At 38.5% G+C, this 58,362-nt stretch overlaps 2 protein-coding genes and 1 non-coding gene across 11 annotated transcripts; 1 reads left to right on the top strand and 2 right to left on the bottom strand.

The window, feature by feature from the left end:
- Positions 1–1,211: 1,211 nt before the first annotated feature.
- On the bottom strand, positions 1,212–1,285 carry TRNAN-GUU. The gene has a single exon. It is a non-coding gene; the product is annotated as a tRNA-Asn (tRNA).
- A 139-nt stretch (positions 1,286–1,424) lies between these two features.
- LOC115750299 (nematocyst expressed protein 4-like) lies at positions 1,425–1,838 on the bottom strand. Its single transcript, XM_030687565.1, has one exon. It carries the CDS (start codon positions 1,836–1,838, stop codon positions 1,425–1,427), a length of 414 nt encoding a protein of 137 aa, XP_030543425.1.
- A 10,429-nt stretch (positions 1,839–12,267) lies between these two features.
- LOC125315605 lies at positions 12,268–56,162 on the top strand. 9 transcript variants are annotated; one of them, XM_048280993.1, is made up of 3 exons: positions 12,268–12,280; positions 31,586–31,686; positions 55,691–56,162. In XM_048280993.1, the coding sequence occupies exons 2-3, from the start codon at positions 31,612–31,614 to the stop codon at positions 55,967–55,969; spliced, it is 354 nt and encodes a 117-aa protein (XP_048136950.1). In that variant the 5' UTR covers positions 12,268–12,280; positions 31,586–31,611; the 3' UTR covers positions 55,970–56,162. The 9 variants fall into 9 exon arrangements, 7 of the variants coding, with proteins under 7 accessions (XP_048136950.1, XP_048136964.1, XP_048136954.1 ...); XM_048281007.1 differs by lacking the exons at positions 12,268–12,280; positions 31,586–31,686 and adding exons at positions 12,389–12,534; positions 15,468–15,554 and having other exon boundaries at positions 55,776–56,162; XM_048280997.1 differs by lacking the exons at positions 12,268–12,280; positions 31,586–31,686 and adding exons at positions 12,389–12,541; positions 15,460–15,554 and having other exon boundaries at positions 55,776–56,162.
- Positions 56,163–58,362: the final 2,200 nt, after the last annotated feature.

Raw genomic sequence — 58,362 nt, 5'->3', positions numbered from 1 at the left:
AAATATATATATATATATATATATATATATATATATACATGAAAATAAGGTCATATATTTAATTTACTTAGGCGATTACTGCATGATAATAACATATATTCCGATCTATCTGAATCTATTGTCCTTCAAAACGTGTGAATGGCAATTAATAGCGATGACAATTCTGATCTCACAGAAACTTTAAGATGCGTAATGAGAATTACAGGTTAAGAAATTCGATTTCTGGACTAGTGTTTAAAGGATAGAGGGTATGGACAAGTGTTTTCTAGGATGTGTATGATGGAATGTATTGTTTTGTAATATTAAAATGAGAACTTTGCTGGAATTGTGAAATTGAAGCTAATGGAGCGTGTTAGGAATAAATATGCAGTCGGGACAGATGTAGTTCACTACCAAGACCTAAAGGAACAATCCACCGGCCAAAGATAAAGAGCCTAAGGTTCGCCGCCATGCACATGGATTCGAAACCGAAATTTGAAGGAAATTATTCACTTCAAGAGGAAATCTCATGTATACAATTTGAGCACGTCGTACATTTAAAAATTACAAATCTATTTATAGCAAAACTAAGACATTGTACTAAGACTCTGATAATAAATGTCAGCGCACTTTACATTTCGACGCTTCAGTCTAGTAATGAAGATTAGCTTGCATTTTTTCAAACTTGCAATGGAGACCCTTTTAACATTCTAACAAACATAATAAGAAATTTGAGCACACTAAAATAATGGGAACGCATTAATCCACTCTTCAATCTTGCACATCCGTCGTCAATTGCCACTTGAGATTCTTCAAGTCGTAGAAACATTATTCTGAGTGTCTTGAATACATTTAGATAAGGTTGTTGATGAAAGTACCCAAAAAAAAAAAAAACTAGAAAATATCTAACTTAGTGCCCTAAACCCATGCATATTAACAAATTGACTTGATTGGGGATGCTTGGATTGGAATTGCTATGTAATCAAAAATTTAAATTTCGATATCTAACTTAGTCGGTGGCGAGTTACACTTTAAATTTGAATTCAATTTGAAGACAGATAGAGCGTCCAAATATGATTTTTGGGATAGAACTTGCTATATCTAGGTAACGATATTAAAAAGCGATCGCTAGTTTGCAATGTGATGAGAAAAAAAAAGGGTTATTTTATGATTATTGTACTAAAAACACGTGCTTATATATGGCTCGTCTGGGTCGAGAGGGAAAAGAAAATCGCTAGAGGAAGGGCTTGAACCTTCGACCTTGTGGTTAACAGCCACACGCTCTAACCAACTGAGCTACTCCAGCTTTGGCTGTTGCAATTTACATCTTTTGGATACTATTTTATTTAGAGAATATGCGACCGTTCATAAGCTTGCCAATTGCGAGTGTCCGACTGGCACTAACATTTACGTACATCTAGCGAGCCCCACTCGCACCTCAATATTCAAAGCACAAGTCCCCCAAATGGACCACCTGGTGGCGTAATCTTCGGCGGGAACCAAGGTGGTGGCACGATATCCGGCGGAGTAATCGGGGGCGGATCTATCGACGGTGGCCTCGGAGGTACGACGTCCGGATGCTGCGGCGGCGGCACGTCCGGCTTCGGGATGGGAATATCGGGCATCGGAGGCGACGGCAGCGGTGGGCGTGGGATATCTGGCCACGGGTTCGGCCTGGGGCTCCCGGGGGGAGGATCGCTAGGAACCTCCTGCGGAATCGGGTTGAAAGTCGGCGGCGGAGGGGCCTTCGGTATCTCTGGGTGCGCAGTGCCCGGTCGATAGCTCGGGGATGGTGGCGGCGTGAACTCCGGCGGGGCCCTCCCGGGCGGCGGGTCTTGGGCTAGCTTAACCTCGTGCATCCGAATGGAAGGGAGACATGGGTGGTGCCGGTGGGAGCATGGCGAGGGTTTTGGGAGGCGATGGATTGAAGGGAAGGGAGGGAGAGGAATGGATTTTCTAAGCATGGCGGACGGAATTGACGAGAGAGTTGACATTTTTCTTTTTCACGAAGCTATAGATTTGAGACCTTGAAGGTGAAGATGGAGATGGGTGAACAAAATTAGACAGATCATGTTGGCTGAGAAGGTGGTCGTGGAAGGACACGTGCGTCTCATGCGTGAGCTCTATTGAGATTGGGATGCCGATGTTCGGACACGTGGTATTCCGAGAGGAGGGAACATTGCATGATAAGTTTCATTTTCGTAGACCTTATCTAAATAATAAATTGGGTTACTGCTCTTGGGTTTATGGAGATTAATTCCGCAGCTAATGACTAGCCCTTATCATTTAGTACAAGATTAAACACCTGTAGCAAAGGAATTAACGTAATGCTCGCTTTATTTTGTTAGTCGATGTATCTATCTACTAAGAGTGGGCCGTGTAGATTGCTTGATGATACGATGCCAATCTACGAGCCGCATCGCTTCGCATGTCAGCTACATTGGCCGCATGGTGTTTCTCCTCCGATTCTCAACTTTTTGCGCGTCGTTTCAAGAAGCCAACATCATAACCGGAATATTTGTGCCTGCTACATTCCGTCGAAACATATTTTCTTTCTTTCTTTGTATCCCTTTTTCGATTCTGTTTAAAAAGGATGGCCGTAGGTGACACGTCCTTGTTCCCCAAACGGTGGTCCTTGTTGCGTGTAAACTGCTCCACGATTCTTTTAATTTTTTCCTCCAAAAAAATCGTGCCTTTGATCTTGATTGTCCCATTGATTTTGAATTTCGAAGTGTCGTTGGTACTCAATATTCTTTTAAATATTTTGATTGCTATTATCCACGCTAGTGGGTACCGACCATTCATCGCGGTGTTCCAACAACTGAATATGTGGCGTTAATGAACATCAATATTTTGTTCACCTCAGACATTCCTCATATAAGAATCACTTGGTGCCGAATAACATTGTCTGCATTGTGGCTTATGTGTATATCACTTAATACTACTCAACCAATACACATATTAGTAGCCTTTAGATTATTTTGTCATTGTTAAAACAACATAAGGGATATTCCAACAATAACCACATAGGTGATTTCGCCAACACCTCTTGGCTTGCCTATGTTGTCATTACTCTGAAATTTTCTTGACTGATTTCTTGCCTTATTTTCTATGACAAGAGCCTTTGATTTAGAAACATAATTCGGGAATTTTCTCCTTGTCTCTTCATTGAATAGGCTTTTTTTTTTTAACCAAACCATATTCATATAAAGCACACTGTAAGAAGTATAATTATTTAATGCGACGACCTAGGTGTCCCAACTATTGAAGAGAGTACCAAGCAATAGATATGATTGCAACTCATCACGATGGTCAATCTCAAGATTTGCCGGTGGATTTACCATATCTTGAAAATCGTTCAAGTGTCCTAGCATGATACTTCCCTCCTTGTGTCTTAAATTCACAAATCTTTTAACTGGAAAAGCTTTCTTTTGTGGGTTTCTAATATTGTAGAGATCTTGTAATTTCTTCCACAAAATATCAGCTTTTGTTTCTTGATCAACATGATAAAAAACACTATCATTGATCCATTGTCAAACAAACCCAGCTGTTTTTCAATTCATTCAACCTCATTCTTTGTCTTCCTTGTCTCCTTTAGCCGTCACCATTGGCGAAACCATACAAATCTTTACGGTATAATATGTCTTCCATCTAAGACTTCCAAATAGAGTAATTCGAGGCATTTAACTTAAGCATTGTGCCACTATTTTCCTCCATTCAATTTAGCTACTTGCCCTGGCTCTGATACCACTTTGTTAGGGGGGAATCGAGCAACAATTCACCAAGAACTAACCCAATCCAGGATCAATTTCGTCCCCAAAACTAAACCGACCAAAATCGACTTAACCCTTGCAATAACCAGCTATATATTCTAGCAATACATCCTCAAGATAAATAAAAATAATACTTAAATGCTAAAGAGACAAGGCAACAACAAGATTTTTACGTAGAAAACTCAATGCAAGAAAAATCACGGATTGCTAAACAACTTTTACTAATCACTAAGAATAATAGGATTCACATAGTTCTTTTTTAGCTACAAATTAGACGCTCAATAAAAAAAAATATGACAATATTTCATCAGCACGAAGGTGGATTAACGCAAATGAAGCAAGAAATCCTAATCGCGATTGAAGAGAGCGAGAGATAATTTAGAGAAGGTTTTCAACGAACGAAACCGATTAACTCGTGGCTTTGGATCTCACTAGTGACATAGTGAAATTTAAGCAAATTCCAACAACATTTGATCGTTCCTTCTTCTCGGCGCGTTCTTTTAGGTGAATACTCTCTCTCTCTCTTCTTTTTCTTTTCTCCACAAGGAGCCCCTCTTTCTTTTCCTCTTTCCTTTTTGACTTTTGATTACTTTTTATATTTATGTTCGTTGGGCCTCACAAAGTGGCGGACCCAGCCAACATTGCAGCACGGGAAAAGAAGGGGCGAAACAGGAAGGAGCAACGATAACTTAATGAGTAATCAACTCAAAAGGCACGCTAAAGCAGTGGCGGGTCTTCTTTTTCTTTGCTTTTTCTACATCAAAGTTGTTCTCGGTAATTTAAGCAGCGCACAAGCTTCATACGACGTCTTCCATGGAGAGAGAGAGAGAGAGAGTGTTAAGCAACGAATTACTCCAAGTCACGGTCAAGGTCCACGTCAACGTCTCCCAAGACAGATCATTAAGCAGTGAAATTACTCCCAAGTCCAACCTCCAAAGCCACCAAAGCCGCTATAAATTAGCCCAAAGCAACGAGGCATAGAGCACTACACTTCGTCACTAGAGAGACCTCAAAGCTTACCATATCAGAGGGCATATTCATATGGGTGGGAGCGAGAGCAAAGGTAGAGAGGAAGATGAGACCAGGGAGTCAAGTGACACTGCCCTGGCCAAGGAGTCAAGTGCCACCGCCCTGGCCAAGGGAGCGATTGCCGGAGCGGCGATCTTGGCCTTGGGTGCGGGTGTGGTGAGTCTGATGGGCAATTCGTCCAAGATGGAAGATCCTGTGGAGGAAGAAAAGACCATGAAGGCTCCCGGGAGGGACGAGCGCATTCCCCGGCCTCCCTTCGAGGAGAACCCTGCGGCCTACTTCCGTAAACTGCGGAGCGATAAGCGGGGGGAGAAGTAACTAGATACCAAGTGAAAGGAGAAATTTGTGGTGTTGCTTGTGTCTTCTAATGTCTCTCTTTTCGTTTTATGTGGTGTGCTTAGGTATTGCCCTTTATGGTACATGTACTTATGCGTTGTATTAGGTACTTATGTGGTGTATTTGGCGGTAAATGTGGTTGCAGATCAATTAAAAGTTTGTGCCTGAAGTAATTTTGTCATCCGAAGCAATTGCCGATCAATTTCGTCATATGATAAGTGTTTTTTTCTCTCCCTCTCTCTTCATAGTCTTCTTCAACTTCAGTCGTGGGGGGAGGGTTTGAGCTAATCTCACCCTTCCCTTCCTCTCTTGTTAATTTTGTGCGAGTTTTCTTATTCTTTTTTTTTTTTGTCTTCTCGCCCGAACTAAATCTTGAAGCGCTTTTCTTCCGGTCTAGTTCTAGATCTGAGAGTTTGAACTTTCCAGATCTAGTTCTAAATCTAAAAGCTATCATCTCCTGATTTAGATTTGAGAGTCAATAAATATGTTTTTGGGAATTAAATGCCTCTGCACTCTGTCCGTGTTCAGGTTCTCTGTCTCGAGCTTCATTGGTGATCACATGAACTCTAGAGTCTCGCTAACCACGAAGATTTACTTTTCCAAAGGCTACATATGTGTTTGTTCAATCTGTTTTGATTATCTCTGTACGGCGATGGCGTAGAGGAAGTTGAATCTAGGCGCACACCATTAATTGGCAATATCGAAGTTATTAGAGAAGGAATTTTAGGCTTGTGCTCCTTAGTGATGATGATATGAGTTGTAGTGATTGGCCGCCAATTATTTTGTTTGACATATCTATTCTTATGATACAAGTGTGTCTTTACCCTGTTGGTGCTGTGTTGATCCTCGTATTTTGGATTTGGCTTTGTTTTGTAGTTTGCTCTACTTCGATTTTTTTTTTCTTTGGAAATCTATGAACTTCTCATGTATATTGTGGAGTAATGAATATAATTTTCTTTCAACAAAGATTAAAATTATGTAAGAAAATATGTGAACTTTTTACTCGGAAAGCACGTGCTCTCCATCATTTGAAGTTTAACAAATCAGTCCAAGTTATTTACGAGTAATGGTAAAAAGATACCAAAATTGGTATATTAAGTTATTTGATCAAATTTATAATTTAACATTTAGCAAGGGTATAAATATATTTATGAAAATGGACATTATGCAAGCGTGAAAGGTCTCATTTTTTTTTTTAAAGAAGTGGATTTTCCATTCCCCTTTCGCCTAATATTCTTGAGAATCTTGAACTTTCCACTTGCAATTAAATTCTTGAACTTTCAGCTTTATCATGGAAAGCATAAACTTTCAATCATGTCCTAAAATGTCATGAAATCTCAATTTTCTCCAAAAATGTATCGACCTCTAAAATTTATCAAGTCAATCTATATATCGTAATATCTTGCCAAAATTTCTCTCGTGACAAAACATCTTTCACTGAAAATTATTTTTCAATTTTTATTAAAGGAAACCAGGTGCTACGCCAACCTCGGATAGGAGATATCTAGGCTAAAAAGGAATAAACAACTTGTGACATCCCGAATTCCGACTCACTTTCGAAGCTTTGAATAAATGAAAGGTCTCATTGATGTATTTCAGTCGAATCTCACTCGGAGTTGATCCCTCTCGAGCAGACTAACCAAATGGGAGTGGCTAGCTAGGAAAATCAAGTACGTGGACCTAAGAACTTGATCCTGGATTGATTCTTTGGCCATGAAAATTGTCGAGGGAATATTCCGGACCAATATAGGCCGATCCTAGAATAATTAAGGAACGATTTGGGTAATGCCCTATACTTGGATCACGGGTGATTCCGTTTGACCTCGTATGGGTTCCGAACGTCCCTAAATTATTTTCTAACGATCGTGTCCATCCGGACTAGTAATTGCCCCTCGCAATTGAATGACAACCAAAGTCGCCATGGCTCGAGAAGTTCTTAAACGTGGTTTTAATCACGGGTCGATACGCGTAACTCCTAAAAGCCGCCCGTTAGTTTGAGATACGCTGAAAATTCTATTGATCGAGATTGATCGCGAATCGAACTTCAAAATTTGATGTCGGACTTTCAGGAGTCTCAATAAATAAAATTTTTGACGCTTTCTCATCCTATGTGCTATTCCTTCGCGGTTAGCCCCAAAGAGGTTCAGGAAAACTATATTTGGACTGGAAATGGGAAAGGACCCATTTACCCTCGAAAAATACCCCATTTTTTCACTTGGAGCGAAGGGTATTTTGGTCATTTTTCCCTTTGGCCGAGATTGACTAGTCTTGGTGGGGAGGAAATTATTTTTTTTTTATCCCTCTTGACTTTGTGGATCCAATAATTATCTTAACTTATATTAATTATTATTTTGGCCCCTTCTTCTTCATTTTTCAAGAGCACACTCTCTCTCTAGCTCACTTTCTCTCTCTACCTCACACTCCCTCACTTGGCCAAATTCTCTCTCTCTCACCCTCCATTGCCGAAAATTCTTCAAGCCGCCGCCGGTGTCGCCTTGGACCGCTAGAGCTTAACTTTCACCGTGAGTCGCCCGGGACCGCCGGATCTTTGGGGGTTTTAGCCGAACAAGAGAGCCGCCGGATTGGAATCAAATTTTCTCTCGTTTTCTTGCCGGAAAATTCGCTAGAATTGTGGTAAGTTGGTCCCTAACCTTATATTAGGTACCTAGGGTGCTAATGGACTTGAGATTTGGTAGATTTGGGTGGAAAATTGGTTGTTTTTGGCCATTTTTATGCCTTGGCCGAGAATGAAGATTGGAGGAGAGAGAGAAACCATGTTCTTGAATGAATAGTGAAGTCAAGAGGACTTGTGTGGTCAAAGTTGGACCATGGTTACTTTATGCTTAACTATAGTTACTTTATGCTATTATTTAATCATGGTTAGGTTAGATATTGACTCTAATTAATTTTTGAACCATGGTTAGTTTATATATTAACTAAGGTTACTTTTATGTGACATAAAATTGTTATGCCATGGTACTAATTAAATGTGGCATTAGTACTATAGTTTGGTACTATAGTAGAATTATTTGCACGTTAGAAAATTATTATTGTTTGGCCCCGATAAATTCCCACGTTAGTATAATTTTAATTGCACGTTATTCATATATTGCTACGTTAGCATAATATGGTCGCATGGCGTGGATTGGATACTATGGTAGTATTAATTGATTGGGTAGTTTGGATCAATCTTTGGATTAGTGTGAATTAATCGGGTGATCCCGAATTATTAATTCTCTAACGTGAGCGAATCACGTGGTCCCGATCTATTCTCAGAAAATATGTGGGTCGTATTCAATCAAGTCGTCCGAGGCCAAAGTGAGCCGTATTCGTCCGATTGTCCGAGACCGAGAAAGTATGAAAGTCGTGTTCAATTAAATCGTCCGAGACCAAAGTGAGTCATGTTCGACTAATTGTCCGAGACTTAATCCGGTCGTGTTCCTATGTGTCCGAGACCGAGATTTATGGGTCGTATTCAATCAAGTCGTCTGAGGCCAAAGTGAGCCGTATTCGTCCGATTGTCTGAGACCGAGAAAGTATGAAAGTCGTGTTCAATTAAGTCGTCCGAGACCAAAGTGAGTCGTGTTCGACTAATTGTCCGAGACTTAATCCGGTCGTGTTCCTATGTGTCCGAGACCGAGATTTATGGGTCGTATTCAATCAAGTCAGTTCGAGGCCAAAGTGAGCCGTATTCGTCTCGATTGTCCGAGACCGAGAAAGTATGAAAGTCGTGTTCAATTAAGTCGTCCGAGACCAAAGTGAGTCGTGTTCGACTAATTGTCCGAGACTTGATCCGGTCGTGTTCCTATGTGTCCGAGACCGAGATTTGTGGGTCGTATTCCTTTGTGTCCGAGACCCTGGAATATATATATATAAGTAGAGCCGTGTTCTATAAAGGTCCGAGGCTCATTGTTATGAACTTGTATGATGGCGATGGAGTAACGTGGAATATTCTGGAGTAACGTGGAATATTCTGGAGTAGTGTGGAATATTTTCGGAGTAACGTGGAATATTCTGGAGTAACGTGGAATATTTTGGAGTAACGTGGAATATTCTGGAGTAGTGTGGAATATTTTCGGAGTAACGTGGAATTTTCTATGATGGCCTGATGCGTTAAATGCGGGCCCCGGAGCACGTGGAATATTTTATTGTCAGACCGAGGTGTGGAACGCCGAAACGGGAGTAACGTAGAATATTTGAGAAGGTGTGGGAATTTTCGGAGAAAAAACGGAATTTTCTGGAATTAAATTATGGAATTTTTAGTAAGAAAGAAGAGTTGTTGGAAATTGTTCATTGTAAATGTGTTTGGAGGCACTAGGGCCCTAATATAGGATTAGGGGCTAGCTTACTGAGATTTTATCTCACCCCGTCGTGGGTTCGTTGTTTTTCAGACCCTCCGTCGCAAGTATGAATGACCCGTCTCAAAGGTTCGGTATTCCCCGAGGTAATGGTACCGGGAGAAGATGGGGAGGCTGTGGAGCCATCGGATGCGGAACAGCCACCCGAGCTTGACGAGGATGAGTTGGAGGCGAGAGATGATATAGTACCGGATAGCGAGGACGAGGCCTAGGGTAGTTGGCCTCTTGACTTTTGCTGGCTGTTTTATTTTGGATGTATAGTAGGCTTCGATCACGTAATCTTTTTTTTGTTCTAGTGGTCATAGGCTTGTACAGTGGCCTCCGAAGCCGTAGGTTTGGAAAATTGTATAGAACGTGTGGATATGTATATAAGTTTATTTTTACAATCCCAAGTCATCGTGATGTTAATTGTTTCTGTACGGGGATTCGTTTTTGCTTCCGCATGAATTAGTTGGCCTTTGGATCCTGGAGAACTGTACATAAGCGTGGCCAGGTGGGATGTCGACGAGCTCGCGGGGTTCGGGTCGTGACACAACTTCAATAAGAACAGGACTATATAGAGGCAAATCGTGCCAGAATTTAATTGGCGACAAAGCTCGGAAATATAGACTCGATAAAGTAACCAGATGTAAACAAATTATGCCGGAATTTAATCGACAACATAGCACCCGAAATAGAGAAACACGTCGGAATTTGATCAGCAACATGAATTCGAAAGCTACAACTAAAGAAAGTAAAAATAAAGATAATAAATTTGTTTGATTCATGAGAAGATCTTTGAAGACTATAATGTAGCTATTTAAAATCTACAACGATGGTTTAAAAAGGGAGGTTACAAAAGGATGTCACAAGTAGAGGTTACAAACAGTTATAGGCGGTTTCTTTTTTTTTTGGTAAGGATTATAGGCGGTTTCTTATAGGCGGTTTCTTCGACTCCACTATCTTGGCGATTTCCTCGACTCCACTAAGTTAGAGGTTGCTTTATTTCACTATGTTAATGGCTGCATCCGAGATTGTTGACTCTACTTTATGTCGATCCCTTCAAGCTATCAATTCATCAAGTTGTGGATTTTTCAAGCTATCACATGTAAATAACCAATAATTGAACAATTTTTGTGCCCCCTTTAAAAGAATTAAATGAATCATCGATCATTCGAAACTTTTAATTTAGATAATCAAGAGTCGTCATATTCCCCTTGTCGTCAACAAGTTTGAATTTTTTCTTGCCAAAGTTTATCTTGGTCAGATTCATCGTATGACTCATATTTTTCCACGAAAGGCACGTTTTGTGTTAAAAAAAATTTTCTTGCCAAATTTTATCTTGGTCAGATTCATCGTATGACTCATATTTTTCCACGAAAGGCACGTTTTGTGTAAAATCTTCACATGGTCCTCTATCTCTGTCATTAAGTAATCGCTCATACTTAGACACTCTCGTTGCCAATTTTGGAATATATCAACAAAATTTTGGCCTTCAAATTTTTCTTTGAGATTGAATTTCCATCCACTGGATGCCAAGCTTCTGAATTATCTCTAAGAGCGAAGTAAGGCATATATTCCTAGCCCTCTTGAATCGAGCAATGAACTGATTGATTTATTCATTATCTTATTGATAGAATCTAACCTAATTAACAATCGATACCTCATGTATCTTTCTATAAAATTGACATGGTACTTCCCTCCTTGTATCTTAAATTCACAAGTCTTTTAACTAGAAAAGCTTTATTTTGTGGGTTTCTAATATTGTAGAGATCTTGTAATTTCTTCCACAAAGTATCAGCTTTCGTTTCTTGATCAACATGATGAAAAACACTATCATTGATCCATTGTCAAACAAACCCAACTATTTTTCAATTCATTCAACCTCATTCTTTATCTTCCTTGTCTCGTTTAGCCTTCACCATTGACAAAATCATACAAATCTTTACAGTATAATGTATCTTCCATCTAAGGCTTCCAGATAGAGTAATTCGAGGCATTTAACTTAAGCATTGTGCCACTATTTTCCTCCATTCAATTTAGCTACTTGCCCTGGCTTTGATACCACTTTGTTCGGGGCAATCGAGCAACAATTCACCAAGAACTAACCCAATGCGGGAAAAATCATGGATCCCTAAAAAACTTTCACTAATAACTAAGAATAATAGGATTCACAGAGTTCTTTTCTAGCTACAAATTAGATGCTCAATAAAAAATATGACAATATTTCATCAGCACGAAGGTGGATTAACGCAAATGAAGCAAGAAATCCTAATCGCGATTTAAGAGAGTGAGAGATAATTTAGAGAAGGTTTTCAACGAACGAAATCGATTAACTCATAGCTTTCGATGTCACTAGTGACATAGTGAAATTTAAGCAAATTCCAACAACATTTGATCGTTCCTTCTTCTCCGCGCGTTCTTTTAGGTGAATACTCTCTCTCTCTCTTCTTTTTCTTTTCTCCACAAGGAGCCCCTCTTTCTTTTCCTCTTTCCTTTTTGACTTTTGATTACTTTTTATATTTATGTTCGTTGGGCCTCACAAAGTGGCGGACCCAGCCAACATTGCAGCACGGGAAAAGAAGGGGCGAAACAGGAAGGAGCAACGATAACTTAATGAGTAATCAACTCAAAAGGCACGCTAAAGCAGTGGCGGGTCTTCTTTTTCTTTGCCTTTTCTACTTCAAAGTTGTTCTCGGTAATTTAAGCAGCGCTTTGTTCTCGGTAATTTAAGCAGCGCACAAGCTTCATACGATGTCTTCCACGGAGAGAGAGAGAGAGAGAGAGAGAGAGAGAGAGAGAGAGAGAGAGAGAGAGAGAGAGAGAGTTAAGCAACGAATTGCTCCAAGTCAAGGTCAAGGTCAAGGTCAAGGTCCACGTCAACGTCTCCCAAGAAAGAGCATTAAGCAGTGAAATTACTCCCAAGTACAAGCTCCAAAGCCACCAAAGCCGCAATAAATTAGCCCTAAGCAACAAGGCATGGAGCACTACACTTCGTCACTAGAGAGACCTCAAAGCTTACCATATCCGAGGGCATATTCATATGGGCGGGAGCGAGAGCAAAGGTAGAGAGGAAGATGAGACCAGGTGTCACGACCCGAACCCTTCAAACCGTCGACATCCCACCTGGCCTCGCTTGCGTACGCTTCTCCAGGATCCTCAGGCCAACAAAATAAAATCTCGCGGAAGCAACAAAAATCTCCATTCAATAAAAACCAATAGCACTACGATAACTTGGGATGGTAAAAACACACATATGTACATATATACATAGTTGTTTCAAACTGTCATACCTAGGGCTTCAGGGGCCACCGTACAAGCCCGTGACCACCTATAACAAAAAGACATGTGGTCGAAGCCCGCTACACAACCAAAATAAAGTGCTCTACAAAAGTCGAGAGGCCAACTATCCTAAGCCTCGACCTCGCTATCTCAAGCGGCTACTCAGCATCCGAAGGCTCCACAACTTCTCTTGACGTCTCGATCTCCGGGTCGGATCATTGCGGCGGAGGGTCCGAAAAACAACGAACCCACGACGGGATGAGATAAAATCTCAGTAGGAAAATCTCTAACCCTAAATCAGGTCGCTAGTGCCTCCGGACACATTTTCATTTTAAAAACTCCGACAATCCCTCTTTCTTACCCAAAAATTCCACAATTAAATTCTAGAAAATTTCATTCTTTCTTCGAGAATTCTCACACCTTCTCAAATATTCTACGTTACTCCCATCTCGGCGTTCCACGCCTCGGTCCGACAATAAAATATTCTACGTACTCCGGGGCCCATTTTTAACACATCCGGCCATAATATAAATATCCACATTACCCCGAAAATTTCTACGTTACTCCGAAAATATTCCACGCTACTCCAGAATATTCCACGTTACTCCGAAGATATTCCATGTCACTCCAGAATATTCCACGTTACTCCAAAATTAATCCACGTCACTCCAGAATATTCCACGTTACTCCACCGCCATAATAAGTTCATGAAATTGAGCCTCGGACCTTTATGGAACACGGCTCTATATATATATACCGGGTCTCGGACACATAGGAATACGACCCACGGATCTCGGTCTCGGACACATAGGAACACGACCGGATCAAGTCTCGGACAATTAGTCGAACACGACTCACTTTGGTCTCGGACGACTTAATTGAACACGAATTTCTTGCTTTCTCGGTCTCGGACAATCAGACGAATACGGCTCACTTTGGCCTCGAACGACTTGATTGAATACGACCCTTCTCATTTTCTCAGAATAGATTGGGACCACGTGATTCACTCACGTTAGAGAATTAATAATTCGGGATCACCCGATCAATTCACACTACTCCAAGAATTAATCCAGACTACCCGATCAATTTATGCTACCAAAGTATCCAATCCACGCCATGCGACCATATTACGCTAACGTAGCAATTTATAAATCACGTGCCATTATAATTATACTAACGTGGAAATATATCACGGCCGAACAATAATAATTTTCTAACATATAATTAATTCACAACCATAGTACTATACTATAATAATGTCACATTTAATTAGCACCGTGGCATAACAACTTTATGTCACATAAAAGTAACCCTAGTTAATATTTTAACTAACCATGGTTCAAAAACTAACTAGAGTCAAATACTAACCTAACCATGATTAAACAATAGCATAAAGTAACTCTAGTTAGGGCATAAAGTAACCATAGTTAAACTTTGACCACTATTATCTTCTTGACTTTACTATTTATGCAAGAACAAGCTTTCTCTCCCCCTCAAATCTGCAATTTTCGTCCAGCCCCTCCACAAGCTCAAATCCAACACTTTTCTTCATCAAAAATTCACAATTTCATGGTCTTTTAGCAACCTAACCACCTAATTTAGGTTTAGAAACAATCCTACCTCAAAAACTCGCAAAAATCCCCATTGAACGGTTGAGGAAAAGCCCGAACCAAGCGGCGGTTCCGGCGATCCTTGCACGGCCGGCGACTCGGCGACGATCTAGCGATTCCAAGCGCTCCAAAGCGACACCAAAGAAGGCTTGAAGAATTTTCGGCAATGGAGGGTGAGAGAGAGGGTGTTCGGCCAAGTGAGGGAGAGGGAGAGGGAGAGTGAGCTAGAGAGAAAGTGAGCTAGAGAGAGAGAGAGAGAGTCTTTGGATAATGAAGAAGAAGATGCCAATATAATAATTAATATAGGTTAATAATAATTAATTATGCCCATAAAGTTAAGAGTAAAAAAAATAATAATTATCTCCCCTCATTGACTAGTCAATCTCGGCCAAAAGGGGAAATGACCAAAATACCCTTCGTTCCAAGTGAAAAATATGGTATTTTTCGAGGGCAAATGGGTCCTTTCCCATATCCAGTCCAAATATACTTTTCCTGAACCTCTTTGGGGGGAACCGCGAAGGAATTTCACACAGGATGAGGAAACGTCCAAAATTTTATTTATTGAACCCCCTGAAGGTCCGACGTCAAATTACGAAGCTCGATTCGCGATCAATCTCGATCAATAGAATTTTTAGCGTATCTCAAACTAACGGACGGCTTTTAGGAGTTACGCGTATCGACTCGTGATTAAAATCACGTTTAAGAATTACTCGAGCCATGGCGACCTTGGTTGTCAATCAATTGCGAGGGTCAATCACTAGTCCGGATGGACACGATCGTTAGAAAATAATTCAGGGGCGTTTGGAACCCACACGAGGTCGAACGGAATCACCCGTGATCCAAACGTTGGGTATTATCCAAATCGTTCCTTAATTATTCTAGGATCGGCCTAGATTGGTTCAAAATATTCCCTCGACAATTTTCATGGCCAAAGAGTCAGTCCATGACCAAGTTCTTAGGTCCACGTACTTGATTTTCCTAGCTAGCCATTCCCATTTGGTTAGTCTACTCGAGAAGGATCGGTTCCGAGTGAGATTCAACTGAAGTACATCGATGAGACTTTTCATTTATTCAAGGCTTCAAAACGAGCCGGATTACAGGATGTCACACCAGGGAGTCAAGTGACACCGCCCTGGCCAAGGAGTCAAGTGCCACCGCCCTGGCCAAGGGAGCGATTGCCGGAGCGGCGATCTTGGCCTTGGGCGCGGGTGTGGTGAGTCTGATGGGCAATTCATCCAAGATGGAAGATCCTGTGATGGAAGAAAAGACCATGAAGGCTCCCGGGAGGGACGAGCGCATTCCCCGGCCTCCCTTTGAGGAGAACCCTGCGGCCTACTTCCGTAAACTGCGGAGCGATAAGCGGGGGGAGAAGTCACTAGATGCCAAGTGAAAGGAGAAATTTGTGGTGTTGCTTGTGTCTTCTAATGTCTCTCTTTTCGTTTTACGTGGTGTGCTTAGGTATTGCCCTTTACGGTACATGTACTTATGCGTTGTATTAGGTACTTATGTGGTGTATTTGGCAGTACATGTGGCTGCAGATCAATTAAAAGTTTGTGCCTGAAGTAATTTTGTCATCCGAAGCAATTGCCGATCAATTTCGTCATATGATAAGTGTTTTTTTCTCTCCCTCTCTCTTCATAGTCTTCAACTTCAGTCGTGGGGGAGGGTTTGAGCTAATCTCACCCTTCCCTTCCTCTCTTGTTAATTTTGTGCGAGTTTTCTTATTCTTTTTTTTTTTTATCTTCTCGCCCGATCTAAATCTTGAAGCGCTTTTCTTCCGGTCTAGTTCTAGTTCCGAGAGTTTGAACTTTCCAGATCTAGTTCTAAATCTAAAAGCTATCATCTCCTGATTTAGATTTGAGAGTCAATAAATATGTTTTTGGGAATTAAATACCTCTGCACTCTGTCCGTGTTCAGGTTCTCTGTCTCGAGCTTCATTGGTGATCACATGAACTCTAGAGTCTCGCTAACCACGAAGATTTACTTTTCCAAAGGCTACATATGTGTTTGTTCAATCTGTTTTGATTATCTCTATACGGCGATGGCGTAGAAGAAGTCGAATCTAGGCGCACACCATTAATTGGCAATATCGAAGTTATTAGAGAAGGAATTTTAGGCTTGTGCTCCTTAGTGATGATGATATGAGCTGTAGTGATTGGCCGCCAATTATTTTGTTTGACATATCTATTCTTATGATACAAGTGTGTCTTTACCCTGTTGGTGCTGTGTTGATCCTCGTATTTTGGATTTGGCTTTGTTTTGTAGTTTGCTCTACTTCGATTTTTTTTTTCTTTGGAAATCTATGAACTTCTCATGTATCTTGTGGAGTAATGAATATAATTTTCTTTCAACAAAGATTAAAATTATGTAAGAAAATATGTGGACGTTTTACTCGGAAAGCACGTGCTCTCCATCATTTGAAGTTTAACAAATCAGTCCAAGTTATTTACGAGTAATGGTAATAAGATACCAAAATTGGTATATTAAGTTATTTGATCAAATTTATAATTTAACATTTAGCAAGGGTATAAATATATTTATGAAAATGGACATTATACAAGCGTGAAAGGTCTCATTTTTTTATTTATTAAAGAAGTGGATTTTCAATTCCCCTTTCGCCTAATATTCTTGAGAATCTTGAACTTTCCACTTGCAATTAAATTCTTGAACTTTCAACTTTATCATGGAAAGCATAAACTTTCAATCATGTCCTAAAATGTCATGAAATCTCAATTTTCTCCGAAAATGTCTCGCCCTCTAAAATTTATCATGTAAATCTATATATCGTAATATCTTGCCAAAATTTCTCCCGTGACAAAACATCTTTCACCGAAAATTGTTTTTCAATTTTTATTAAAGGAAACCAGGTGCTACACCAACCTCGGACAAGAGATATCCAGGCTAAAAAGGAATAAACAACTTCAATAAGAACAGGACTATATAGAGGCAAATCGTGTCAGAATTTAATTGGCGACAAAGCTCGGAAATATAGACTCGATAAAGTAACCAGATGTAAACAAATTATGCCGGAATTTAATCGTCAACATAGCACCCAAAATAGAGAAACACATCGGAATTTGATCAGCAACACGAATTCGAATGCTACAACTAAAGAAAGTAAAAATAAAGATAATAAATTTGTTTGATTCGTGAGAAGATCTCTGAAGACTATAATGTAGCTATTTAAAATCTACAACGATGGTTTAAAAATGGAGGTTACAAAAGGATGTCATAAGTAGAGGTTACAAACAGTTGTAGGCGGTTTCTTCGACTCCACTATCTTGGTGGTTTCCTCGACTCCACTAAGTTAGAGGTTGCTTTATTTCACTACGTTAATGGCTACATCCGAGATTATTGACTCCACTTTATGTTGATTCCTTCAAGTTATCAATTCATCAAGTTGTGGATTCTTCAAGCTATCACATGTAAAAAACCAATAATTGAACAAATTTTGTGCCCCCTTTAAAAGAATTGAATGAATCATCGATCATTCGAAACTTTTAATTTAGATAATCAAGAGTCGTCATATTCCCCCTTGTCATCAGTAAGTTTGAATTTTTTCTTGCCAAAGTTTATCTTGGTCATATTCATCGTATGACTCATATTTTTCCACGAAAGGCACGTTTTGTGTTAAAAAAAATTTTCTTGCCAAATTTTATCTTGGTTAGATTCATTGTATGACTCATATTTTTCCATGAAAGGCACGTTTTGTGTAAAATATTCACGTGGCCCTCTATCTCTATCATTAAGTAATCGCTCATACTTAGACACTCTCGTTGCCAATTTTGGAATATATCAGCAAAATTTTGGCCTTCAAATTTTTCTTTGAGATTGAATTTCCATCCACTGGATGCCAAGCTTCTGAATTATCTCTAAGAGCGAAGTAAGGCATATATTCCTAGCACTCTTGAATCGAGCAATGAACTGATTGATTTATTCATTATCTTATTTATAGAATCTAACCTAATTAACAATTGATATCTCATGTATCTTTCTATAAAATTGAGAATGGAATTGTCTTTCCATCTCAATCCAAGTATGGATTGAATTAGGAGATAAATTCATATACCAAGTAAAGGTAGATTTTGATAAAGACAAAGGGAACAACCTAAGCCTTGTGAATTCATTTGTTCTTGCCTCTCCACATTGGCCAATAAATCTTCCAATGTGTTTGATGGTCGACTGATCATTTTCACAAGTGAAACAATAAAGTCAGGAATTTCAAATTTTCTTGGACAATGCGTATTGTCAACCCAATTAGGATGTGCTTTCCTATGTACTGGCCGGACCATTCTTCTATCAACACCTAATTATTGTGATATGAGTTCAACCTCTTGATCAGGATTCACAACTTGACACCTTTCATTCCCCCTAGGTTAAGGGCAGATGTGGTGGGATCTCTTGGCCTAAATTATTTTTTCTAATTTAATTGATTAAGAGTTAGAGGATTATACTCGAAAGCCATAGTATTAAGCAAATTACTTCCACTGATAGGTATCGTCCCACTAGTCTAGTTCATATTAAAAGTTTCATTCATTTTTAAAGTCTCAAAAGGTGCAGGATTGGTAGAATTAGCCTATATCTGAATTGAATTGCTCAACATTCCTGGCCCCGTGCATGACCTCAGGGAAGGTGTTGACTATTAAGGGCTTGATCACGTCGATGAGGTATTTCATCATGCATTAGTTATCTCCCTTTGCTGTTCATCAAGAATCCTCTTCATGGTAGCCAACATCATTGGACTTATCTCCAAGTACCCTTTTGCTCATCGATGAGTTGCCTTGGAATCTTGAGATCTCCACCTTGTGGCCAGTTCGTTGATGGCAGTGCTACTGACAACTCAAAACCTCCTAACCTTTGATTAATAGGCAATGGTGGTTGATTGTTTCCACTCGAAATTTAATCGACAATACAGCCTAAGAACATAGAAATGCTAAGCCGAAATTTAATCGATGGCATAGCACCTAAGATAGAGAAACACTTTGGAATTTAATTGATGATGCGAATCTAAGGCTATAGCTGCAGAAAATAAAGTACAATGCAGGAATTTGATAGATTTGTGGAAGGGTCTCCAAAGACTACGATGTGGCTATTTAAAGCCTACAATGGACGCTATCAACATAGGTTGCAAAGGGAGATTTAGGTTACAAAGGGAGATTACAAAGGAAAGTTATAAACAAAGTTTACAAACGATTATCCACAGTTTCTTTGACTCAATATGTTGACGGTTTCCTTGACTCCATTGCATTGGCGGTTGCTTTATTCCACTACGCCGATGATTACTTCTTTGACGGTTGCATCCGAGATTGTCAACTGTACTTTTTGTCAATTCCTTCAAGCTGTCAATTCTTCAAGTTATCACATGTAGATAAAAACCAATAATTGGGCATTTTTTTGGTGCAAATAGGTGGGAGGATGTCCATATCATAGATTTGAGGAATAAGTTCAACAAATCAATTTAGAATTTCAGTCCAAAGACTTTCTTATGCAGATTTTTATATCTAGCTTGACAAGTTCACCAAATTAGATGTTGCGGAGGTTTTGGAAAAATAATTAGGAAGAATGGAATTAGATTTTGAGGCGTGAATACACTATCGTTAAGGAATTATTTATCCCATAAGGTTGCTAATAGTTACAAGCAAAAGTTCTCCAGGATATAGCAAAGTTTTAAATGAGAATACCATATGGCAATTCCGGTACTTCTCCAAGAACTCTCAAAATGAAACAATTGGAGAATAAATATTGTACCTTAGAAAAGAAAGTTGAAGAGTAAAAATTATTGAATCAAAAACATTGAATTTATAATAGTGAAACCCTTTTGTGAACAAACATACTGTTTCAAAAAGGGCTCAATTTTCCATTTTGCAAAAAATTGTAAATTCATTTTTTTATGAGAAAAAATAACTGTTGATAAAAAAAGGGTTGTGGAGCAAAGCATCACTTTATTTATTTTACAAACAAACTACCAACAGAAGGATGCTCACAACCGCCCATTAACTACAAAAGCACTCCCTAACTTTTGCCACTATGTGCACCGATATCATTGACGTTGGACAGAGAAAATAAAATAAAAAAAGATTCAGATTTTGCTACTAACCACCCATTAACTACAAAAGAAAAAATTATACAGATTCCTTAGCAAGATGCATATGGCCCGTGTAGGCTACGTTGTTTCTAGAAATGCTAAAAGTTATGTAGAACGCTTACTTTAGTGTCAAAAGTTTTCGCCGACTCACTGAAGTGTCAAATCGGAGAAAACACGATCACTTAAATGCATCTTGCAAGAAATTACGGCAAAAAATATTACATGGCCTTTTTAATTAAATGTTAATGCCCAGGTGGCTTTTTCATTTTAAAAAAAGTCCACATGGACAATGAGGTGGCCTTTAATCACTAAATGGCATTGTTCTAAAGCAATTTCATCTCTCTTTCTCTCTCGTTCACTAAATGGCCTTTATATTTAGACACACGAAGAATACGAAACATTATAAATGAAAAGTCTCAGTCGTTGATATCACCAAAAACAGAAGTTTAGATTAATGGTTTCAGATTACACAATCATCATCGGATCTCGGGGAATACCGCAGAATTGCATGAAGACATAGAATAAGAAAAATACAAAGACTTATCCCAGGTATCGGGTTCCCTATATCCTGGAACCTGCCCATCGAAACTAGTTCCCAATTTTGGGAACCAGGAACCTACCATACCTACCCAGAATTTCGATTCCCGATTCTACCCTAGAACTATGCTTATCCCTACCAAATACTAGCTGGCCACCCCAAGCGATCAACCAATCTTTGTGACATATTAATTTGGGGGAGATTGTCCATGAGTAAAAAATCTACATGTCAATTTAGTCGTATATTTTTCAATTTTGCTAATTTACTCGTAAACTTTTGCGAAATTCCAATGTAGTCCATCCGGGCAATTTTCGTCTAAAATTGCTGATGTGGCGATGTACCACGTTAGACGGCAATAGTGATGATCCTCCATGTTAGCAATTTCTAAATTAGCAGCATTGCAAAGTTTGGAACTAAATTGACATCTGTAATATGTTTAAAACTGATTGGATAATTTTCCCTATTAATTTGCAACCCATGAATTTAACATGTGCTTTTGCTTCTCGGTCAACATTAGCACCTCCCTCGGAGAGGAAGAAATGGACATGAAAGAATGATCGCATGGTGCGTAAAAAGTCCAACCAAATGCTTTTTTGACACACGACGCATGAACATTGTTGTCCAAAATCTTAATATATGTATTGGGAAAAGTATACTAGAAGTGCCATAACTTGTGTACGGCGTTCACTTGAGTGCCATAACTTTCAAAAGGTTCACTTAAGTTCTATAACTTTCAAAAATCGTTCACTTGAGTGCTATAATAACTTTTCCAGCGTGCCGCGTTAGTTTTCCGACGTGCTACAGTAGCTTTTCCGACATGCCACGTCGGCTTCCGGTTGCCACATCAGCTTTTCCGGCGTCCACGTCAGCATGGCACTCAAGTGAACGATTTTTTAAAGTTATGGCACTTAAGTGAACATTTTGAAAGTTATGACACTCAAATGAGCGCCGTACAAAAGTTGTGGCACTTCTAGTGTACTTTTCCCTATATTTATTTGTGGAATCAATCTACTAGATCAGTCCATTTCATTCATTTACTAGCAAAATAAATTGGTCCTATAAAAGAAAGAGAGTGCTACTTGAATTATTATAATTAGGAAAAGAATTAGCACAATCGAGGACGATCAAATTGAACCGAAGCTTGGAATTAAGATAAACTGATGGCGGAATGCTGGCTACCATGCCAGACTCTTTTAAAATATCATGTTGTCAATTATTTAGTCAACATGTATTTATTGATTATTTTGAGCTGGCATAATCTACACTAATAAATTCCTCTGTCAGTGCCGGCAATGGTACATCGTTGGTTTGACTCACGGAATCGATCTCTTGTCTGACGAATTTGTCGACCCCTAAACTTTTGCACTTTCGTAGTTTGGAAGTATCAGAACGGCTGAAGGCTCCATCAAAACCGAAAGACGACGAAGACAAAAATTCAAGGACTTGAAAGGTAAGAGATCTTGGAGCAGTTGGAAATATGTCATTGCACTTATAATTACCAAAAAAAGTCCTAAACCTATTATAATTGCGCCAGTTCGATCCTAAACTTCTTTTTTGGCCGATTGAGTACTTAAAATTTTGCAATTGTGGCAATTTAGTCCATTTAGCCGGTAGGAGCCGACGTGGTCAATTTCAAATAACATATTAATATCTATTGATTGTTTAAAAAATAAAAATAAAAATAAAATATTTAAAATTCGCCACGTTAGTACCTCAAGTCATGTCAAGACTGGCTGGTGAAATGAATTGAATTGGCACAATTGTAAAAGGTTTAGGACTCAATTGAAAAAAAAATTACAATAGGTTTAAAATTTTTTTGATAATTTTCTCCACTTCCATCGAAGGGCTAAACCTTCCAAAGTTGGAGCTTTGAAGAAATTTTGAGCCAGGGGTTGCAAAAATTTAATCAAAATTCAAGGTCTTGACAGGTTGAAGTACTCCAAAAAATTGAATGTTTATGAGTGCAAATCCATTGAAAGGTTGGACCTCTGCTCTCGTCTCTCCCTCCCTCTCCCTCTCCCTCTCCCTCTCCTCCATATTTCTTTAGATCTCCACATCCTTCTCTTCGTTGATTTTGTGGATGAGTTGTAGCGACCTAGGCCTCAATCTACATGAGACTGGCGAAATGTCCCATACCGAACCGCCTGCAAGTAAGGCTTATGTTCTCTACTTTAACCTTCCCTTATTCAAAGTAATCAGCGCATGTGGAAGCTCTAAAAATTAGAAAATTAAACAGGGTGGCCATACGGGCACAAATGCATGTCAAACAAAATATCCAATGGTAGGTATGCCCATACAAAGGGTATGGCCTTTCATGGTTTCACTAACCAGATATACATGATTCAAATAATGGTCTTTTATTCATATCTCGTATGTTCAACTACATAAGCTATTCCTTGTTATATGTTCATATAGCAATTTCACTTACAATATTTACATGGGAGGAGTATAATAGAGGGCATTCACAAGGAAGCTAAACTAATTCGAGTGCTACCAAACTCCATCGTCATCTTTTCATACTTCATTCCTCTTCGAACCTGAATATTAGACTAGTGTGAGGAATGAATTTGTCACGCCCCGACTCTCGAGTACGCGGCATCCCTACCAAATTGCCTTAAGTAATAATGGATAATGTCCCAGGTACGCTATCGACTCACAATATTATAACACGCATGCAGAAACGTATAAACTCCCCACCGGATAAAACAACATGGATAGTAACATAGGATCAACCGTGACAATCAGAAACAAAGTATGTTTGTCAATACAATACTAAAAGCATATGATAATTAACCCCACATAACTACTGTCATGTAGAACCCCACACTTCGGGGTAGCTCTCTAAGATCATCAAAAAGGGACTAAAGGTTAGGCGGGGTTAAGTTATCATCTACTCCGAAAGATATAGCTTCAGAAACTACAACCTCTAACAATCAGACCGAGGGGTCATGGTCAGAAGAAACTTCAATTATGTCATCGTCGGCCAGGTCAGGTTTAGGATTGGGATCCACTATCTCGCCGCCGGGGTTACCCACGAAACCAAAGCGATCCTAGCACGGGCCAAAAAAGCGATCGCCGTCACGAAAAACCCACATTTTGAAGGGATGAGGTACTAAATCCTCCATTCCCTCCTCCACGTAGATGGTCGTGATACGTTCTTCCCAAACCTTATTTGTGCCAGGTATTGGGTGACAGTTAACCTAAATTTTGGTGTGAGATAGGATCCCAAACCTAACCGGACGCCGTTGGTTTGACATCTTTACCTTGATCCCGAAAAGTGGAAACCACGAAGGGATGAGATATAATCTCGGTGAGTCAATACCTAAGCCCAGCTAAGACTTTGATTTGTCCAAAATGTCCTATCAATCAATCACATATCACAAAATATATACATATCGATCCACAGCAACTTACCCACCAGGGTGCCACGTGGTATATAGTCGCATCAATTCAAATCGACCATTAAGGCAATCAAATAATCATAAGGCATGATAGCACCGATCGGAACTTGGACACCACACGAAGTCCATTTATTAACGATGATTCGTGTGATAGATACGATTAGATCCATGCAACATAATGTTGGAATTCATTAATACGATCCACGCAACATAATGTTGTGGCCGTCATTTGGCAAGCCAGGCATTGTCCCATTTCCTCTCGGCGACAACAACTACAAATGATAACCCAATATCTCAAGTAGGCATTCCCTAAGGAGCATCGGTCGATCACAAGCTGCGACCGGCATCCGATGATCCATGTCACAACATAGAAGGTCAAGCAACCGACGAGTCGTATGGTTTATGCCATAGACATTATAGGAATCGCCGGGCCACGCATCAACATTCTATTAGATGATCAACCAACTCATCCAACAATCAATTCACTCTTATCTTTGAATTTAGTCGGATACTCACACATTCGTGCTCAAAGACTAGGCCCTCGGCCATTTTCATGCTAAAACATGTATCTTGCATCATCCGAGATCATGTAAATGCATACTAGCAATCGCTAGACATAGCAAGAATTTATAGGGCCAATAATCCCCAAAAGGTCATTTAACCGATCCTCAATCAATGAAATCACATAATTGAGGCAATCAAGCAAATAACATGAATAGCTAATTCCATAGCAACATAAGCACTTTGAGGACCAACTTCATTCCTATAGAAGTGTCTTGAACTTAGGCAATCGAGTCTCAAGAAATCACAATCCACTAACCTCCTCAATTAGGGCCATTTAGCCTAAGTCCAATTTTTAACTTAAGCCGACCCTAATCGATCTACCTAAACACCTAAATAATCTAATTACACTAATTCGAACACAATTAGTGATTTAACCAGGGATTAGATGTCAACTCCCGATCAACTATACGAGGCGAGTGCGATGGCGATCTTGAAAATCCTTGGGGACGAACGTCAAATGCAGCTCGAACTCGTGGGCTCACGGGCTAACTCTCTTGGACAATTTGGCCCAAAACCTCGGTCACTTGGGCTCAAGTCCTCGGCACGGGGCCCAGGCGCACGGGTATAATTCCTCGGCCCCTCAGACACACAAACTCGGCCACGAACCAAGCAAATTGGCACACGGCCTCGGACACTTAGGCTCACGATCCAGGACACGACACGGGCTAAAACAGGCTTCGGCCTATGACATAGGTCCATGAAGCAGGCTCGAAACAGGGGATAGCCGAGCTAGAATAGGGTAGAACAGGGTGTCGGGTCAAGTACGTGCGAAATTGGGACAACCAAGGACTGAATTGGGACACGTAGCCGCATGAGGACATATGCGGGGCAACGCGTCACTACGTGGCAAGGCGATTTGCCACGTGGCAGCCGCGACCCACAAGTTTCACCTGCTTAAAATAGGAGTAGGTTAGTGCTTGACAATTTAGGATTATTTAGCACGAAAATTGGAATTCAGCTAATGTAAGCACGACAAAATAGTCAAGCACGACAAAGCATCAAGTATGATAAATCAAAAGTAGCCGACAAGCTCATGACTATAAGCACGACACGTCATAATCGACTCTATTGCAAGCAGTTGATTAAGTACGACACATCATAAAATGACTCTACTACAATCTATTGACTACAAGCTGATTGGTCTAAGCTTACTAGACCATTATAAATAGAAATGAACGTTAGTTTATTTAGCAACTATTGTCGAAAATTCTGTTGTTACTCTCTTGGAATCACCGGCTACCGACCGACCGCCCTTGGCCGTCTGTATGTCATCACCGATGTTGAACCGTGCGTCGTTGACCGCCTTAGCCATGGCAACCCTAGCCTTAGCCGTGCGCCGCCTTGGGCCATGCATAGTCGCCGTTTGCCCATTGGGCCTACCGTCTGCATTGTTATGTCTGTTCGTTCGTTTGATTGTTCATTTGATTTCTCACTTAGTTGAGGCAAGTAGATCTCTATCCTTACTACTATGCTTTCTATGATTACGGATGTGAGTGTTGGATTCCGGTGGATGATGTTTTGTGATAGAGGATTTGGATATGATTCTGAGATCTATTGTCTATAAGGATTGTATGTACTTGGTAGAATTCTAATAACTACCGTTGAAGTGGAATATGTTTGGTTGTCTTGGATGATCCTCCATTCTGTGATGTTATAATTGGTTTATTCATTTGGCCTGGGGATCCTACTTGTAGAGGAGCTTCAGCTTACTCCCATTGATTAAATATTTTTCAGATAAGCAAGATAGCTGGAGGCTATGGATGATGGTTCTGGAAATCCAGAGTAAATTACCCTCTGTTGTACTCCTTCCATGTAAATGCTGCAAATAGTAGCAATATGACATGTAACAAAGAGTGGATGGTGAGTTTGAAATAAACGAGTTATAAATAAAAGTATATTGTTTGAAATGTATGTATCTTGTTAGTGAATCATGAAAAGGCCATACCCTTTGTATAAGCGTGCCTGCCGTTTGAATGTTTGACATGCACTTGTGCCCGTATGGTCGCTTGAGTATTTTTTCTTAGAGCTTTGGCATGCGCTAGTTACTCTAATTAAGGAAATATTAAAGCATAGAACGTAAGCTTTTAGTTGTGAACGGCTCGGTATGGGATGTTCCACCAGCCTCGCATGGATTGAGGACGTGACAGTGGCGAATCGCCCGGGTCGTCACAAATTGGCTCTATCATTCCGCTGCTCTTTGAACAATCTCTTAATAGTGGCCAACATGTGAGGATTTGGTGCAACTTCTCTTGATTAATCTTCAGTGAGATATTGGAAAAAATCTACCCCTTTGCAATGGCCTTCTTCTATGGTTCAATCAAGGGCTAAAGATCCGGAGTGCGTAGATCCGTCACTGCCATTATGATTATTCTCCGTGTCATTACTAGATTCTGAATGATTCCTTGTTCTCGACATGAATTTCCCCAAATCAAACTACAATTCGTCCCACTTGGCTTGCCAAAAAGATATTTTTTCGAAAATGATCCTAATGGACGAAATAATTTTCATCGAAATTGGTTCTTCAATTTTTATTAAGAAAAGATAGGTTATGTGGTGATTTTGGACATGAATCTCAATGAATCACAAGGAATAGATATGTTTCGTTTGCCCTACGGACGTTTGTCCGTCTCGGAATTTACAAAACACTTTATCCGAATTTAAGCGACCACAAAGTGAGATGATAGAGAGATAAAACTTTGGAATTTTATCAAAGGTGGATATCTGAAAACTACAACTAAGATACACGCCTGAAATTAGTTGATGACGAAGCATCTCAACTACTACCAAAATTTGAAAAAGATAAATTGTAGAAAAGTAAAGAAAAAGATAAATTGGTGAGAAATTCGGTTACAACTTAGAAATTAAAATAAACAAATAACTCCCTAATGGTGGTTATTAGCACTTATTGGACGAACACTTGTCAAAAAAAGCTATACAAATCCTAAATTAACTGATATTGACACAACGGATGTTTTCTTGTCGATTGTTCATTGTCGATATCGATAACTTTGTCAAGAAACTTTAAAACTCTCATTGATAAGTTCACGTTGTGTCACGCTGGCGAGTTGTTGATTCCTTTTAATTTATCAGTACTTCTGTTCATAAATGATGAAACTCTCCTCTCGTCGACTAATTCTATCACTTGTCCATAACAACTCAAAAGTTGGTCATTTCTAAGCGTAAATTTTCAAATTGAGCAAAGGAGGTGTTTATGGTGCTTCTTCTGGAGATAATATATTAATATTAGTTGGTTGTTATGTGATTGTGGCGACTCACTTGGGATTGTTTTTGGTATCCACAATCGATTCCAATTTGGTTTCTTGATGTTCTTAGATTCAGGGCCATTCTTCTGATCATGCAATGTGGGACCCATTAGAAGTGTACTTTCAGCACTAAAGTGAGCACTATACAAAATTTTTGACACTTCTAATGTCCTTGTCGTTCAAAAAAAAAAAAAAATGTCCTCATCCCATATAATTCCATCTTTATGTGTTGTTTCTTTGATGCCCATTTAGAAGTTTCAGGGTGAATTTAGTGAGGTATTGTATTTGCAAATTAGTAGATAATAACAAATCTCATCATGAAAACGGCGTATTTATATGAGAGTATGATTCCCATGAAAAATTCTTAATTACAAAAAATAATATCTTGATTACAATATAATGCGGCAAATCCTTGTGAAACCTTTTATGACATCGTTTTGTAGTCGAAAATTAGGACTAATCAAAACACGTTGTCTTTTTGAATGAATTTAAAACCATTTATACCATAACAAAACACGTCCTCGTAATTCGATTTTGGTCCGTATAATATATAGCGTTATAATTTAGTCCCCTTATTTATCTCTGGTGCAATTAAGGACAAAGTTCAATTTCCCCGTCAAAGCACGGAGAAAATACGCTGAAGAGCCTACGTGCAAGTTTCTAGAAAATCACACTTTTGGGAACTTCAAAGTATAACCAAGTACTAATTGGTAATTCCTACATTTACAAATTTGCACACTGTGGTTGAAAGTCTTATAAATATGAATGTCATCTTATGCAAATCTTTTCAATCAATATGAGGTGGAGTTGCTGATGATACTATATTTGAAGGTTTCTTAGAAATTTTCCAAAAAAAAAAAAAAATAGCAATAAAATAGCAAAATAAAACTCTGGTTGAAAGTTTTAAAATGTTTTTTATGTTGACAGTAGTCCTAAGAACTTCATCGCGAATCTATACATAAAATGTGAATGTCAATTTATTGCATATAACGTAACTAATATTATTGGGACTAATAAGTTTATGCCCACTTGGATACATAAGTATCATCAATTAATAGTTTGTTCCGAATTGACATTTCCATATGATTTTCTTACAGAGATATGATGAAGCAATTTAGTTTTTGTTGAAAATTTGACACTTTCACAATATTTCTCCGGCAACTCTTGTTTGAATATCAATGAGGTCTGGCGACCCTCGCTAAGGTGTTCGCGAGGGTCAACAAGCAAGCGACGGCCTTTGCCATCACTGGGCAACATGGGGAGAGCCTACAAGCCCTTCCCCAGTCTAGCAAGGGCTTGCAGGCCCTCATAAGTCACCTAGAGCGGGGCATCGACCCTCACTGGTCAAGCTGGGATGGTGGCCTCACCTCCCTTGAGTCACTAGTTTTATTTTATTTTTTCATTTTTTCAGCATTTTTTATTTTTAATCTCACTCAATTAAGGTTTGCAGAAAAACGACGTGATGCTGAACATTGATCTACATGTGAGTTAATGTTAACAAGCACTTAGAAAAGAGAAAATAATATTAATAAAAAAGTCATGTAAGTTTTTTCCATTTATCAAAAGAGACAAAATTAATGAAGGAATTTCATCGTATAAATTTAATGAGGACTTCGTTACATTATCTGAAATTTTCAGGTTTTAAAATTTTCGATGCACTTGTCACTCTTGTATTTTCAACAAGAATGAATTCTTGTGCCTCGCCACCACCCAAGTGGAATTCATACATTGAGCACTGTGGCGCTTCTCCCTCTCCACGCTACTCTCACACACGTGTCTCCCACGTGCTTGTTACAAATCATGCATGCCTTATATTAGGTGAAATGATATTAATGTCGCTCAATGTGTGGTGAACTCAATCGAAACATGATAAAGTGTATATTTGATCGTAGAACGCTAAGTTATTTAGGTAATTCATAAGTAGGATGTATTTAAGATTCCGATTTGAAAAACCGGGTTGGGGCCGATCTCGAATTTTATATGAGATTATTAACCACTTTCAAGTTTGGAACAAGGTTAGTTTTTCCAAATCCATCTTATTACAATCCCTAACTGAGGTAAATTGCAGGCATTGGGCGAAATGAATAGCGTTTATTTAAATCTAATTACTTAAAGGTTTATGTTAAGTCTAATTGTATGAAACGACTTCAAGTGCATGTAGCAATGGCACATGAAGCATTGACATGAAGGGCGAGATGAAAAAAAACTTATGAATAGATATGAAATGAGACAAATCCGTTACGTAAATCATGGTTCACGTAAATGATGACGTTATATAGTTTTTATTGAAATGTTTTAACGATGATACGAAGTGAGATAGATTATTGACAATATGCACCCATGCGCTGGCACGTTAAAAAAGGCAAAGAAAAAAAAATAAAATAAATATTTAATATTAAAAGTAATAAAAATAAAAAAATTATAATAATTATTCACGTCAAAGTTGACGGTGCCATATAGGGCTGCCGGCATCCATATCAAAGATTTTCGGCTAAAACTGATTGGAATGACTCGATTGACAAACTAAATTGATCACACAAGTGCCATAGAATTAGAACTATTTTGTTATGTCCCTCGAAATTGTCAATTGTGAAAAGTCTTAAGCACAAGTTATCTTGTTTAATTGGCTAAACAAAGAGGCTAAGTTATTGTCTGCAATCACCTTTATGACTTCATTCACTTTTTCCCATCGTGTATATTTATGTTATTTCGTTTCTTTCGTTTTTTTATTTTTTCGTGATAAATGATTTCTTAATTAGTCTCCACCCACGTAGATTGTATTATTCAATTAGCCGAATCCCGTTAGTTTAAGATGGGTCTCATAGGCCGGGATACCAGCCAACCAAAGCTTCAATTTTTGATTGGACAGTCAGTCAAACTTACCTAGCATTTTTATCCATCCTAAACTGAACTAAAACGAAAACAAATGTACCTGAAAGTTTCATATTCAAATGAACTGATAAAACCGAGTTTTGCAACTAAAGTAGTTGATCACTTCTTTTCTTTTCTCCACAAAGAGCCCCTCTTTCTTTCTGACTTTTGATTACTTTATATATTTATGTTAGTTGGGCCTCACAAAGTGGCGGGCCCTGCCAACATTGCAGTACGGGAAAAGAAGGGGTGAAACAGAAAGGAGCAACGATGACGTAACGAGTAATCAACTCAAAGGCACGCTAAAGCAGTGGCGGGTAATCTTTTTCTTTGCTTTTTCTACCTCAAAGTTATTCTCGGTAATTTAAGCAGTGCACAAGCATTAAGCAATGAAATTACTCCCAAGTCCAAGCTCCAAAGCCAACAAAGCCGCTATAAATTAACCCAAAGGCTCACCTCTCGCCCATAGCAACAAGGCAATAGAGCACTACACTTCGCCACTAGAGAGAACTCATAGCTTACCATATCCGAAGGCATATCCACATGGGCGGGAGCGAGAGCAAAGGTAGAGAGGAAAATGGTGAGACCAAGGAGTCAAGTGACACTGCCCTGGCCAAGGTGTCAAGTGACACTGCCCTGGCCAAGGAGTCAATTGCCGCCACCCTGGCCAAGGGAGCGATCATCTTAGTAGCGATCGGCGTGGCGATCTTGGCCTTGGGCGTGGCCGTGGGCGTGGCAAGTCTGATGGCCGATTCGTCCGAGTCCAGTGAAGAGAAGACCATGAAAGCTCCCGGGAGGAATGGGCGCATAGCCCGGGATGACTTCGAGAGGGACCCCGCTGCCTACTTCGGCAGCCTGTGGAGGGCTAAGCGGGAGGAGAAGTAACTAGCTACCAAGTGAAAGGAGAAATTTGTGGTGTTGCTTGTGTCCTCTAATGTCTCCCTTTTCGTCTTACGCGGTGTCCTTAGGTATTACTTTTTACGATCTGTGTGCTTATGTGTTGTATTATGTACTTATGTGGTGCATTTGGTTGTACGTGTGGTTTCAGTTCAATTCAAAGTTTGTGCCTGAAGTTATTTTGTCATCCGAAGTAATTACCAATCAATTTCGTCATCTGATAAGTGTTTTTTCTCTCCCTATTCTCTTTTCTCTCTTCATAGCCTTCTTCAACCTTCAGTCGTGGGGGGGTGGGTTTGAGCTCTTCTCATCCTCCCCTCCCTCTCTTTTTAATTTTGTTGGAGTTTTCTTATTCTTTTTTTTTTTTTTTTTTGTCTTCTCGCCCAATCTAAGTCTTGAAGCTCCCTTCTCCCGATCTAGTACTAGATATAAGAGTTTGAACTTTCCAGATCTAGTTCTAAATCTAAGAGCTATCCTTTCCCGATTTAGATTTGAGAGTCAATAAAAATGTAATCGGGAATTCAATACCTTTGTACTCTATACGTGTTTAGGTCCTCTGTCTTGAGTTTCATTGGTGATCACATAAACTCTACATTCTCGCTGACCACAAAGATTTACTTTTCCAGATGTTACACATGTGTTTGTTCAAATTGCTTTGATTATCTTTGTGCAGTGATGGCGTAGAGGAAGTCGAATCTAAACGTACACCATGAATTGGCAATATCGGAGTTATTAGAGAAGGAATTTTTGGCTTGTGCTTCTCAGTGATGATGATACGAGCTCTAGTAATCGGCCGCCGATTATTTTGGTTGACATATCTCTTCTTATGAAACAAGTGTGTCTTTAATCCTATTGGTGCTGTGTTGATCTTCGTATTTTGGATTTGGATTTGGCTGTGTTTTGGAGTTTGCTCTACTTCGATTTGTTTTTCTTTGGAAATCTATGTACTCATGTATCTTGTTGAGTAATGAATATAATTTTCTTTCAATAAAGCTTAAAATTATGTGAAACAAATATGTGGACTTTTTACTCAGGAAGCACGCGCTCTCCATCATTTGAAGTTTAACAAATCAGTCCAAGTTATTTACGAGTAATGGTAATAGGATACCAAAATTGGTATATTAAGTTATTTGACCAAATTTATAATTTAACATTTAGCAAGCGTATAAATATATTTGTGAAAATAGACATTACACAAGCGTGAAAGGTCTTTTTTTTTTTAAAGAAAAAAGTGGATTTTCCATATCCCTTTCGCCAAATATTCTTGAGGATCTTGAACTTTCCACTTGCGATTAAATTCTTGAACTTTCAAATTGTCATGGAAAGCATAAACTTAGAATCATGTCCTAAAATGTCATGAAATCTCAATTTTCTCCAAAAATGTCTTGACCTCTATAATTTATCATGTAAATCTATATACCGCAGTATTTTGCTGGAATTTCTCGCATAACGAAATATCTTTCACCGAAAATTATTGTTCAATTTTTATTAAAGGAAACCAGATGCTACGCCATCTTTGAACAGGAGATATCTAGGCTAAAAAGGACCATATAGAGGCAAATTGTGCTAGAATTTAATCGGTGACAAAGCTTGGAAATACAGACTCGATAAAGTAACTAGGTGTAAACAAATTATGTCGAAATTTAATCGACAACAAAGCACCCAAAATAGAGAAGCACGTCGGGACTTGATCAACAATGCGAATTTGAAGGCTAATCCCAGAGAAAGTAAAGATAAAGATAATAAATTTGTTTGATTCGTGCAAAGATCTCTGAAGACTGCAATGTAGCTATTTAACATCTACAATGATGGTTTAAAAAGGGAGGTTACAAAAGGATGCCATAAGTAGCGGTTACAAACGGTTATAGATAGTTTATTCAACTCTACTATCTTGACATTTTCCTCGACTCCACTCCGTTGATAGTTTATTCAACTCAATTATCTTGATAGTTTCCTCGACTCCACTAAGTTGGAGGTTGCTTATTCCACTATGTTAATGGCTGCATCCGAGATTATCGCCTTCACTTTTTTGTCGATTCCTTCAAGCTATCAATTGATCAAGTTGTGGATTCTTCAAGCTATCACATGTCAATAACCAGTAATTGAACATTTTTGGGAAAAATACACTAGAAGTGCCATAACTTGTGTACGGCGTTCACTTGAGTGCCATAACTTTCCAAACGTTCACTTAAGTGCCATAACTTTCAAAAATCGTTTACTTGAGTGCTACGTCGGAGCAAAATTGTTCACTTGAGTGCTACAAGAACTTTTCCGGCGTGCCACATCAGCTTTCCGACGTCTACAGTAACTTTTTCGGGTATGCTACAGTAACTTTTCCAGCTGCCACGTTAGCTTTTCCGGCTGCCATATCAACATTGCACTCAATTGAACAATTTTTAAAAGTTATGGCACTTAAGTGAACGTTTTGAAAGTTATGACACTCAAGTGAACGCCATACAAAAGCTATGGCACTTCTAGTGTACTTTTCCCGAACATTTTTTGTGCAAACAAATACCCCCTTTAAAAGAATTAAATGAATCATCGATCATTTGAGCCTTTCAACTTAGATAATCAAGAGTCATCATATGTCCCCTTGTCATCAGCAAGTTTGAATTTTTTCTTGCCAAATTTTTTTTCTTGGTCGATTCTTCTTATGACTCATATTTTTCCATGAAAGGCACGTTTTGTGTAAAGTCTTCACTTTGTCCCCTATCTTGAAGTAATTGCTCATATTTAGACACTCTCGTTGCCAATTTTGAGAATGGAATTGTCTTTCTATCTCAATCCAAGTATCGATTGAATTAGGAGATAAATTCATATACCAAGTAAATGCAGATTTTGATAAAGACAAAGGGAACAACCTAAGCCTCATGGATGCATTTGCTCTTGCCTCTCTACATTGGCCAATAAATCAACCAATGTGTTCGATGGTCGACTAATCATTTTCGCAAGTGAAACAACAAAGTGAGGAATTTCAGATTTTCTTGGGTAATGTGTATTGTCAACCCAATTAGGATGTGTTTTCCTATATAATGGCCTGACTATTCATCTATCGGCACCTAAATGTTGTGATAAGAGTTCAACCACTTGATTAGGATTTGCAACTTAACACCTTTCATTCCCCTAGGTACAGGGTAGATAGGTCAATAGACTTGACCTTCCTACCCCCTAGGTTCGAGGCGAATGTGATGGGATCACTTAGCCTAAATTATTTTCTCTATTTAATTGATTAAGAATTAGAGGATTATACCCGGAAGCCATAGTAGTAAGCAAATGACTTCTAATGATAGGTATCGCCCCTATGGTCTAGGTCATACTAAAAGTTTCATTCGTTTGTAAAGTCCCAAAAGGTGTAGGATTGGTAGAATTAGCTTATATCTAAATTGAATAGCTCAACATTCCTAGCCTGTGCATGACTTCATGGAAGGTGTTGACTATTATGGGCTTGATCACGTCAATGAGGTATTTCTTCATGTAGTTAGTTATCTCCTTTTGGTGTTCGTCAAGAATCCTCTTCATGGTAGCCAACATCATTGGGCTTCGCTCCAACTACTTCCTTTGCTCATTGATGAGTTGCCTTGGAATGTTGAGATTGCCACCTTGTGTCTAGTCCGTCGACGGCGGTGCCATGGACAACTCAGAACCTCCTAACCTCAATTAATAGGTAATGGTGGTTTATTGTTTCCACTTGAAATTTAATCAACAATACAGGCTGAGAACATAGAAATGCTATGCTGGAATTTAATCGATGACATAGCACCTAAGATAGAGCAACATGTTGGAATTTAATCGATGATGCGAATCTAAAAGCTATAGTTACGGAAAATAAAGTATAATGTAGGAATTTGATAGATTTGTGCAAAGGGTCTCTAAAGACTACGATGTGGCTATTTAAAACCTACAATGGACGTTATCAACATAGGTTACAAAAGGACGTTACAAAGGGAAGTTATACACAGAGTTTACAAATGATTATCCACAGTTTCTTCGACTCCATTGCCTTGATGGTTTCCTTGACTCCATTACATTGGCGGTTGCTTTATTCTACTACGTCGATGGTTACTTCTTTGATGGTTGCATCTGAAAATGTTGATTATACTTTTTGTCGATTCCTTCAAGCTATCAATTCAACAAGTTGTCGATTCTTCAAGTTATCACATGTCGATAAAAACCAATAATTGGAAATTTTTTGGTGCAAATAGATAGGATGATGTCCATATCATAGATTTGAGGAATAAGTTCAACTGATCAATTTAGAATTTCGGTGCAAAGAATTCATATGCAGATTTTTATATCCAACTTGACAAGTTCACCAAACTAGATGTTGCGGAGGTTTTAGAAAAACAATCAAGAAGAATAACATTAGACTTTGAGGCATGAATACACTGTCTTTAAGGAATTATTTGCACCACAAGATTGCTAATGGTTATAGGTAAAAGTTCTCTTGGATATAACAAAGTCTCAAATGAGAATACTATTGAGACTTTCGTCTCCAAATCTCATAAAAAGGTGAATGAGAAGTGAGGGATGGAGCAAATCCCACATTGGAAAGAAGAGGAGTTTAGAGGTGGGTTTAAATATAGGAATCCCACATATGGGTTTGGTCTTCAAGGGGCACCCTACTTTTGTGGAAGGGAGAGGACCTAGGCTTTGCTAGGTTAACCTGCGCGCGCCCCTCCGCTTCCGCCACCGCCGCCTACCAACCGGCTCGGGCTCGCTAGTTCCTATTCTTTTTTGGAGCCAATCAATTTTATTTTTTCATCCTAACTAAACAGACATATTTTTTCATCCTAACCAAACAGACACATTTGAAATTTTTTCTTGTCCGAATAGACATGTTTGTTTGGAATTTTTTCTTTGAGCAAACATGTTTGTTCGGAAGATATACGTTCGTGTTCGTGACTCTTCATTCTTAATCGCTTCACTGCCTATAAATACAAACATTGACTGCCTCGAATTAATTCATTTTTTTTCGCATTCGGTATTTCTATTCTTTTTTCATTCTTTCTTTCTTCATCATCATCATTTTGTGCGATTATTCTGCAAAGTTGAGTTTGAAGGTTTCCTATTATAGTAGTACCACTTCATAGGAAAGGCAATCCGTTCTATCCTAGAAGGTAATTATCCAAGGACCTTAGATACCAGTGGAGGGGACAAATTATTTTAAGGACATAACGTGAATTTGTTGGGCTCTGATTATCCATATGCATTTGGATTACTCACCTGCATTCAATTTCTGGTTTGTCTATCAACTCTCTTATGCATATACATACACATAGGTTCTAACAATCTTAAGACAATTTCGGTTTGTATTGTTGCTTTTTGTTGTAAAATTTCTATTTTCGTAACAGATATGGCTACAACATCGGTGATACCTATTGCTTATGTACTGACTAATGGAGAGAAGTCAGAAAAGTTCAATGGGACTGATTTTAAAAGATGGCAACAGAAAATGTTGTTCTATGTTACAACTTTGAATCCGGGAAGGTTCCTCATAAAGAATGCTCCTAAGTTGGATGAAGGAGAGGTAGAAAGAGAAAAGTTTACTACAGTAGATGCATGGAAGCATTCTAACTTCCTATGTCGCAACTACATACTCCATAGTCCGAACAATTCCCTCTACAATGTTTATAGTTCACTGAAAACAGCTAAGGAATTATGGGAAATTCTGGACAAGAAGTACAAAACAAAAGATGCTGGGTAGAAGAAATTCATCGTTGATAAATTTCCGGACTTCAAGATGGTAGATTCTAAAACCGTCATAAGTCAAGTTCAGGAACTTCAAGTGATCATGCATGACATTCATGCTAAAGGTATGAGTGTAAGTGAATCATTTTAAGTAGCTGCTTTCATTGAAAAGTTACCACCATCCTGGAAAGATTTCAAGAATTATCTTAAAAATAAGAGAAAGGAGTTTTCACTTGAAGACTTAGTTATACGGTTGAGGATAGAGGAAGATAATAGGCTCTATGAGAAGAAAGTTGATAGTAAACTGGAGGTCTCAAGGGCCAACGTTGTTGAAGAAGGATCAAAACCCAACAAGAACAGGAAAAGGAATGGAAAGGAATCCACCCAAGACCAGAAAAAGTTCAAAGGCAATTGCTACAATTGTGAAAAGTCTGGACATTGTGCCAAAGACGGCAGAACCAAGAAATGGAAGAAGACTCAGGCAAATGTGGTAGAAGAGAGTTCCAGTGGTGTTGATGACATCAACCTTACTGCTATGATATCCAAGTGCAACATGGTGGGAAATCCCAAAAAATGGTGGATTGACACTGGAGCAACTTGTCACATTTGTGCCAACAAATCGATGTTCTCATCTTACACACTTGTAAGGGGTGATGAAAAACTCTTTATGGGTAATTCATCAACCTCTAAGGTTGAAGGTATTGGAAAAGTTGCTTTGAAGACGACTTCCGAGAAGACAGTGACACTAACCAATGTACTCTATGTGCCGGATATACGCAAGAACTTGGTGTCCGAATCTCTCCTAAGCAAGAATGGCTTCAAGTTGGTGTCTATATCTAATAAGTTTGTACTCTCCGAAAATGAGATGTATGTAGGAAATGGTTATCTTAGTGATGGTCTTTTCAAATTAAATGTAATGACGGTTGTAACTAAAGATGATATTAATAATAATAATAAAGTTATTTCTGCTTATATGCTTGAGTCTCCCGATTTATGGCATGCTAGTTTAGGACACGTTAATTATAAGTCAATAAAAAAATTAATGAACATAGAGTTATTGCCAAAATTTGATTGTCCAAATGAAAAATGCCAAGTGTGTGTTGAATCTAAAATTTCGAAGCCTCCATTTCTTTATGTAGATAATAGAAATACAGAACCTTTAGATCTAATACACATAGATAGATGTGATATGAAAATGATACCATCTAAGGGTAGTAAGAAGTATTTTATCACATTTATAGATGACTGTACAAGATATTGTTATGTTTACTTGCTTAGTAATAAAGATGAGGCTGTGAATGTATTTAAAATTTATAAGTCTGAAGTTGAAACTCAATTAAATAAGAAAATAAAAATGATAAGAAATGATAGAGAAGGTGAATATGAATTTCCTTTTGAGGAAATTTGTTCCGAATTCGGTATCATTCACCAAATCACCCCTCCTTATGTGCCACAATCTAATGGAGTGATGGAAAGGAAAAATCAATCTATAAAGGAAACAATGAATGCATTGATGAATAGTTTTGGTTTACCACAAAATATGTGAGGGAAGCCGTTTTGATGGCTAATTATATCTTAAACAGAGTACCCTACAAAAAGTCACAACAAATTCCCTACGAAAAGTGGAAAGGAAGAAATCCTAATTTGAAATACCTTAAAGTGTAGAGGTGTTTAGCTAAGGTTGCAGTTCCTAAACCTAAAAAGGTTAAGATAGGACCAAAAACCGCTGATTGTGTTTTTATTGGTTATGCACTTAATAGTAATGCATATCGATTTCTTGTTCATAAGTCTAAGATCCTAGATATACATGTTAATATGATTATTGAATCAAGGGACGCTTTGTTGTTTGAAAATATATTTCCGTATAATATGATATATGAGCCAAATGATAATAATAAGAGGCCTCGGGATAATACATCTAGAAGCGATCCTATAGAGGATGAACCTAGACGTAGTAAAAGACAGAGGACTTCTACATCATTTGGACCTGATTTTCTAACATATTTGTTAGAAAATGAGCATCAGACCTAAAATAAGGCTGTAACATCCCGAGAAGCCCTGTTCTGGAAAGAAACTATCAATAGTGAAATTGAATCCATCTTGTCAAACCATATTTGGGAATTGGTTGACCTCCCTCCTGGTAATAAAACACTACAATGTAAGTGGATTTTCAAGAAGAAAATGAAAGCGGATGATACTATTGACAAATATAAGAATAGGCTTGTAGTAAAAGGCTATAAGCAACAAGAAGGTCTTGATTATTTTGATACATATTCACCTATTACAAGAATTACATCTATAAGGATGTTAATTGCCATAGCAACGCTATATAGGCTTGAAATTCATCAAATGGATATGAAAACGGTATTCTTAAATAGGGATTTAGAAGAAGAAATATATTTGGAACAATCTGAAGGGCTCTTTATTCCAGGACAAGAGAAGAAAGTATGTTGACTTATCAAGTATCTCTATGGCTTGAAACAAGTATCGAAACAATAACATGCCAAATTTGATCAAGTCGTGTTATCGAATGGTTTTAAAATTAATAAGTGTGATAAATATGTATATGATAGGAACACTTATAATGGCTTTGTCATTTTGTGCTTGTGTGTAGATGATATGCTTATAATGGGCAGTAATATTGAGGTTGTCAAGGCGACCAAACACATGCTCACAAGTAAATTTGATACGAAAGATATGGAGGTCGTAGATGTTATTTTGGGAATTAAAATCCATAAAACATCTGAAGGATTAGCATTATCACAGTTTCACTACATTGAAAAGATTCTTCAAAAGTGCAAGAATCTAGACATTGTACCAATAAAGACCTCGATAGATGTTAATTTACATTTTTCAAAGAATACTGGTGAAAGCAAGGTTCAAAAAGAGTATGTTGGTATGCTAAGCGGTTTAATGTATGTCATGAACTGCATAAGGCCGAACATAACTTGTGATATGAGTAACGTAAGTAGGTTTACAGTTAGTCCAAATGAAAATCATTGGAGAGCTATAAAATGTGTATTGGGCTATTTGAAGTATATTCAAAATTATGCTTTGCATTACACAAAATATTCAGCAGTGCTTGAAGGATACAATAATGCAAATTGGATTACCGACACAAGAGACACAAAATCCACAAGTAAATATGTGTTTACGTTTGGTGGGGGAGCAGTCTCTTGGAAATTATTCAAATAAACTTATATTGCGAGGTCTACTATGGAAGCAAAATTTATTGCTTTGGATAAGACTGGTGTTGACACCTAAATTTTAATTTTCATTTATCATTTCATAAAAATGAGAATTAGTAATGGTTCTCACAAAAATAATTTTATCATGCATAACACATTTATTTTCTATCAGTCAAAAGCATGTTATGGCATTTAGGGTCGGATGTAGGGTCAATTGAGTTTAATTTGATAGGCGGTTGGACCGGACTAGTTTGAAAATTTCGAATGAGGCCCAGAGGGGATGCCGAATTTTTCATCATAATTTTGGACTTAAAACAGCCCATTTGAGCTCTTAAAATTGCAAAAAGGCCTAAATTAATTATCCATTTGATTAGTTAAGGTCCAATTAGGTCCGGAATGACAAAATGAGCCCACAAAAGCCTAGGATTTCGGTCCAACTTGTGGGAGTCCTCATTTGGACGAAAATTATAGGTATTTTTAATAAATAGGACTCCTCACAAGTTAGAATTTTCAATCCGACGATCGATATCTAATAAGAGTTTCCGAATCAAACGGTCGTCGGTAAACCCTACGCTTGCGTGCAACCCTTTGTTCTATAAATACACAATTATGCTTAGGGTTAAGGGGGGGAAGACAATTCACACGTTCAGAAAATTTAGAGTATTCATGTGAGAGTTGAGGGGAAAAAGAAAGAGATTCTCGGCAAAAAGCTCCTTCGGTGGAAGAATCACAATTTCTAGTCTATTGTTGCGGTTTTGCACCTATTGTTGCAGTTTTGCACTCTAATGCTGCGGTTTTTGCCTAATTACTGCCGTGTTTTGGCCTATTCTTGTGGTTTTTGCGTCAATATCCATTAGGGTTCGAGCTGTTGTCCAAGCCGGTTGATGCTGATGTTTGGTACTAGAAGTTGCTGCTATTTGGACCCATTTTAGCTGCTGTTTGGAGCATAAAACAACAGTTACTCAGCGCGTTTTCCTTGGCTTGATCAGTCCAAGTTTCTACTGCCGTTTGCAGTCAAAAACAGCACCATTTAGAGACGATTTTCAGGCGAATTTGTTGCTTTTGAATTACAAATTTTCGGGCTCGATTCAAAGTAATCTCTCTATACTTTTGTAGGTCTACTTGATGACTTTTTGAATTGAAAAGCAAGTTGTTTTGCCACAGTTTCAATGCTGTTTCGCGTGTTGGGCATGCTTGTTTGGTCCGAAAATATTCGCTTTCGCATGCTCTATGATAATTAATTCATGTAGGAATTTGCCGGAGCTAAAAGGCGAGTCTTTGATTGTTTTTAGCTAATGTTCTACACGTGATTCATGTTTTTTTTTTTTTTGCTGTTTCCATGTGCACGCTTGATCCACGACAAAAAAAAAAAAAAACACGCCTACTTTCGTTGTTTTCATGATCACTAATCTGTCACGTTTTTGATAGAATTGAAACTGCTGCTTTGTGTCGTTGTCATGCATTGTTTGCACGTTTTTTTTTAGTTATTTTACGTTTTCCATGTCCCGTAGACAGAGCTCAAACGTTTTGTTATGTTATAGATTCAGTCGGATTGCTTTGAAATTGTTCATCCAATTCGTGCAAATTGCCATGCTTGGGCTGGAAACTGTTTGTTTGATTTGAATATTTGTGGATGAGGTGAATTTTTGGATATCTGTCTATCTGGATTGATAGATGCTGAATTGAAGCATATCCCTTATTTTCAGATTTGTCCGTAATCTGATTTGGAAAATTCAAAAATTCAAAAAATAAAATCTCGTAGAATAAGATCACATTGAATTTTGTGGCAATCATATTTTGCAGAATATTGATTTTCAGGATGTTCAGATAACTCAAGATTCAATCGGATTTTTCTGGAAATATTGAATGCATCTTTAAAATTTGGAAAGTTATCTAATATACTTTGAAAATTTCAGAAGATAAGTTTTCCCATTTTAAAAGATATCAATCCTACGTGGATAGGAGCTTATCTCCTTGAAAATTTCGAAATCTTTTAGGGATTTTCGAAAATTCAATAAATATTTGCACATCTTTAAATAAAACTGCCCATAATATATGCTCCATTGTGCCCGACCCTTCGGAATATTAAATTGCAAGCCTTAACCATGATTTTATGGGATGGGATGACAATTTAGTATAAGATTTTGTATTTTGCCCTTTGGCGAGAAGGGATGATGACATCTTATACCATAATCCGCATACTAGCTCGAATCTCCGAGAATGTAGCGGATAGAATCTCGCTACGGCCCGGATCTTCGAGAATGAGAAGATTCATCGGAAAATTCGGAAATTAAAGATATATTAAGGGTGTTTTTGTTTAATTTTGTTCAAATTCATTAAAAATAAAAAAAATAAAAAAAATAATAAAAGGGGAAAAAAAACATTCAATTCGCATCATCAATCAAGAAAAGATATTTTCATAAAATCTGGTACCGAAAGGGTGTTAATTAAAAATTAGCATAATCAAGTCCCCGAACCCTAAATCTCTGATTAGCAGAAAATAAAGTATTTTCCCGTACTTTATTTAGGTATCTAATCTACCTACCAAAAAATATTAGTGGTGGCTTCTAAAAAAGAAAAAAAAATCAAACCTAAGTTGCGAATTGGTAGGGCTTGGGAGAGTCCGTATTAGGTTAGTTAATTCTTCTAATTAACCTAAAATTCATTAACCTAAATTAATTTTTAGGTCGCGACAACTGGTGAAGAAGTAGAGTGGCTTCAAAACTTCTTAGAGGATATTCCTAATTGGCCTAAACCGAGGCCAGTTGTGTGTATTCATTGTGACAGTCAAGCAGCAATAGGCGGGGCAAGGAACGCCATGTATAATAGTAAGTCTCAACATATACGTCGAAAACACAATACAAGAAGATAACTACTCTCTAGTGAAATTATCACAATTGACTTTGTGAAGTCAAAAGATAATGTTGCGGATCCACTAACAAAAGGCTTAACTAGAGAGATAGTTGTAAAAACATCAAGGGGAATGGGTTTAAGGCCTATAAAATAAGTCATCATAGCGGAAACCCTACCTAGTTGACTAGAGATCCCAAGATCTAGGTTCAAAGGGACAACTAAGTTATATTGGCATTATAGAGTACTATCAATTCTCATCCATTCCAGTATTAAAACAATACTAACATGTGGAGGTTAAGCATAAGTTTTTAATGATTCTGAATCGGGTATTTGGTATACCACACATTTAGAAATCACCTATGTGAGTGTAAAGTGAGGATCGCTTACGTGAGAATTTGAAAAGCCAAATTCTCTAAAGCACTCATGAAATCAGGTGGTGTTCATGGTCAAAACGAACACAACAATGAGAACCAACTTTGTTCGAGAGATAGTTGTATGATTTCTATTATCTAGGCTTATACTAAAGGTTGACGGTTTAAGGACATCAAGTCTATCGATTAACCGAGTAAGTCCGATAGGTCTCACTAAGGAAAGTTCAAAGTCTCGGACTACTTTTCCCGATGCAATAGTCTCTCATTAAATAATCGCACATTGCATCTCATACATTCATGAAGAGTCATAATAACTGAACTTCTCATTCATGTGAGGGATTGTTGGGACTTTGGTTTCCAAATCCCATAAAAAGGTGAATGATAAGCGAGGGATGGAGTAAATACCACATTGGAAAGAAGAGGAGTTGAGAGGTAGGTTTAAATATAGGAATCTTACATATGGGTTTGGGCCCCAAGGGGCACCCCACTTTTGTGGAAGGGAGAGGACCTAGGCTTTGCTAGGTTGACCCGCGCGCGCCGCCGCCTGCCTCTCGGTTGGGCAGCTCGGCTCGATTTGGGCTCGCTGGTTCCTATTCTTTTTTGCCATCGGTTTTATTTTTTTTATCCTAACCAAACAAACATATTTGAAATTTTTTCTTGTCCGAATAGATATGTTTGTATGAAACTTTTTCTTTGAACAAACATGTTCATTCAGAAGATATTTGTTCGTGTTCGTGACTCTTCATTCTTAAGCGCTTCACCGCCTATAAATACAAACATTGACTGCCTCGAATTAATTCAATTTTTTTCGCATTCGGCATTTCTGTAATTTTTTCATTCTTTCTTTCTTCATCGTCATCATTTTGTGTGATCATTCTGCAAAGTTGAGTTTGAAGGTTTTCTATTGGAGTAGTACCGCTTCATAGGAAAAGCAATCCATTCTATCCTGGGAGGCAATTGTCCAAGGATCTTGGATATCAGTGGAGAGAACAAATTGTTGTCTTAAGGACACAATGTGAATTCGTTGGGCTCGGATTATCCATCTGCATTTGGGTTACTCACTTGCATTCAATTTCTGGTTTGTCTATCAACTCTTTTATGCGTATACATACACATAGGTTCTAGCAAATACCATATAACCATTTTGGTACTTCTCCAAAAACTTTCAAAACAAAAAAATTGGAGAATAAATATTGTACCTTAGAAAAGAAAATTGAAGAGTAAAAATTATTGAACCAGAAACGTTGAATTTATAATAGTGAAACCCTTTTGTGAACAGACATATTGGTTCAAAAGGATGCAATTTTTCATTTTGTAAAAAAATGTAAATTTGGTTTATTTTAATAAAAAGTTAACCCTTGATTAAAAAAAAGGGAGGGGGGGTCAATTATGGAGCAAAGCACCTCTTTATTTATTTTACAAACAAACTACCAACACGAGGATGCTCATATTGCGTTGGGTTCTCCTGAGCATTGGAATTTCGACCGCATGAAGGCAACGACTATAAGCGCATGGTTGCTGATCTGCTTGCCAACTGGTTGAATTATACAAATCGAACCCATTAAAAAAAAAAATTGCCATATTGAGGTAATGACCTCTTTTTTTAAATCAAAATTCTCAATATATATATATATATATATATATTTTTTTTGGTAAGGAACTCTCAATATTCTTTCTGTGGCCCCTAAGGAAGAAAAGACCCAATTTACTTAAAAGTTAATACTAGGGGAACAACTATTTCGGCAGCCAAAATAGCCCTCGTATGAAAGCCTTAACTGTTTCTACTCATCTTGTGGAACATGTTGAAAAGGAAGTAAACTCAAACGTGTTGATCTCAAAATATTAACGTACCCTCAATAATTTTGAAATAAAAGTACTTTATAGAATCACAGTAACCTAAAAGATTAATTAGGAGGTTATCGATCTCACATGGATAAGGGAATAGTTTCTGCAAATTTGGAGGAATTAGAATACGTAAATTTCTATGGTTGAAGACAATTCTATTGAAGTCCTAAAGGTTATTTATATATACTAACATAAGGCCACAAACATAGAATTCAGTGTCGTCCATCGATATATTCGTCACGCCCTTGATTGATACTTATTCTCTTTAATGAGTATGATGGGGGTGAAACTGTTTTTTAATAAGCAGTGAATGGAGGGCAGAATTCTAATTTTTGCCACTGTGTGCACCGATATAATTGAAGATGGACAGAGAAAATAAAATAAATTTTTTTTTGAGATTTTGCTACTAACCAACCTTTAACTACAAAAGAAAAAATTATACAGATTCCTCAACAAGATGCATATGACCCGTGTAGGTTATGGTATTTCTAGAAGCACTAAAAGTTATGCACGACGCTTACTTTAGTGTCAAATGTTTTTGCCGGCTCACTGAAGTGCCAAATCGAAGAAAACACGATCACTTAAGTGCATCTTCCGAGAAATTACAGCCAAAAAGATTACATGGCTTTTTTAATTAAATGTTAACTCCTAGATGGCCTTTTCATTATAAAAAAAAGTCCACATGGAAAATGAGGTGGCCTTTAATCACTAAACCGCATTGTTTTAAAGCACCCATTGATTATCTTCTTGTCGATTGCTCACCGTCGATATTGATGACTTTGTCAAAAAACTTTAAAACTCTGATTGATAACTTCACGTTGTGTCGCGCTGACGAGTTGTCAATTCCTTTTAATTTATTGGTACTTCTGTTCATAAATGATCAAACTCTCCTCTCATTGACTAATTCTATCACTTGTCCATAACAACTCAAAAGTTGGTCATTTCTAAGCTTAAACAATCAAATTGAGCAAAGGAGGTGTTTATGGTGCTTCTTCTGGAGATAATATATTAATATTAGTTGGGTATTATGTGATTGTGGCGACTCACTTGGCATTGTTTTTGGTATCCACCATCGATTCCAATTTCGTTTCTTGATGTTCTTAGATTCAGGGTCATTCTTCTGATCATGCAATGTGGGTCCCATTAGAAGTGTACTTTTGACATTAAAGTGAACGCCGTACAAATTTTTTTATCAATTCTAATATCCTTATCCCATATATTTCCATCTTTATGTGTTGTTTCTAATGCCCATTCAAAAGTCTCAAGGTGAATTTAGTGAGGCACTGTGTTTGCAAATTAGTAGATAACAACAAACCTCGTCATGAAAACGGCGTATTTATATAAGAGTACAATTCCCATGAATACTTCTCAATTACAAATATATATATATATATATATATATATATAGATATATCTTGATTACAATATAATGTGCTGAATCCTTGTGAAACCTTTTATGACATCGTTTTGTAGTAAAAAGTTAGGACTAATTAAAACACGTTGTGTCTTTTTGAATGAATTTAAAACCTTCTATGCCACAACAAAGACGTCCTCGGAATTCAATTTTGGTCCCCATACCATGTCGCGTTATAGTTTAGTCCCCTTATTTATCTTTGGTGAACCGAAGGACAAAGTTCAATTTCCCGTCAAAAAACGGAGAAAATATGCTGAATCAGCACTGATAAATCGACACGGGCAGCCTACGTGCAAGTTTCTAGAAAATTACAATTTTGGTCAATGTGCTTTTGTGTTTTTTGGATCAATGTGCTTTTAGGAATGGCCAATTTTACTTTGTCTGAGTTACAAAATTTAGTACTCATATTATTTTTCAGATATAGTATCATCAGCAACTCAACCTCATATTGATTGAAAAGACTTGCATACGATGACGTTTATCTTTATAAGACTTTCAACCAGATTGTGCAAAATTGTAAATGTAGGAATTACAAAAAAAGAAGTTAGCAATAAAATAGCGACATAAAACTGAGGTAGAAAATTTTAAAATGATTTTTATATTGATAGTAGTCCTAAGTACTTCATGGCGAATCTATACATAAAATGTGAATGTCAATTTATTACATATAGTGTAACTAATATGATTGGGACTAATAAGTTTATGCCCACTTGGATACATAAACATCATCAATTAATAGTTTGTTCCAAATTGACATTTCCATATGATTTTCTTATAGAGATATGATGAAGCAATTTAGTTTTCGTTGAAAATTTGACACTTTCATAGTATTTCTCTAGCAACTCTTGTTTGGATATCAATGAGGTCTGGTGACCCTTGCTAAGGTGTTCGCGAGGGTCAACAAGCAAGCGAAGGCCTCTGCCACTGTCGAACGACATGCGGAGAGCCTACAAGCCCCTCCCCAGTCTAGCAAGGGCTTGCAGGCCCTCGCAAGTCACCTCGAGGAGGGACATCGATCCTCACCGGTCAAATTGGGGCGGCGGTCTCACCTCCCTCAAGTCGCTAGTTCTATTTTTTTTTTTTTCATTTCTTTTAACATTTTTTGATTTTTTATCTCACTCAATTAAGGTTTAGGGGAAAACGACGTGGTTTTGAACATCAACCTACATGTGAGTTAATGTTAATAAGCACTTAGAAAAGAGAAAATAATATTAATAAAAAAATCATGTAAGTTTTTTTTTTTTCATTTATCAAATGAGACGAAACTAAGGAAGGAATTTCATCGTACAAATTTAACAAGACTTCATTACATTATCTAAAATTCTGAGGTTTTAAAATTATCGATACAAACTTGTCTCGCTTGTATTTTCAACAAGAATGAATTCTTGTGACTCGCCACCACCCAAGTGGGCATTCATCCATTGAGCACCGGGGTGCCGCCGCAGCTCCCTCTCCCTCTCCTCGCTCCTCTCACACACGTGTCTCCCACGTGCTTGTTGCAAATCATACATTCCTTATATTAGGTGAAATGATATTAATGTCGCTCGATGTGTGGTGAACTCAGTCGAAACATGATAGAGTGTATATTTGATCGTAGAACGCTAAGTTATTTAGGTAATTTATAAGTACGATGTATTTAAGATTCTGATTTGAAAAACCAGGTTGAGGCCGATCTCGAATTTTATATGAGATTATTAACCACTTCCAAGTTTGGAACAAGGTTAGTTTTTCCAAATCCATCTTATTACAATCCCTAACTGAGGTAAATTGCAAGCATTGGGCAAAATGAATAGCGTTTAATTAAATCTAATCACTTAAAGATTTACGTTAACTCTAATTGCATGAAACCACTTCAAGTGCATGTAGCAATGGCACATGAAGAATTCACATGAAGGGCGAGATGAAAAGGCTTATGAATAGATATGAAATGAGACAAATCCGTTACGTAAATTAGGGATAATCGGTTCCAGACCTAGAGCTTGAAACCTATCATGTTATAACCGGTTCCTATTTTTTGGAACCCGAAATCTGCTCCATTTGTCTTGGGACCAATTTTGGAACCCGCTCTGTTTTTCGATCCGGTTTCGGGATCTACCCAAGAACCTATTTTTCTTTTGTTCCTTATCTGGTTTTATTTTTTTCAGCAAAATAATAATAGCAATAAAATGATTCAAAGTAAAACATGGATAATAAAAATCACTACTCGCCAAAAATCACAACTACTATCAAGTATTTCCAAGATAATTATTGTTACTTCAATAAATTCCCCGAAGCCGACTTTAAGCGATGAAGGCAACACCGAGGTCATTGTTTCATCATTACTAAACCCAAGCATCCTCAATAGAAAAAGAAATATCCTCCCACATTTTGCTTTGAATGAGCTGCGAGGAGGGTTTAGAATTGCTGAGCAATCAAAGATAAGCTACTTTCACAATTAAGACTAGGGGTGATTGGTTCCCGGTCCAGTCCGATTCCCCTCAAGAACCGAGAACTGGATCGGTGGCCCCGGTTCTCAATTTTTGGGAACCGGGAATCGGACCACCCATTCCAGTCCGATTCCCAGGCAGTTCCATTGGATTGGACACAAGCCACACAAAAAAAAAATGCACCATTTCTGGATGGTCCTGGTCCAGCAAATATAGAGGCGGGACATAAAAAAATTTGGAGTTCATTTCCTGAAACGGGTCTTTCAAGGCAAAGCTGAGAACTTTTTGCAAGATTGTTTCCAAAATGCACATGGGATTCAAGCAGAAACGATCTCCCTTCGGGTAAAAAACGGCCCAGGATCCAGATGAGACAAGATCAAGATGGAGATTTCGTTTGGGGATTAAAAAGGCAAGATCAAGAAAACTCCATGCGCATGGAGTTTTCTTCATCAAAATAAAGAAAATTTTGATCGGTCCGGTCCCGACGGACCCTAGAATCGGGAACCAGACCACTCCCTTTAGAATGGGGAACCGGACCACCGGTCCCGATCTCGATCCTGTCCCGGCGGTCTTGGTTCAGGCGGTCCGATTTGCTCACCCCTAATTAAGACATTATCGCTAAAAGTACATCGTAAAATTGAAAATTCATAATAGTAAATTAAACTCATCTATCTATCCCATCTCCAAGTAAAATAAATTAAAAAAATTTTTTGATCCAAGATGATGGAAAATCTCATGGAGAGAGATAGCATCGATGGCCAACAACAATCAAGAACTACATCAAAACTGATCTAGGGTCCATATCCAGCTTAAGCCACGAGAATGCTAGTAGTGGTAGACTTGCTGCAATACACTTATAAACAACCTATGAGTTAGCTAAATGAATGCAGCATCATTAATAGATGATTGGATATCGGCATATACATGTTAGTAATACAATGCAGACTTGGCAAAAATTCCAACCAACCTACCATAAGACAAGAACAATGAATCATTAATGGAAATATATTTACTCACCGCAAAATTAGAGTTTCCACAAATGAATAGCAAGCTCTTCTTTAGACTTTATATTCAGTATTGTATCACACACACCCTTTTTAGTTTTAGGTCCATCTAATTATGAAAAGTGAAAACAAAGATTCTTGAACAGCAAATTACTGAACATGTTCATTGAGGGGAAGAAAAGGCCAAAGCCATTACACTACATGACGGAAAAAAAATAATCAAACTACCCAATTCAGCAACCTATCTTTACACTTGGCACTTGCGTAGAGCTGTGACCGACACGATCAAGGAGAAAGGGTTGCTAGCTTGCTGCGTAGTGTATAGAGAGAGTGAGGCGACAACAAGAATAGAGAATAAAATCAAACAAATGGCAAGTCCGAGACTGTGACGTCCTGAAATTTCGACACATTTTTAATAGTAGAACTTTATATGGAATGACTGTGAATTCCAATTTGTTGCTCAAGATTGGATTTTAAGGAATTCAACGACGGAAAATTGGATATTTTCCGAAATTGTTGATCGAATTAGTTTAAGTTCCGATCGATTAGTCGCTTTGTTTTAGAATTGAAAATTCTCGCGTTCGAGCCTTGTTCTGACCGAACCGACTCGAGATTGGACTAGAATGCCCTCCGTTGAATTGCCAAATGTCTGGATTGCCCTTGAATGCAAAATTACCAAAATGCCCCTAGCCCAATTGTGAAATTATCGTTTTGTCCCTAAGGTTTTCCTTATGTTAAGACAAGGAAAATTATTGCCGCGGGCCCACCTCATCTCATCTCTTCCTAAAGTAAAAAATGTAGGCTAGACATTTTGTTTTTCTTTTTCTCTCTCCCTTTCTCCCTCTCTCTCTTTTCTTTTTCTCTGCCACCTCTCCCCTGCTTCTTTTCCTTCTCCTCTTCTTTGTTCTCCTTCTTGTTCTTCCTATTTTTGCACAGAGCCACCCTACAGCCAGCACCACCACTAAACGACCTCGGCTCCTCCTCCTCCTCCGGTTGTCGCCGCGTCGCCCCCACACGCCCATCGTTGGCCGCTATCGAGCCCTAGAACAGCCCCGGGAAGCTCGACGCCAGCCCTACCCTATTTCGTGTGTTCACCGCTTACGGCTACTGCCGTTGTAGGTCTCATAGCTTTCGAGTTATCCCGAGGTCGAGAGTTTGAGCCTCTCTCACCTTGGACGGGGATGTCACACCCCAATCCTCGAGCACGCGACATCCCTGCCTTCTCATCCCTCGGGTTAAAAGGATAGCATCCCAGACACGCTACCAACCCTTGAGATTAATTATGCATGAAGAAACGTATAAAACTCCCGGAAAATAATATAAGATAGGGATAGGCAAGTAGGAAAACGCATTAATTCAAAAACAAGATTTTATTTACAGTCATGTCATAAGCTAACCGAGATGACACACTAATTGGCCCCATACTTTGGGGCGGGGTAGGATCAACTTTATATCTACTCCAAATAAGGCTACGTCACCCTCGTCCTCATCGGCTTCTCAAAAAACTACTAGCTTCATTAGTTAGAACCTGAAAGTGGTAACTACGACGGGGTGAAATATAAATCTCAGTGAGCTAATGTCTAAGCCCGGCTAACGCATTGATTCACTCGGAACCCCTACTAAATAGTCACAGAATCATAGTGTAAATCTTTCGGTCACATGCAAGCTTACCCGACAGAAGCCACATATAATATAATGCAAAACATGACATGACAGTTATATCAATCAACTCACGAGCTAGGCATCACGTCAACTCGTCCGTAACATCTTATCAATCAATCACATACCTCAATGCAGATATCTCATTCACATGCAACTCATCCACCAAATTACCACACAAATGCAATGGTAACTCGGACATGTGCGAATATGTGCCTCTGTCGTTCTACTCAATCCGTCCCATACCAGATTTCATAGTCAAGATGGATACACACTCGCCCATGAACAAGTCACAATTGCATGCGGTTTAATTATTAACGGCCGTTTGGCCTTGCACACTGGACGGTTGGTGCATAGCACACTAGACAATTGGTACTCTTACGGCGGGACCAGGCATCGTCCTTTATTTCCGGCGACAAGATCTAATAGTTCATGTGATTCCGATCGACATGGCGCGGAACTACTAGGAATCCCTATAAGGACTTCGGTCGATCACAAGCCGCGACCGGCATCCGCTCAATCCGACGACATGGAAAGGCGTGCATCTAACAAGTCGTGGGATTTCGATCAACACGGCATGACATTGTTAGGGAAGATCCATTATATGACCATTCGAACACATTTGGCAATCCATCGGTTCATAATTCCATTTTCATGCCAATACATGCAATTGACGCTAGATGTGGTCATACGAATGCACAGATAATCAGTCCATTCAATCAAATAATCGATTCAAGCAAGGCCTAACATCTTTATATGAGAATTCAACCCAATCTCGCTTATTTAGGCTCAATTCATACATCAATTCATTATTAACCAATCCAATTCGTCAATTGAATGTACGCTCATCCTTAACCTATTGCTCGCTCGTAATCAAGCAATAACAATCATTCAATCAACCAATTTAACTCAATTAGCCACAGAATCCTAGCCTAACCAATTAGAGCCATTGAACCCGAACCAAGTTTCTAACTTCAACCGGCCTTAATCGAACTATCTAAACACCTAATAATCTAATTAAGCTAATACAAACGTAATTAGCGACCTAACCAAGGATTAGAAGTCGACTCACAATCAATTACTCACGGCGAGAATGACGGCGATTCTTGAAAATTCCTCGGGCATGAACGTCGGACGTGGCTCAGACACTTAGGCTCACGAGCTAAATTTCTTGGACAATTTGGCCCAATTCTTGGCTCGTGACCCGGGCTCATGGGCGCAATTTCTCGGCCACATGGGCACACGAACTCGGCCACGGCCTAGGCAAACTGGCACACGGGCCGGACACGCGGGCACATGTTCCAAGACACAGCCCAGTGTAAAGCCATGGCCCGTGGCGCAGGCCCACGAATAGGGTACACCAGCGTGAATAGAGGACAGAGCAGGGCACGAGCAGGGCTACTCCGCGGCTTCCTCGGCTTCTTCGGACGGCGGACGGCTGAGGCAAGGATTGGAATGGCTGGTGGTGGCTAGAGGGTTGTCAAAGGAGGTGGCTGATGGCTTGTGGAGGTCGGAGCAGCGGCGACAAGGGTGGAGTAGGGGCTAGACCGTGCTGAAACAGGGGAAAAGAGGCGAAATTTTGGGGGTTCTTGGGGTCTCGCGGTAACTCAATGGCTAAGGGGAGGTCGGCCAAGGCTGGAGCAGTCGCTAGGTGGCCGGAGCAGCAGCTGATAGCCATGAACATAAGCTGAAACAGAAGCAGAACCGAGCTGGAGCTCGGAACAGGGTATACCGAAGCAGAACAGGGGCTAGTCCGGAGCTGTTCATGGCTTGGGACGCAACGGACGGCTACCCACTACCTCGGTAAGTGACAGGCAGCTGAGGGGAGTAACTAAGACTGTTATTATATATTAGGGTATTTTTCTTACTTTGCTCAAACCAGTCCGATTTCGGGTGGGTCTTTACCGGGAACTAGAAATCGGACCGGTTTAAACCGGTTCCAAATTTTTGGAACTGGGAACCGATCCTATTCCAATGAGAACCGAAAATCGGACAGATTTTTCTGGTGGTCCAGTCCGATTTTCGGATCTAGCTGGTCCGGTTGCACACCCCTAATGTAAATCATGATTCACGTAAATGATGTCATTATATAGTTTTTATTGAAATGTTTTAACTATGATACGAAGTGAGATAGATTATTGATAATGTGCACCCACGTGTGGGCACATAAAAAAAAGGCAAAGAAAATAAGAAAATAAAAATTTAATATTAAAAATTAAAAAAATTAAAAAAATTACAATAATTGTCTACGTCCGAGCCGATGGTGCCATATAGGACTGCCAGCATCCATATCAACGATTTTCGACTAAAATCGACTAGAATGACTCGATCGACAAACTAAATTGATCACACAAGTGCAATAGAATCAGAATTATTTTGTTATCTCCCTCAAAATTGTTAATGGCGAAAAGTTTTAAGCACAAGTTTTCTTGTTTAATTGGCTAAAAAAAAGAGGCTAAGTTGTTGTCTGCAATCACCTTTACCAGTTCATTCACTTTTTCCCATCGTGTATATTTATCTTATTTCGTTTCTTTCGTTTTTTTATTTTTTCGTGATAAATGATTTCTTAATTAGTCTCCACCCACGTAGATTGTTTATTCAATGAGGCTAATCCCGTTAGGTTGAGATGGGTCTAATTGGCCGGATACCAGCCAACCAAAGCTTCAATTTTTGATTGGACAGTCAGTCAAACTTGCCTAAAATTTTTATCCATCCTAAACTGAACTTAAACGAAAACAAATGTATCTGAAAGTTTCATATTCAAATGAACTGATAAAACCGAGTTTTGCAACTAAAGTAGTTGATCGCTTCTTTTCTTTTCTCCGCAAAGAGCCCCTCTTTTTTTCTGGCTTTTGATTACTTTATATATTTTCGTTAGTTGGGCCTCACAAAGTGGCGGGCCCAGCCAACATTGCAATCCGGGAAAAGAAGGGGCGAAACAGGAAGGAGCAACGGTGACTTAATGAGTAATCAACTCGAAAAGGCATGCTAAAGCAGTGACGGGTCATCTTTTTCATTGCTTTTTCTACTTCAAAGTTATTCTCGGTAATTTAAGCAGCGCGCAAGCATTAAGCAATGAAATTACTCCCAAGTCCAACCTCCAAAGCCAACGAAGCCGCTATAAATTAACCCAAAGACTCACCTCTCGCCCAAAGCAGCAAGGCAATAGAGCACTACACTTCGTCCCTAGAGAGAACTCATAGCTTACCATATCCGAAGGCATATCCATATGGGCGGGAGCGAGAGCAAGGAGTCAAGTGACATTGCCCTGGCCAAGGAGTCAATTGCCACCACCCTGGCCAAGGGAGCGATCGCCGGCGTAGCAATCGGCGTGGTGATCTTGGCCTTGGGCATGGGTGTGGTGAGTCTGATGGGCGATTCGTCCAAGTCCAGTGAAGAGAAGACCATGGAAGATCCCTTGAAGGAAGAAAAGACCATGAAAGCCCCCGGGAGGAGTAGGCGCATAGCCCGGGATGACTTCGAGAGGGACCCTGCCGCCTACTTCAGCGGCCTGCGGAGGGATAAGCAAAAGGAGAAGTCACTAGCTACCAAGTAAAAGGAAAATTTGTGGTGTTGCTTGTGTCCTCTAATGTCTCTCTTTTCGTCTTACGCGGTGTCTTTAGGTATTACTTTTTACGATCTGTGTACTTATGTGTTGTATTATGTACTTACGTGGTGTATTTGGTTGTACATGTGGTTTCAGTTCAATTAAAAGTTTGTGCCTGTAGTTATTTTGTCATCCGAAGCAATAACCGATCAATTTCGTCATCTGATAAGTGTTTTTTCTCTCCCTATTCTCTTTTCTCTCTTCATAGTCTTCTTCAACCTTCAGTTGTGTGGGGAGGGTTTGAGCTCTTCTCACCCTCTCCTCCCTCTCTTGTTAATTTTGTTTGAGTTTTCTTATTCTTTTTTTTTTTTTTTGGTCTTCTCGCCCGATCTAAGTCTTGAAGCTCCCTTCTCCCGATCTAGTTCTAGATATGAGAGTTTGAACTTTCCAGATCTAGTTCTAAATCTAAGAGCTATCCTCTCCCGATTTAGATTTGAGAGTCAACAAAAATGTTATTGGGGAATTCAATACCTCTGTACATATACGTGTTTAGGTCCTCTGTCCCGAGTTTCATTGGTGATCACATAAACTCTACATTCTCGCTGACCACGAAGATTTACTTTTCCAAATGTTACACATGTGTTTGTTCAAATTGCTTTGATTATCTTTGGGCAGTGATGGCATAGAGGAAGTTGAATCTAGACGTACACCATGAATTGGCAATATCGGAGTTATTAGAGAAGGAATTTTTGGCTTGTGCTTCTCAGTGATGATGATCCGAGCTCTAGTGATCGGTTGGCGATTATTTTGGTTGACATATCCCTTCTTATGAAACAAGTGTCTTTAATCCTGTTGGTGCTGTGTTGATCTTCATATTTTGGATTTGGCTTTGTTTTGTAGTTTGCTCTACTTCGATTTGTTTTTCTTTGGAAATCTATGTACTTATGTATCTTGTTGAGTAATGAATATAATTTTCTTTCAATAAAGCTTAAAATTATGTCAAACAAATATGTGGACTTTTTACTCAGAAAGCACAAGCTCTCCATCATTTGAAGTATAACAAATCAGTCCAAGTTATTTACGAGCAGTGGTAATAAGATACCAAAATTGATATATTAAGTTATATGACCAAATTTATAATTTAACATTTAGCAAGGGTATAAATATATTTATGAAAATAGACATTATACAAGCGTGAAAGGTCTTTTTTTTTTTTTTAAAGAAAAAAGTGGATTTTCCATATCCCTTTCGCCAAATATTCATGAGGATCTTGAACTTTCCACTTGCGATTAAATTCTTGAACTTTCAAATTGTCATGGAAAGCATAAACTTAGAATCATGTCCTAAAATGTCATGAAATCTCAATTTTCTCCAAAAATGTCCTGACCTCTATAATTTATCGTGTAAATCCATATATCACAGTATTTTGCTGGAATTTCTCTCATAACAAAATTTCTTTCACTGAAAATTATTCTTCATTTTTTATTAAAGGAAACCAGGTGCTACGCTACCTTCGGACAGGAGATATCTAGGCTAAAAAGGACCATATAGAGGCAAATTGTGCCAGAATTTAATTGGCGACAAAGCTTAGAAATATAGACTCGATAAAGTAACTAGATGTAAACAAATTATGTCGAAATTTAATCGATAACAAAGCACCCAAAATAGAAAAACACGTCGGAATTTGATCGACGGTGCGAATTTGAAGGCTACAACCAAAGAAAGTAAAGATAAAGATAATAAATTTGTTTAATTCATGCGAAGATCTCTGAAGACTGCAATGTAGCTATTTAACATCTACAATGATGGTTTAAAAAGGGAGGTTACAAAAGGATGTCACAAGTAGAGGTTACAAACGGTTATAGATAGTTTCTTCAACTCCACTATCTTGACATTTTCCTTGACTCCACTCCATTGATAGTTTATTCAACTCAATTATCTTGATGGTTTCCTCGACTCCACTAAGTTGGAGGTTGCTTCATTCCACTATGTTAATGGCTGCATCCAAGATTGTCGCCTTCACTTTTTTGTCGATTCCTTCAAGCTATCAATTGATCAAGTTGTGGATTCTTCAAGCTATCACATGTCAATAACCAGTAATTGAACATTTTTTGTGCAGACAAATACCCCCTTTAAAAGAATTAAATGAATCATTGATCATTTGAGCCTTTCAACTTAGATAATCAAGAGTCGTCATATGTCCCGTTGTCATCAGCAAGTTTGAATTTTTTCTTGCCAAATTTTATCTTGGTCAGATTCTTCATATGACTCATATTTTTCCATGAAAGGAACATTTTGTGTAAAGTCTTCACATTGTCCCCTATCTCAAAGTAATTGTTCATACTTAGACACTCTCGTTGCCAATTTTGAGAATAGAATTGTCTTTCTATCTCAATCCAAGT

The sequence above is a fragment of the Rhodamnia argentea genome, chromosome 1, assembly GCF_020921035.1.
Source record: "Rhodamnia argentea isolate NSW1041297 chromosome 1, ASM2092103v1, whole genome shotgun sequence".
Classification (NCBI taxonomy): domain Eukaryota; kingdom Viridiplantae; phylum Streptophyta; class Magnoliopsida; order Myrtales; family Myrtaceae; genus Rhodamnia; species Rhodamnia argentea.
Note: the sequence above shows the minus strand (reverse complement) of the source record. Positions and strands in the feature narration are given on the sequence as shown.

What these genes read in the sequence shown, in the direction of transcription:
- LOC115750299 (XM_030687565.1), bottom strand. Translation starts at nt 1,838, where the DNA reads ATGCACGAGGTTAAGCTAGCCCAAGACCCGCCGCCCGGGAGGGCCCCG.
- LOC125315605 (XM_048280993.1), top strand. Translation starts at nt 31,612, where the DNA reads ATGGGCGGGAGCGAGAGCAAAGGTAGAGAGGAAAATGGTGAGACCAAG. An exon ending in GTGACACTGCCCTGGCCAAG is followed by an intron (nt 31,687 to 55,690) that starts GTGTCAAGTGAC and finishes GCCCTGGCCAAG; the next exon opens with GAGTCAATTGCCACCACCCT.